At 39.6% G+C, this 72,089-nt stretch overlaps 1 protein-coding gene across 1 annotated transcript; it reads right to left on the bottom strand.

The window, feature by feature from the left end:
- Positions 1 to 13,702: 13,702 nt before the first annotated feature.
- LOC127454268 (carboxypeptidase Q-like) lies at positions 13,703 to 71,284 on the bottom strand. The gene is made up of 8 exons (XM_051721358.1): positions 71,216 to 71,284; positions 69,423 to 69,876; positions 67,779 to 67,986; positions 64,780 to 64,987; positions 39,090 to 39,201; positions 34,612 to 34,703; positions 20,540 to 20,741; positions 13,703 to 14,592 (listed from the first exon to the last, which is right to left on the bottom strand). Exons 2-8 carry the CDS (start codon positions 69,874 to 69,876, stop codon positions 14,432 to 14,434), a joined length of 1,437 nt encoding a protein of 478 aa, XP_051577318.1. The 5' UTR covers positions 71,216 to 71,284; the 3' UTR covers positions 13,703 to 14,431.
- Between the last annotated feature and the right edge of the window lie 805 nt (positions 71,285 to 72,089).

Below are 72,089 nucleotides of genomic sequence, written 5' to 3'. Positions count from 1 at the left end.
AAATCTGAGGCGGAACTACCCTCGTGCAGTTCTTTCAGCGCCTTGGCTTGGTGGACCTGCAGGAGAGCCATGGCGTGCAGGGCAGAGGCGGCTTGTCCAGCAGCGCTGTAGGCCTTAGCCATCAGGGACGACGTGAGCCTACCAGGCTTGGATGGGAGCTTAGGGCGTCCACGCCAGGTGACGGCGCTCTGCGGGCATAAGTGCACCGCGAGCGCCTTATCCACCGGGGGAATCGCCGTATAGCCCCTGGCCGCCCCACCATCGAGGGTAGTGAGAGCGGGGGGACTGCAGAGTCGGGGTCGGGCAGTAAAAGGTGCCTCCCATGACTTCGTCAGCTCCTCATGCACCTCCGGGAAGAATGGCACTGGAGCGGGGCACGGCTGTTTTGAGCGGCGCCGCGAGCCCAGAAACCAATCATCAAGCCGCGAAGGTTCAGGGGAGAGCGGAGCGTTCCACTCTAGCCCGACGCTCGCGGCCACCCGGGAAAGCATGTCCGTCATTTTGGCATCAGCCTGTAACTGGGCGACCATCCCCGAAGGGGGAAGCCCAGCTGAGGCTTCTGCATCCGACTGGACAAGCCCGCTCTCCGATGCTGCGCTCGAGAGCTCATCATCTTCGCGGGCCCCGAACAAGAAGCCAGACTCGCCGTGCGACGAGCCGGCGAACTCATCCGGAAGCCCGATTGGGGCAGAGAGCGTGCTGGGGAATGGGAGGTCCGCGGGGGGATACCCGGCGGAGGTAATCCCATTGAGGTCCCCAAATCACCTCCAGTGCTAGCCGCGCTGACCTCATATCCGTAGGTAGAGGACCGAGGCAGGGAGCCGCTGGGGTGCCTTGCTTTCTTACGAAAGCAAGCTGCGACCGCAACGTTGACATGGTCATGTTCTCGCAGTAAGAACATGAACCATTCATAAACGCTGCCTCCGTGTGGGTCGCGCCCAGACACGAAAGACAGCGATCATGACCATCCGAAGTTGAGAGAAAACGACCGCAACCAGGAATAACACACGATCGGAAAGGCATCTTTAGAAAGACGCGTCTTTAAAAATACGTTCCGTGTGTGTGCTCTTTTTGAGAAATATACTCTTTTAGAGGGGAAAAACGCTCTTTCAGAAGATATACTCTCTAGTTTTTCTGCCGAAGCGCCCAGGGGCGTTCTCTGCAGTGCAGAGGAGGGAGAAGCCGCTGAAATGCGCCATCAGATCCAGCAGAGGTGAATGAACAGTGCTATTCTGCTCAATGAGCATGACCGTTCGGCTCCGAAGAGAAAATCTGAATGAGTGATTGCATACCAGCTCCTTTTATACCCGTATGTTCGGGGGAGTGGCATGCAAATACCACTCGCCAATTTTCATTGGCCTTTTATCAAAGACCAGAGGTGTCTCGGGCTCCCAAGAGTGACCCCTAGTGTCACTACATCGACACCAACGTCGAGTGAGTGACAGATAGGGAACTTTACTTCCCCTAGTTCACATAGCTTATTTTACTGGATTTGCTGTACAAATTGAAGACCTTTAAGTGCACAGCGAGAGAAAGAAGGGAAGATGGTTTAAGGAATGAAGAAAAGGGTTCATTTTAGTGGTTGGAAATTAAAAAACCAAATGGGAAAATTTGGTTGAGAAAGGTCATAGCTGAGAGTCTGCAGTGTGTGTGTGGGAGTGGGAACAAGATTTGTGACAGCATCATGTGATCTTGCTATTCTCATCACTAGTGACTCACCACCACACATCTCACATTGACATGTGTGCACATCACCTTTGACCTTATCCATGTCATTATGACATACTCTGCTAACTATGTGGCAGACTGCATGACACGATAGTGGTTCACACAAAAATGAAAATTTTGGCATAATTTACTCACTATCATGTTGTTGACAAACCTGTATGACTTTCTTTTATTCAGTGAGACACAAAAGCAGATATGTTGAAGAATGTACTGGCAGCTCTTTTGCATATAACAAAGTGAAAGGGGACTGAGGCTGTCAAGCTTCAAAATGAAAACAAAAAACATAAACAAAAAAAAAACATACGACTTGTGCACTATATTCCAAGTCTTCTATAAACCACACAATAACTCTGTGTGAGGAACAGACAAAATGTAAGTCGTTATTCAGAAATAATCAGTGATAAACCCCTCTGTCTAAGGTATGGAATGGACCTCAGAAAGAGCACGTTGATGCCATTTGACACCAAACACTTTAGTTCTAGAGTGTCTTGTAATCAAACATCATTGATGTCAATGCGCCAACATTCATCTAGAAGCTTTGCGGTAGAGAACATTTTCTGTGAATAACAACTTTCATTTTGTTCTGTTCGGCACACAAATCTATTATTTGGCTTCAGAAGACTTGCAATATAATAATACTTTTATTCTGCTTTTTTGTAATTTTGGAGCTTGACAGCACAAATCCCTATTTACTTTCATTTTATGGAAAAGAGCTGCCAGGAAATTCTACAAAATAAATAAATAAATAAATCCTTTAAATAAGCACAACATGATCAAGTACAAGAGTTTGTAATGTGTGTGTTTTTACCAAGGCATCTTGAGAATAGGTCATTGCATCTATTACAGATACAATTAGTTGTACATCCTTTTTATTACTCAGTATGAAATCCAAATATTCAGCAGCCCAACATCATTCACATTGTGTATGTTGCCAGCTGTGATGAAACTGAGAAGCTGTTAACGACAGCCAGACATAAACTTTCAGAAAGATTAAAGCATCTTCAAAATTGACACAAACAATAGCGCTGCATGTGCAATTTTATAGACTCTATGGCTTTACGCAATTTGGATGATTGACTACTTTAAGTTAAATTGAAAGCACTAGCAAAGAAAAAGAAAATCATTACAGACAATAGGCAGCGGAGAGGGCTATATTGCTATCATGCCGCTCGATTGCTGTAAATTGCATCAGCAGTCTCCATTTCAATAGTCTAGTTGCTCCTTCCTAAATCTCAAGAATAACACTGTCTTGAAAAAGGTGACAAGTGCCTCATAAAATTAGCCGTATAAGTTTAAGTGGATGTACACTTCATCCTGTCACAGTGAAATCAAACTAAACAGGACAAGTGAACTTTCTGAAGGCTGATGAAACAGAGCTGTATTCAAATAAGACAGAATCCTGTTCTGTGCTACAAAAACGTTTCTGGTGATTTCAAGACATGCGTATTCTGGTGTCATAAGTGTGGAACAGGTGATTAAAAAACAAACATACAAAATATACAACAGTTACACTTTATGTTAATGTTCCCTTTGTTAAGGGTTTTATTAATGACCAAAAAGTAATGAACAATGTACATTTCGTGCCATAAATGCTTAAAAAAATACTTGATTCATGATTTATAGAAAAATTAAATGGAGGGAATATGTTATTTTGCATTTTACTTTTGGCTTTTTGTTTATATTCATTACTGTAATGTCTTGACTCACTTTTGTTGTCACTTTCCTTGTCATGATAATGTCAAAGAATGGTTTTACCAAGTCTTAGAGAAAAAAAAAAAAAAATGCTCATTGCCAGCATATATCATACACCGATCAGCCACAACATTAAAACCACCTGCCTTGTATTGTGTAGGTCCCCCTCGTGCCGCCAAAACAGCACCAACCTGCATCTTAGAATAGCATTCTGAGATTATATTCTTCTCACCACAATTGTACAGAACGGTTATCTGAGTCACCGTAGACTTTGTCAGTTTGAACCAGTCTGGCCATTCTCTGTTGACCTCTCTCATCAACAAGGCATTTCCGTCTACATAACTGCCACTCAATGGATTTTTTTTTAGTTTTTGGCACCATTCAGAGTAAATTCTAGAGACTGTTAAGCGTAAAAATCCCAGGAGATCAGCAGTTACAGAAATACTCAAACCAGCCCATCTGGCACCAACAATCATGCCATGGTCCAAATCACTGAGCTCACATTTTTTCCCCATTCTGATGGTTGATGTGAACATTAGCTGAAGCTCCTGACCTGTATCTGCATGATTTTATGCACTGCTGCCACACGATTGGCTGACTAGATAACCGCATGGATGATTGTTGGTGCCAGACGGGCTGGTTTGAGTATTTCTGTAACTGCTGATCTCCTGGGATTATCATGCACAACAGTCTCTAGAATTTACCCCGAATGGTGCCAAAAACAAAAAACATCCAGTGAGCGGCAGTTCTGTGGATGGAAATGCCTTGTTGATGAGAGAGAGAATAGCCAGACTGGTTCAAACTGACAAAATATACGGTAACTCAGATAACCGTTCTGTACAATTGTGGTGAGAAGAATATAATCTCAGAATGCTATTCTGAGATGCGGGTTGGCGCTCTTTTGGTGGCACGAGGGGGACCTACACAATATTAGTCAGGTGGTTTTAATGTTGTGGCTGATCGGTGTGTAAAATAATATAGCCATAATGAAGCCTGATGAACATTAAACCATATGGAACTTTTATGTACAGGTTGGCAACAACTTAATACATGCTGAACAGGCATGACAAAATAAAGCATATCAATGATTTATAATGCACTTGTAAATGAATTATAAGTCATAGTAGTGATGAAGCCCTTTATTATCCCTTAACCAAGGGAACTCAATATTAACTTATTGCTTATAGATCCGTCATATAAAAGCAATGTCACATGAGCAAGAGTTCTGTTGTACTCATGTTTCTCAGGGACGTTCTTTCATGCTTTTCATTGGCTCTGAATAGGCAGCTAAACTCTCCGTTTTCCCTGCTTAAGCTTCAGAGAATTCCAGGAATTCCAGGATTTTGATCTGTGGCATCTGTTGCACATTTTAAATGAAAAGACTGGATTGCTGTGGCCTTACATCCCATTCTACTATGTGAAAACACAAGGCTGTGTAGAACACATCTAAAGAGCAGAGACACAGGAAGAACGCAGTCCAATTAATCCACTCATTGGTTTGTCAAGTATCTATTTTCAATAGTTCAATTCTTCAATTCTTTCACACTTCCTTATACAGTATGTGCCGATTTTATTCAGCTAAGAAATAATGAGGATAAAGATTAATGTCTAGAAATAAGGGAACTTTTTTTATCTAAAGAAACTTGACTCCATTTAAACCATTTTCATGTTTCCTTACCAGTTCTACAGCTGATGCCAAAAAATCCCAAAACATGCAAAGTTACTAAACTCTGGGAAACAAAATACAGCTAAACATTCTCAAAGAAAGTTGACAGAAATTATATCTGGAGGCAAGCACAGCAGAATTACCTCCATACTTAAATGTGTCAATCAAACTGGGTGTTTTGAATGTTTGGAAATTAGGTGAAAAAATGAAAAATGAGATTATTGAGTCGCCGAATTTCGTTGGCAGCCACAGCTGAACTTCATCTCCAGCTATAACAAATCTCACAGGAAACAGAAGTGATCAATCTGACTGATAGCAGTTGCCCTGACAACACAAAAGAAAAACAATTGAGTAATACCTTAAGTTTAGTGCCTTATGTCCATTCCACTGAAATATGCTGAAATAAATAATCTATTCAAAGGGGTTGATCCAACTGGGGAAAGTAGTCTTAAATTGCTCAGATTGGATACATATGAGATGACGGATTTCATTTTTTCCAGTCACATGTCACATGAGAAATGCTTCAGTTAAAATAAGTGGAGTATAGGCTTGTATTTTAAATATCAAGTCTTTAGCCTTCCAGAGACATGGCTTGTCTCTGATTTTTGGCCATAAATGTATCAAGTAAATAAAAAGCAACCTAGCCTCATAATGAATGTTACTACAACTACATTTTTGCAAACTGTGTTTTACATGCTGCATTTCGCTGCAGTTTCCTGGTGCTACAACAACTGTGTTTATTCACTTTCACACAAATCACAGGTTCAGCGGCTAATTATAACTTTATAAACACTTACTTTTCACACTGTTACTCACACACTGCTCTGTTATGGCACCGAAACACTTTTACTATAGTTTAAAAAAACGATACATTCGAATGTATGTATTACATACATGTATTAATAAATGTATTACAGATTCACATACATTTACATACATATTTCAACATGATTAGCTTGTGCGTTAGCTCACCTGATAGAGTGTTGGACTTAGGACTTGGAAGGCAGAGCCTCGAGAACAGCCAAACACATAAGCTGACACAAGTCAAAGAAGCCAAAAGTTTCGTTGAAGCAACATAAAATGACGTGGTTGCTTCAGAAAATGTGCTTTTCATGTCACATTTGTTTAGGCGTTGGTTTAGGGTAAGGATGTTTGTTTTGCTTACCTCTCATTTGCTTTTACAACAAATGTAAAAGCAATTGTGCCCCGATGGACATTTCACTGGGAAACAGCAAAAAATGTAATTAAGCATATAATTTAGCTTTGCAACAATGTTGCCATGGTCACATATTGTTCATGAGATCAGGCTGATAAAAATGATTAGCTAACCATAGTCTGGACAGAGAACTGTGGTGATGGAAAAAAAAAACCATAACTGTGTCAACAACGAGAACAGTTCAGTTTAAACAGTAACAAAACTAAGAATAGTTTTAAATTGATTAATGTTAATAATTACTTTTAGTAATTTTCCACTAAATAACATATTTCTGCTCCTTTAACATGATCATTAATTTTGTGCATACTGAAACCCAGAACAAGGCTTTGCATAACATGTCTATAACCTATAACCTGTGTCCTCATTCACATTGACAGCATGATCAAATGCTGGAAGTTTTAGGAGAGCTCTTCAGTTTCAGTTTGCCAATTAAAAGAGATCTACATTTAGCCTGAAGGCATCCAGCTCCAAAGAGATGCTTGGTTCCCAAAACTGTCCAACAACTATCTGAATTAATGGCAGTAACACAGACATGCGGTGACTTAATTTCCTGTACAGAATCAGACTCGCACACAAACAAAAAGTTGCTAAATAATGGCAGTTATGCAGACTTGTAGTGACTTCGTTTCCTGTGGGGAATCAAACCCAGAATCAAATACAGACTTGCTTACAGATAAACCAATTTGTTGTTGCTTTAATCCAAAATTGCCGCTATGGACATTATCTAAATGGATCTTCATTATAATGAGTTTTTGTCTAGAAATATTTGTGTCTGTCTCTATATCTCATTGAGATTGGTGATGGTGTTAAAGGCATAGATCACTCAAAAAATTAAACGTCTGTCATCATTTACTTACCCTCATGTCGTTTCATGGAACACCAAAAGAGGAACTTAGAAGCACGTCTGAGCTGCTCCATACAATGAAAGTGAAAGGGGAACAGGAGCTACCAAGCTCACAAAAAGACAAAAAAGCATAAAAGTAGTCCATATGACTCATGCACTATAATCCAATTTTTTAAGCCATACAATAGATTTTTGCGAGGAACAGACTGAAAAGTTGTTATTTTTAACCAATCTCTTGACAAATCATAAAAATAAGTACGAGATGGCGAAATCGTAAAAAAAAAAAACAGTACTGTACATGTTGGCTCATACAAAAATGTACGACTTTTACTCCCACAGAGAAAAATAAATGAAACAAAGAACAATGTTTGAATTATTTTAACCCCTAACCCAAACCATACATTTCACTATGATTTTAATTGGAAAATAACTTTTGTGTTCCATGGAAAAAAGAAAACATCAGGGTTAGGATTGAGAAAAAGGAAGCATATTACAGGTTATTGACATACATCAGTCATTTGTAGTGTATACTAAATATGGAATGAACCAAATTTGTTCACAGATGTTTCCTTTCTTAAACCAAACTGTTGGACAGGATGCTGGTTAGAATTTGATGCCTGTATTGTATCAATTTGAAAGTACCATTTCGAGTTATCTTGAGACTATGTTGTGCGTTATTTTCTTGCCTTGAAATACTCGCTGGACAGTTTTGTTGTATAGAAATTGAAGCTTGGACATTCTGTTATCATTTAAGAATGTACCATAGTCTGGGCATCCATTTTTAATTTAACAGGAATGAAAATGAGAAACATACAGTCTGTTGAATTAGCTGTTCATTTTTGTGTACTCTGGTGTTGAGATCAGCCGATTAAACATAGAAGAAAAATGTAATTCCAAATCAATTCCAGTGGACAAAAGACTAGGTTGTGAGAGCATATGTTGTGAAAATTAGATATGATTAATACATTAAGGCTATACAACCTATTGGATGGACTGGAAGTTTTTTTTTCCCTCACAGCCTTTTTTATATTTGCATCAAATTACCCTGACAACCATCCATACTTTAAGACACACCATCCTTCACTATCTTCTCCTTAACCATCTTGGCTTTATTTTAGGTCTCCTCTATTACTCTGACATACTATTTGGTGAGTTTAAATAAAGATGTCCTACCGCAAAGCTTGGTGGAAAGGGACAAGCAGTTTATTCTATAAATAAAGCATGATGGGTGGGCATCATGCTCTATAATCCTATGTAAAGTAGGTGACTCTATGGAACTTTAATTTGGTTTGTGTACTTATGGACTAATTTGTGTTCAGTGTAGGTAAATGGAGGAAATGGTGGCCTTTCCCACGATCCTCCAACTCATTACACCCAACAATCTCAGATGAAACATATAAAATAGGTTGTGTATGATCAATGGTCCTCACATCACAATGAGTGCTTTTACTTTCCACCATCAGCCATGATCTGTACCGCCATGATCCATTCCATGCATGCTTTTAAGACCAAACCCAAGTGTAGCATTCCAAACAACTGCAAACTGCAAAACTTCGCTTCCACACACTTCAGCGTCTGCAGTCTCTGAGAATGTCAACTGATCATGCCTCCTGCGTCTGGGGCCACGTAGCAGATTGTGCTCTTGGTTTTGTTTTCATAGGCTGTGCGGTTCCCTCACAAATCCTGACATCATTTGCAATAACATACACAAATGCAGCTAAAAGCTTCCAGCTGTTTTTCTTCTCAGCTGAGTAGCCTGACCAATTCTCTCCTACCTGTGAGTTGGAGAAGAAAAAAAACTGCGATACTGCTGCTACTTTTTTACTACCACACCCCATGGTTTGGCTGCACTGTCTAACTTGACTGAGGATCTAATGTTATTCTACAGGCTGAAACAATACAGCAGCTTGGGGTGGGTGGTATGAAAAAAAATCTTGGTCCTAATAAAGTGCCCGATGCTGTTGTAGCCCATCTTCCTCAAGGTTTGGCATGTTGTGCATTCTGAGATGCTATTCTGCTCACTACAGTTGTACAGAGGGGTTATCTGAGTTACTGTAGACTTTTTGCCAGCTCGAACCAATCTGGCCATTCTCTGTTGACCTCGCTCATCAACAAAGAGTTTTCGTCTGCAGAACTGAGATACATTTTTTCCCCCATTCTGATGGTTTATGTGAATATTAACTGAAGCTCCTGACCCGTATCTGCATGATTTTATGCATTGCACTGCTGCCACATGATTGGCTGATTAGATAATCGCATGAATAAGTAGGTGTACAGGTGTACCTAATAATGTGGTCAGTGGGTGTACATGTAAGCCAAAGAAATTGTCTTTCGATAAAGTCTCTGAAATCCCAAGAAAAAGCTTTTATGATGTGGCCTCTAATCTGAGGTCCAAGAGGATGTAAAGGCAGCCTTGGGAAATGCCTGCATCATTTTTCAGTTCGATCAAAGCCAAGCAAAACCATTGTGGAGTAATTTTTCTTCAGGATACAGGAGAAAATTATTACGTCTATGAGACGGTGAAGGTCAAGATTGGAGCAAGCACCACTTAAGTACAAGCAGGTCTTCTCTTTGAAGAAAAATGGCCTATTACTATTTTCTGTCCTACTAACCCAAACGTATCTGGGTAATTTTGTTTATAGAAAAAAAAAAAAAGTGTAAAAGTAACAAAGCAACAAAAAAAAAAAAGACAAGTGTAAAAGTTAGATCCCACGAAACAGTCACTCTATTCTCCAAAGCCTCTGACATTTCTGTCAGTGAAACATGTGCATTCAAGATGCTTTTATGATTCAAGATTAAGTCAAGACTGTAGAAACACTGTGGTTCTGAGGCCGATTTACTTCAAATCAAGCTGTCACAGAAACAAGAACTTGTTTTATGTAATTGAAAACCAGACATTAAGTACAGTCTCACATGTGCACAAGCACATACAGTGTACACAGAAAACAATGAGGATGTAAGCATACAACTACACTTCCTTTGCCTGATAAACTGATAAACAACACTTTCAATGTCTATGAACTAGTCTGGGCACTACACAACAAAAACTTCCATCACAGACATGTAATTAATCTTCCGTCAGCAAACTGCCTGAAAATAACAAATCCAGATTACACCAAATAACTAGTGAAGTGTGTCTGTAGCAAATCCCTTAGTTCCAGGGAATGAGGAAGCGGGACACGGCGTACTTTGTTCCAATAAGGCAGTCTTTATATAACAAAAATCCTTACTTTTCAGTGGAACACTTCCCAAAACACACACTCACACACAGCTTGAAGCTCGGCTCTCTCTCTCTTCTGCAGCCATCTCCTCCCCTTTTATCTCAGTGTCAAAGCTCACTGGGAATACAAACAGGTGTTAGCACAGGTGTAAGTCCTTAACCACTCAGCTTTCCCGGACCTCACTCTCCACAGATCGGTGCTCGATGACACCCCCGCCTCCACATACCCCACCGCTGATTTATCAGTTTGAGAACGCACTTGTCCATGACCCAAGTGGAAACCCAGGTACCGTACTTCCACCCATCCAATTGCACACTTCTTCGGATTCGCTTTGAGTCCCACCCATCTCAGCGATCTCAGGATGGCCCTCAGATGCTGGATATGCCGCTGCCAATCATTGCTATAAATAATTATATCATCCAGGTAGGCAGCAGCTTATGCAGCATGCGGGCGGAGGATTTTGTCCATGAGTCGCTGAAAAGCAGCCGGGACCCCAAACAAACCGAACGGAAGGGTAACGAATTGGTGTAAGCCAAACAGAGTGGAAAAGGCTGTTTTTTTCCTCGGGACATGGGAGTCAAAGGTATCTGCCAATATCACTTTGTTAAATCCAGTGTTGAATAAAAGCGAGCTGCACCTAACCAATCAATGTGAGGCATTGGGTACGTGTCGAATTTACACACCATGTTAACTCTTCTATAGTCCAAACAAAACCGGACCGTCCTGTCGGACTTCGGTACCAAAACCACCGGGCTGGCCCAGTCACTTTGGGACTACTCAATCACACCCATATCGAGAATGGACGCGAGTTCTTCCCAGACCACTTTTTTCTGGTGTTCTGGAAACCAATAGAGGTGGGAATGTACCACCACTCCTGGAGTCATCTCAATGTGGTGTTCTATGAGGTTCGTACGACTGGGTAGAGACAAAAACACGTCGGAAAACTCCTTTTGCAACCTGGCAACCTCATTGACTTGGGACAGTGAGAGGTGGTCTCCACAGGGAACAGGGTAGTTTGATGGGTGGTTTTTGATTCCACCTCCAGACCTAACTCCGCCATCTCTGGAACGATCTTCGCCAAAGCCACGGGTCCCACCTCTCTCCATGGATTTTGGAGATTCAGGTGTTAAATTTGCTGTCCTCCGCCTATCCATTCGTTTTATCTCATAGTCGACTTCCCTAACTCGCCGTGTGACCTCAAAAGGCCCTTGCCACTTGGCTAACAATTTAGAGCTTGATGTGGGTAATAACATGAGGACCTTCTCTTCCTGTGAGAATTCCTGTAGCTGAGTGCCCCTGTTATACGGACGGGACTGCCGTTCCTGGGCCTGGAGCAAATTCTCCTGTGTTAGTTGACCCAATGTGTGGAGTTTTGCTCTCAGGTCCAGAACGTATTGAATTTCGTTCTTACTCTCTGAAGGTCCCTCCTCCCAATTTTCCCTCAGAACATTTAGGATGCCCCAAGGCTTGTGGTCATAAAGTAATTCAAAGGGGGAAAACCCCGTAGAAGCTTTTGGGACCTCTCATACTGCAAATAACAGGGGTTCTAGCCACTTATCACAATTCCGCATGTCCTCGTGTACGAACTTCCGAACCATATTTTTAAGGGTCCGATTAAATCGCTCAACCAGGCCAAAAAGTTCACTGAGTCTATGTGACATAAACGAGGTACCCTGATCAGTTATCATCTCTTTAGGGATCCCAACTCTGGAGATAATTTTAAAGAGTACTTCCGCAACACTACATGCTGAAATGTTGCACAGGGGCACTGCTTCAGGGTATCGCATTGCATAATCCAGCAAGACTAATACAAAGTGATGCCCCCGTGCCGTCCGTTCTAATGGCCTGACGAGGCCCATGCCAATTCTTTCAAAGGGGACATCAATCAATGGAAGAGGGCGCAATGGCCGGTGGATTCACCAATTGACATTTGCGACATGCAGCACACTGAAACGGTTCAGTGTCTTATCTTGCCCTGAATGTCCTGCCATCTAATTATAATGAGCCACCCGGAAGACCATTTCTGGATTAACAACTGGGTTGTATCTGCTTTTGATTGACTGTCCTGTGTCACTCAATACAACCTATCTTTAATAACTGAAAAGTAGGGATAGGAGAGCGCAACACCGGGCTGAAGCTTTTGACCATCAATTACTCTCACTTGGTCAAAGGTGTGCCTGAGAGACTCGTCTCTTGTCTGCGGGAGGGGCAGAGCCCTCACTACCCTCTGGGTTTCCCTGATGTGGAGCTGATGTTGACGGCTCAGGCAACACCTCCCCAGTCAGTGCTACTCAAATCATACACCGGATTACCCTGTTGCAGGACCCATCTGCACACATTCCCCTTAAAATGTCTTGAAACGCTGGCCAATTCGTACCAAAATCAGCGGATGGGTGAGGCGGCGACTAACCCCTGCCTCTATTCTATGTTTTTGTCGCAGCGCTGACAGTGCTGTTTGGGGTTACGGCCAACCCAATGCAGGATGGCTCGTTTCAGGTCCGAGTACTCCAGCAGGCTTGTGACAGGCAGCTGTGTGATCTGAGGCACAGTAGGCGTGGTCAGGGTTGCTGATGGAGTACCCCCCTGTGGCAGCAAGCTCCAGATCACCTGTCGGTCCTCTGCCTGGGTTTGCATCAGGGCCTGGAACCGTTGTTCCCATTCCGACTCCAGCTCCAGGGGGACCTGATGTTGCATCTGGTGGATGCCAGTGAGGGTTTTGACAATCTCGGCCAGCAGCGAGGACTCCATGACGCGATCTTCCTCTTTCCCGGGTCCCGGGTTTTGGCACCACTGTAGCAAGTCCCTTAATTCCAGTGAATCGGGAAGCGGGAGATGGTGTACTTCATTATAATTATTTAACAAAATCTTCGCTTTTCATTGGAACACTTTCCAAATCACACACACACACACAGCTTTTATCTCTGTGTCACAGCTCACTGGGAATACAAACAGGTGTTAGCACAGGTGTAAATCCTTAAACACTCAGCTTTCCCGGACCTCACTCTCCACATATCAGCGCTTGATTACACCCCCGCCTCCACAGTGTCCTTCTTCTATCTGTTCTTCTATCCCAACTTCATATGCAGAGACATGTATATGTAAGCAATTCATAGTTTGATTTTTCCAAAAAGTGTAAACACTGTTGCATTTGCGTTGGGTCTATCCCAAAAAAAAAACAAAAACAAAAAAACATAATAATCAGTATGTTTGCAATTCCGTATGGTGACATTAGATATTTCTCACTTTAGTTCCAGGATTAATCTTATTGAAGCTAATAAATTATGCTAATTTTAAAAACCACCTTACAAAGAAAGGTCTGAGACTATATATTTTTTATTACGTTTAGTTTTGAAACCAGTTAATCACAATTCATTTATCTGAAAGCACTTTTTGATTGTAACTGATGAAAAACAAGACTAATAGCAGGATTTTTCCACTTTAATATGATGGAGCTGTATAACATTACTGTAATGAAGACAAATCCTAGCATGGTGCTTTCAAATCTGAACAATTGCTTGATATATTCTTCTGTAAAAACATGGGTTATGGCATATCCATTACCTCATGATCACATGTTTGCTTTTTAGGAAAGAGGAACAGGGCTCTTAGTTTCCATGGGGAAGTCATGTAGCTCTGATGACTAATTCTTATTCAGTGAAATTTTAGTGGAATATGACAGCATAGGAGCATCACTCTGTTTATTGCTGTTTACATGAAATTGTGAAACCAAGCAAAGATTCCTCAACTTAATAATAGCCTTAGATGACTGTAAGAGTGACTAAGCAGTGCTTTATTCATAGTATTTTACATACATTTATTTTACAGCATAATCTGCTTGAATCCTATCTTAAATCATAGATTTAGATCGCTGCCTTTCTTTTACAGTATAAAAGAAAATACACAACAGAAAATAAAACAAGAACATTAAAAAAGAAATAAAACAGTAGTATATACAGTACATGCATGATAATGGCATGATGAGGAAGGCATTTGAGGTTAAAAAGTCAAATTGCAAAAACAGCTGACTGAGAGTGGTTTGTTCTGCCATTTTTTTAAGTGACTTACTATCTGGGGAGCATCTCCTCCAGGTCAGCCACCACGTAGGCCACTACAGCCCACAGAGCAGAACACAGGTTCATCTCCTTTGGGTTCTGGATGCTCATCGTATCCCCTTCACTGTGGTGGAACCAGAAGTATCTCTGGTCTGCAGTGTGCAGGCTGGTACCTAAAAGAGAGACAGTGTAGGGAGCTGATGTGGAGTTATTGGTGTGAATATTGTCATCTGCCTTTGAATATTAAATATTGATGGGTCTTATTTCTGGTCTCTAACAGAGATAATGCATTATATAAATCATGTACTTCTTTTAGTTTAGACAGTGTGGGACAATGCAGAAAAAACAAGTTTCTAGTGAGAAGCAATTTTCCTGTCCACACTGGACATGAAGCTGCTGCACACGTGACAGAATCACGGCCAATCAGAAGATATTTGCTGTTTAATGTACAGTTCTGTGGGGAGGGATTTTGGACCAATGAGATTTCACGGTGCCACAGGAAAATAAATCAAGTGTAGCGATTGACAAAATGTGTTTTATTGCGGTCTGTTAAGACAAAAACAAAGTCGAAGGGATAGCTTTTATTGCTTTGCATTTGGTAAGGAAATGATGTTAGGCCTGTTTCACACTGCACACGAAAGCAGTGCTTTACTTAGCAGCGCATTTTTTATTTAATTATATATTTTTTTTGCTGTCCATATTAACAGCCGCGACAGTGAATTTCAGCAGAAACTACAGCAAAAATGCACTACAAACAAAGATTTTCTGTATAGATCTGCAGCTTTGTGTATGCACTACTTTGGCATGCGGTGTGAAACAGGCGTTAGTCTTAAAGGGACAGTTCACCCCAAGATTAAAATTCTCTCATCATTTACTCACCCTCATGCCATCCCAGATGTGTATGACTTTCTTCTGCTGAACACAAACAAAGATTTTTTGAAAAATATCTCTACTCTGTAGGGCCAGAATTTGAAGGTCCGAAAATCATATAAAGACAGCATACAAGTAATTCATAAGACTCCAATGGTTGAGAAACAGATCAATATTTAAGTAATTTTTTACTATAAATCTGCACTTTCACTTTCACATTCTTCTTCTTTTGTTTTTGGCAATTCGTATTCATTGTGCATATCGACACCTACTGGGCAGGGAGGAGAATTTATAGTAAAAGGACTTAAATATTGATCTGTTTCTCACCCACATCATATCACTTCTGAAGATAAGGATTTAACCGAGTTGTATGGATTACTTTTATGCTGCCTTTATGTGCTTTTTGGATCTTCAAAATTCTGGCCAACATTTACTTGCATTGTGATGACTTACAGAGACAACCTTAATTTATGTTCAGCAGAAGAAAGAAAGTCATACACATCTGGGATTGCATGATGGTGAACTATCCCTTGTATATTTTGGATGATAAAATACTTTCTCCTTCCCCAAATAATTATTTATCCTATATCATTATATTTGCAATTCCATTTGGTGACACTAATGGTTCAGAAATTGCACACTTCAGTTTTAAAGTCTGCATGGGCTTATTTCCTCTCTGGTAAATCCTGGACTCAAGCCTGGATCTTGGTAGGATCTAGGCCTTGATCCAAGTGCTGCTGATGGAAAGCTGTCCAATATCACATTACATTACACTACATTACATTAACATTCACAAAAATGTCTTCTATTTTCCACTGCAGTCTCATTCTCTTTGTTTAGAGAGGCAATGGAACATGGAGAAAAATAATCCGGCGTGCGTGTGGTTGCAGTTATAGTCTGTTTGCCTGCCATCTAGTTCTGTACTGATTCCATATGTGAACAATCCCCATCCACAAAATTCTTCATTCCCTTTGAAATTCAGGGATGGAGACAAAGTCTTGTTTGACCTTAGAAGGATGCTTGGTGAAGCATTGCTTATTCTCTGCACCACAATCAATAGTATGAGGTGTATGGGGCAATGCACACTACAGGGACCATTCTAAGGGGCAGTGAACTGAAAAAACTGCACAGAGTCAGAGTCTATATTGCTATAGACTTGAGACCACAAACTGAAACCCAACTATTAGTGATGACTGTAGAACATCTAGCTATTTGATCATACAGTGGGGTCCAAAGTCGGAGACTACACTGAAAGGATTTTGAAAAAAAAACAAAAACAAACAAACACACAAATAAAGCTCTTTGAAACATTCTCAAATCATGCTGGAATGACATGGATCATAAGGTTTTGCACGAAATAGTGGAGTCCATGCCAACTTGAGTGCATTTGTTTTATTTATTCCCAATAAAACAAAAGGGGAATATAGCAAATTTTTCAAATCAACTTTTCACTAAAATTGTTATGCTGATAATATAAAATGTAATAAATTGGGGGATGAAAAAAATCACTAGGGGTCTCTGACTTTTGGGATCCACCCACTGTATAATATCCAACAACAAATACAAATAAGAACTGACCAAGCTTCTGCTTTGAGCTTGGTCAAGGGGAAAAACTGAGCAACTTTGATTACACATCAACTGTAGCACAAATTCTTCAGATGGTGAATTTTAAGCTGTGCTGCTCTGTGTAGCTGTGGCTGTTTGGACAGCTGTGCATGTGATTCATTTGTTTAACGTGTTGGCTCTAATGCCAGCAAAGTTTCACTATACATTTCTACATGTCTCCAGCTGCGTTCATTTGTCCTGAGACAGTGCAGTGATGTCACAGTCAATCCATCTGATAACAGTGTGCATTGGAAGAACAACTGATCCTCTTGTGTGACACAGTTCAATGGTGGTTAAAGCAATCAGACTGGTGACTACAGACATTAATGAGATTTAACCATCCCAATGCACAAGTAATTTAATATGATGATGGAAAAAGGCAGTAAGAAGCTGCCATGTGCCTGACTCATCAGAAGAGCAGTAAAAACCGCAAACCCAAATCTGGGATTCAAAATCTAATTTAAACCTAATAATAAACAGACAGTTTTAGGATTATGAAAAATGTCAAACAAATAAATGTTATGATGTAATTAAATATGAAACATTTAGGATTCTGCGCCATTTCTAGGTAATAGACCACTGAAAATGTTAAACCACAGCACTGCAGAGATCTAAATCTACAAATACATTTTCCTCAGGATCAAAGATACTGGCCACATTTTATTATTGTAATAGTGATAGAAAAAATCAACAGTCATAAAATTAGGGAGAGTTCTTCCTGTTTTCTGAGGTCAAAAATATTTAAAGATCCTCTTCATTGCATCTGTCCAAATCTGCTCCCCAGGGTTAACTACTGTACGTAAGCTCTATTCATTTCTGCCAAGTATTCCAGGCTTTTCAGAGAGCTAATTTCACAGATCATTGGTCGAACTCAAACAATTAATGCAGATCATTCAGTCATTAGATTTGTTTGAATGAGATACAAAGAGTGCAAATACAGCACATTACATGTGTATAACACCAGACCATGCATGGCTGTAGAGTTCTAAGCAGAGCGGCAATTAAATAAAGAGGCTTCAAAATTAGGATAAAAGCTACAAAACGTTTGTTAAACTACTATGATAACAGCTAAATTACAGGGTAAAATATTGACATCCACTGATAACCTTGACATGTTCAGGTTAACTACTATCTCCACTAATATTTCAGATATAGGAACCAAAGAAATAATAATGTATTACGCTAAAAACACTGCAAAATTAAAGCAATGGTTATTTGTACCCAATTACAGCTAATTTTTTCCAAATAAAATGTTTTATGACTAACAAAGAAACAAAATCTTTTCATCATTGTTTTATATATATATATATATAATTATGTGGTTTAGTAATAATCAAATAAAGTGCTGCACAACAGAGCATCACTTTAAAAATGAAAACATTGATGAAAACTTCTATTCATATGTAGGTTCAACATAATAATAATAATATTAATAATAATAATAAAATATGTGTTACTAAACACTAGTCATATATTTCTGTTGCAATTTCTTAAATTTCAAAAGCTTTTGTTTTGAATCAAACTTTTATTTTGACGTAAAGGTGTTTCTGGTTCTGTTTTTTGATGGTAGTTTCACACTTCTGGATAAGAAGTTGGTTGTACTGTAAGACAGTGTGATTATTGAAGTGCAAAATGCTGCAATTTAATTATATATACTGTATAGTTTGCAGGTGCTGCGCGTGTCACACTGAATGAGCGCTCTCCTGTCATCTACTACAACATTCTCAGCAGGCGATGCTCATAAAATGTGGTGTTTTCAGCATATGAGCAGCTTCACACATTCACTTTTCAGCACGCAGCATACGCAGACTGCATATTTATTTAATTAAATCACATCCATTTGCAATCTAATAATCACACTTGGACATATCACCATTTTAATTTAATTTCTGTGTAAAAGGAGTATCAGAACACATGCTCAAATGTGTGTGTGAGCATTTGTAAGCAGCTGTGCGCTCAGGGACCAAAATGCTCGGTACTACCGTTACTGTAGAAAAACTGGTATCGGTACATCTTTTTTTATTTTAGTATCGACTTGGTACCGAAGTACTGGTACTTTTGACATCATAACTATTGACTGTACATCAACAATCAACTTCTGAGAATGTGGTACAGCTTCTGAGATTGAGATTGTGAGCCTCTATGCATTAAAATATCTGTGTATACCCACCTTTTTCCCCATAAGATGCAGCTTATGTGTCCATTTTCAGATAAAGCTTCTGTGCCCCCCATTTTTGGACAGAATCCACCCAACAAAGAAAAAAATATTACTCAGTTTAAGGCCTGTGGTTCAAGATCTGGCCTGGAAACCCAAATGTTGTCGAACCCAGAAGAGGCGATACATGAGCTAACATTCTTGTGCCCTTGAGCAAGTCACTTAACCCTGGGGTGGTCCAGTGGGACTGTCTCTGTAATAAATTTCTACAAGAGGCTTTGGATAAAAGTGTCAGCCAATGACAAATTAGAAATTAGTAAAACTGATGGGTTTTACAGAAAATGTTTTGACACATTGCTGTGGGTGATATAACAGTCAAATTATACTGGTAGAATTTGTCAAGCAGTACAAAGTTTTGAGTATCATTTTTATTGTGGTTATGTACACCAATGCTTCATGGTATGCAATACCTTGAAAAACCATGAAGTTATATCTAGTAATTCTATATATTTGTCAAAAAGGTGTCCAGTATGCCATGGAAGGCTAAATCCAAAACATGAAATCTGGCAAACAAACGCATTATGGAGAGGCTTGAATCAGGATGCTTGTCATGTTCAAATAAAAAGAGAGAAGCCAAATATTTTTTAATACCAGATACAATGGTATTTTTAAATGATTAATTATTAAAGTTGTTTTATTGGAATGTCCATAACTGTTTAAGTAAAAACAATCTTTAAATCTTTGTCTACCTTTACTTTGGACATTGATTTCAAATCAAAAATTTTAAATATTTTTTTTAAGTCGTTTTTGAAACCCTTCTAGGCTTTATTGTAGAGCTGCACAATTAATAATCAGTATTGCAATTACAGCTGCCACAATTAACTAATCATGAAAAGTGTCAACTATGGCAGTCCATGTTGGTCTACTCAGGTTGTGTCAAAATGTTCTATTGAAGTATGTTTTTTGTAGTGGCTGAACATTGTAAACAATCACAGACATGTCCGTTGCTCGCTTCTTTGACTAAATTATTCTAAATTAAAGTAACAGCTTTGTTTTTACACTTCTAAGAAGGCCAATTTGAAGTTGACCATTTTGGCAACTATTCTTGATTTACTGATGACCAAAACAGTAAAGTAATTTAGGAACATTATTCTCAGCTTGTTTTGGATGTGTAGCTGACATTAAGAATACAGCAAGCAGTTGATCCACCCAAAAGTATTATGTAAATTCTATTAATCGCAATTGTAATATCAATGGATAGAGCAATTATGATTTTTGGATTATCATGCATGCCTACTCTATCATAATACTGTATATATTGTTATCACTGACCATTAATTTAGATATTGCATAACTCCCTGTACCCTGATTCCACAATGTTATGCTTTGGTTAAAAATGCTTTGGGAATAGGGCCCAGGGACTAGGACTGGTTTTATTTAGTCAAACTGCTACCAAAGCAAGACTGAATTCTACTCTGGATGAAACTGACCTGGTACCCCAGCCTGCATCCACATGTTAATGTCAGTTCCCTCTCCGTGCTCCTCAAGCGAGGTGACATTGATGGGGGCCAATAGTTTCATCACCTCCTTCATGATTACCCGAGCTCTGTCATTGCCACTAAACTGCAGTCCCAGGGGGCTGAAAGTGCCCAAATCCGACTCCATTACAAGGTCAAAGTTTGAGATGTTTGCCTAAGAGAAGTGGAGAAGTCAGCAAGAAATCAGAATGCTTGTATGCAAATCAAAGAAATTAATACTTTAACCTTTTCTGATTATAAAATACTTTCTCCTATCCCATCTTATACAAAGACAACTACAAATAAGCCATGCATAAGATGATTTCCCTAAAAGGTGTAAAAACTGTGGCCTTTAAAAAACATCCCAACCAGCCGACTCTGTAACAATGGGATGACTGTTTTGGATTTGTGGCAGGGCTATCAGTTTGTTCGACCAATGGAAGGCACGAAGAGTGTTCAGGAAACCATCCTGGTTACTTAGGTAACCCCCGTTCCCTGATGGAGGGAACGAGATGTTGTGTCGATGTAGTGACACCAGGGGTCACTCTTGGGAGCCGGAAACACCTCTGGTCTTTGAAAAAAGGCCAATGAAAATTGGCGAGTGGTATTTGCATACCACTCCCCTGAACATATGGGTATAAAAGGAGCTGGTATGCAACCACTCATTCAGGTTTTGTGCTGAGGAGCCGAGACAAGGTCCCGGCCATTTCAGCGGGTAGTCCAGCGTTGTGGCAGGAGGGACACAAAGTCTTGTCCCTCCATCAGGGAACGGAGGTTACGCAAGTAACCAGGACATTCGCTATCTGTCACTCACTCAACATTGTGTCGATGTAGTGACACTAGGGGTCCCTATACGAAACGCCACAACTGGCTGAACTGTGTTACGTGAACTGGCGGTGTATGACGGGCAGACCACTGTGTGCCTCATAGCCAGCGCACCAGGCCGACACGTAACCTCCCCCAACACTGTTATGAGTGTCGAACGGCCCTTCGGGGACAAGGCGACTGCCCAAAAGATAGAGACAGGCTAGCCCAATTGTGGCCTCTTATCCTCTCTCTTTTTTGTTTCTCTCCCCAAAAAAAAAAAAAAAAAAAGTGTTAACCGACAGGGGCCACCAGGTCTACGTCGGGGTGGGGGTGTCACTCCCAAGGGGAAGACACCGCAGAGACCACACCACGCCCAGAGGGGGGGGGGGGTATTTTGAGTGGAAATACGTCACATGGTCTTGCCGAGCTTTGTCGGAAGTATGTCATGTGGAGAAGTCCCATGGTAGGTCCTACCCTATGGGGGAGGAGTTTCTACAAACATGGTGACTGGGGCAGATGGGCCTCTGGCCAAGGAAGACACAGTTTACCAACAGGGAAACGAATTAGCGGAAGATATACGTCGCATGGGGTTACCTTTGGGGAACCAACACATGCGGAGCACCTACCCCAGTACAGGGCTTAGTTAGCCCATAGTTTCTCCGCAAACTCGTCTGCCACAGGGCTCGGAGGAAGTCATCCAGGGAACACAGTTTGTGAACACAACTGGGAGTCAACAGCACACGTCTTCAGCTCAGGGGAGGTGAAAGGTGCAATGCACAAGCGATACACCCGGCCAGCTGTCCCAAACTTACCTGCTTGTGCCTGCCACTACACGGGACTAAACCAGTTCCACCCGGAGATTGTAGAACCTCGCAAAGGTGTTGGGCGTTGCCCAGCCCGCTGCTCTGCAAATGTCTGTTAGAGAGGCGCCACTGGTCAAGGCCCAGGAGGCCACCACACTCCTGGTAGAATGGGCTCGTAGCACTGCCGGAGGGCGGCACGTCCTGGGCGTGATATGCCATTGTTATGGCGTCAATGAGCCAGTGGGCGATCCTCTGCTTGGAGACAGCGCTTCCTTTCCGAAGCAAAAACAAAGACAAAGAGCTGCTCAAAGACTCTAAAGCTCAGCGTGCGATCCAAATAGATGTGTAAAGCGTGCACCGGACACAGCAATGTCAGGGCTGGGTCTGCCTCCTCCTGGGGCAGCGCTTGCAGGTTCACCACCTGATCCCTAAAAGGGGTCGTGGGAACCTTGGGCACATAGCCCGGTCGGGGTCTCAGGATCACATCCAGGCACGTTTCGCTGAAAGAGAACGCTTGCAGGTCTCCTACCCTCTTGATGGAAGTGAGCGCAGTCAGGAGGGCAGTCTTCAAAGAGAGTGCCTTAAGCTCAGCTGACTGCAGGGGCTCAAAGGGGGCTCTCCGTAGACCCTGAAGAACTACAGAGAGGTCCCATGAGGGAATGAGGCGTGGTCTGAAGGGATTCAACCTCCTGGTGCCTCTCAGGAACCTGATGATCAGGTCGTGCTTCCCTACCGTCCACTGTGTCGTGGTGTGCCGCTATAGCGGCTACATACACTTCAAGGTGGAGGGGGACAGCCGCCCTTTCAACCTCTCCTGCAGGAAGGAAAGCAAAGAAAGGAAAAAAGAAAGGAAATGTTGCCATATTTTAACTCTGTACCACAATGAAAAAACATTTCCTAAAAATAAAAACAAATAAATAAAAAAAATTCTCCTTGAATAAAATTTATATTTCTTTAATCATTTGATGCATTTATACACTTGGAACTTCTGCAAATTAAAATTGAGTAACATTTATTAATTCAGCATTGTCAATTATCAATGTCATTTTCACTGTCACTGAAGCTTATCTCATCCTCACTGTTGTAAATCAGAAGAACTAACTATGCACTCTGCCCTTTTTGTCGGACAAGAAGAAATAATAATCATAATTTTATTTATGTATAAATGCAATTATATTATGGTAAGCACTTCTAAATAAATAAATAATTCAATAATATAATTGATGCAACTATCTATAAAATTCCCAATGAGAAAAAGCATTAGTGCGAGTCCATTGTGGTACAGATTTGTCGTATTGCATGGTTCATACAGTATTATCTCAGTTTTCTGTTAGTTGATCAGTAAACAACAGCATCTAATGAACTTATCAAAGATGCAGAAAAAAATCATGATGTAGAAGAAACATACCTAAATGTGTTTAATAGAGTAATTTGTGGAGCACTTCAGCTGTTGTCTCCCCCGTAAGAGTGACCCCAGGAAAAATAGTGTTAGAGACAAAATCAAATGTCATGTGGCTTAAAAACAGCATATTTTTGGTTACTTTAAAGACTGCTCTTCACTTCCAGCAATGCATTATGTTGTAGCTTTTTCTGAAAGGTGAGAAAGTGAAAGAAAATAAATGGTTGCCATTTAGCTACACCATACCATTATGGGTTTGTTACCATTTCGCCATTTGATGTCCAACGTGTAGTATGAGTTCTGAAGCAAAACCATTTGAGAACCATTGATCTATGGTATGTTGTAAATATTTTGAATACAAAAAAAGTTGTAAATGTGACTTCAGTAAATGCAGAACATTGCAGGCATTTGCCAGCCACAAATTAATTTAAACCATTCATAAGTTAGCACAATTTGAATTATGTGAGTCTCTTTTACTTGAGAACATTTTTGAGATTTTTGAGAAAGGCTAACAAGATTAAGTTTAGTATGATATCCTATTTTGAAGAGGTTACCCATATCATCTAAACTGGGGTTACCTGTATCCTGAAGGTTAACAATATAACAGTTACATCAAGTCTTTAAATATCTAATTTTACTCTGTCTGGGTTTGTCATCTGACAGTGGGGTTTTACCAGGTTTGTGTTTCTTTTTTTTACTTTTGTTTTCTTTTTTTTAAGTAAACAGTGTCTTTAAGTCGATCCTAATATTAGAAGAATTATCAAATTGGCTGAAGTTTGCCACACAAACCCAACTGCTGTGGTGCCCATCCACCTAGCTTTTATTACGGTCAGTAATGTTTTACTTGGACTCTTTTGGTTTCGGATTGAACAGTGCAGTAAACTGTATTTGTCAGGTCTGTGCGCTGTAAATTGATACTTTATGGTATGGAATGATTTAGCCAGCAGTTGGACTTGAAACTATTGTGTCTGTACACTGCCATGGGATTTTGTTTTTTCTTTTATGAGGTTGGATTGTGATCAAAGAGCAGTTTTGGCAAGGGACTCAAATTTGTACTGTATTACGTCCAGTTATGAAGATAGTGGGTAGAAACAACTGGTACAACTTGGACTGGTAATGCATACTACTGAGAATGAAACCAACCATCATTCCTTTTGAAAAATAAAATAAAAAATGTGTCAGGATACAAGAACCCAGATTCACAAAAGCAATTCATTTCTATGTTATCGACTCCATTATAAAGGCTTTAAAGATATGTTATTTAGCTGAAGTGTGTAATTTCTGTGCCACTATCATCAACAATCAGAATTGCAAAACTAATGATTGTTTACATAAAGTTCCCTATCTGTCACTCACTCGACGTTGTGTCAACGTAGTGACACTGGGGGTCACTCTTGGGAAACCGAAACACCTCTGGTCTTTGAAAAAAGGCCAATCAAAATTGGCAAGTGGTATTTGCATACCACTCCCCTGAACATATGGGTATAAAAGGAGCTGGTATGCAACCACTCATTCAGGTTTTGTGCTGAGGAGCCGAGACAAGGTCCCGGCCATTTCAGCGGGTAGTCCAGCATTGTGGCAGGAGGGACACAAAGTCTTATCCCTCCATCAGGGAACGGAGGTTACGCAAGTAACCGGGACATTCGCTATCTGTCACTCACTCGACGTTGTCTCGATGTAGTGACACTAGGGGTCCCTATACGAAACGCCACAACTGGCTGAACTGTGTTACGTGAACTGGCGGTGTATGACAGGCAGACCACTGTGTGCCTCATAGCCAGCGCACCAGGCCGACACGTAACCTCCCCCAACGCTGTTATGAGTGTCGAACGGCACTTCGGGGACAAGTCGACTGCCCAAAAGATAGAGACAGGCTAACCCAATCGTGGCCTCTTATCCTCTCTCTTTTTTTTTCTCTCCCCAAAAAAAAAAAAAAAAAAAAAGTGTTAACCGACAGGGGCCACCAGGTCTACGTCGGGGTGGGGGTGTCACTCCCAAGGGGAAGACACCGCAGAGACCACACCCCGCCCAGAGGGGGGGGAGGGTATTTTGAGTGGAAATACGTCACATGGTCTTGCCGAGCTTTGTCGGAAGTGTGTCATGTGGAGAAGTCCCATGGTAGGTCCTACCCTATGGGGGAGGAGTTTCTACAAACATGGTGACTGGGGCAGATGGGCCTCTGGCCAAGGAAGACACAGTTTACCAACAGGGAAATGAATTAGCGGAAGATATATGTCGCATGGGGTTACCTTTGGGGAACCAACACATGCGGAGCACCTACCCCAGTACAGGGCTTAGTTAGCAAATAGTTTCTCCGCAAACTTGTCTGCCACAGGGCTCGGAGGAAGTCATCCAGGGAACACAGTTTGTGAACACTACTGGGAGTCAACAGCGTATGTCTTCAGCTCAGGGGAGGTGAAAGGTGCAATGCGCAAGCGATACACCCGGCCAGCTGTCCCGGACTTACCTGCTTGTGCCTGCCACTACACGTGACTAAACCGGTTCCACCCGGAGATTGTAGAACCTCGCAAAGGTGTTGGGTGTTGCCCAGCCTGCTGCTCTGCAAATGTCTGTTAGAGAGGCGCCACTGGTCAAGGCTTAGGAGGCCACCACACTCCTGATAGAATGGGCTCGTAGCCCTGCCGGGGGCGGCACGTCCTGGGCGTGATATGCCATTGTTATGGCGTCAATGAGCCAGTGGGCGATCCTCTGCTTGGAGACAGCGCTTCCTTTCCGAAGCAAAAACAAAGACAAAGAGCTGCTCGGAGACTCTAAAGCTCAGCGTGCGATCCAAATAGATGTGTAAAGCGTGCACCGGACACAGCAATGTCAGGGCTGGGTCTGCCTCCTCCTGGGGCAGCGCTTGCAGGTTCACCACCTGATCCCTAAAAGGGGTCGTGGGAACCTTGGACATATAGCCCGGTCGGGGTCTCAGGATCACATGAGAGTAGCCCAGACCAAATTCCAGGCACGTTTCGCTGAAAGAGAACGCTTGCAGGTCTCCTACCCTCTTGATGGAAGTGAGCGCAGTCAGGAGGGCAGTCTTCAAAGAGAGTGCCTTAAGCTCAGCTGACTGCAGGGGCTCAAAGGGGGCTCTCCGTAGACCCTGAAGAACTACAGAGAGGTCCCATGAGGGAATGAGGCGCGGTCTGAAGGGATTCAACCTCCTGGTGCCTCTCAGGAACCTGATGATCAGGTCGTGCTTCCCTACCATCCACTGTGTCGTGGTGTGCCACTATAGTGGCTACATACACTTCAAGGTGGAGGGGGACAGCCACCCTTTCAACCTCTCCTGCAGGAAGGAAAGCACCGATCCGACTGCACATCTCTGGGGTCTTCGCTTCGGGATGAACACCACTTAGCGAACAGACGCCACTTCAAGGCATACAGGCGCCTCGTAGAGGGGGCCCTAGCCTGAGTGATCATGTCTACCACTGCGTGTGGTAGGCCACTTAAGTCTTCCGCGTTCCGTCCAGGGGCCAGACATGGAGATTCCAGAGGTCTGGTCACGGGTGGCAGATGGTGCCCCGCCCCTGAGAAAGAATGTCCTTCCTCAGGGGAATTCGCCGGGGGGGGGCTGTCGTGAGGAGGGTGAGGTCTGAGAACCACGTCTGGGTGGGCCAGTAGGGTGCTACCAGGATGACCTGCTCCTCGTCCTCCCTGACCTTCCACAGGGTCTGTGCAAGTAGGCTCACTGGGGGAAAAGTATATTTGCGTAGTCCAGGGGGCCAGCTGTGTGCCAGTGCGTCTATACCAAGAGGTGCCTCGGTCAGGGCGTACCAGAGCGGGCAGTGGGAGGATTCTCGGGAAGCGAACAGGTCTACCTGTGCCTGCCCGAATCGACTCCAAATCAGCTGGACCACCTGAGGGTGGAGTCTCCAGTCTCCCCTGAGGGTAACCTGTCGTGACAGCGCGTCCGCTGCAGTGTTGAGGTCGCCCAGGATGTGAGTGGCTCGCAGCGACTTGAGGTGCTGCTGACTCCAGAGGAGGAGACGGCGGGCGAGTTGTGACATACAACAGGAGTGTAAACCGCCTTGGCGCTTGATGTATGCCACAGTTGCTGTGTTGTCTGTCCGAACTAACACATGCTTGCCCTGGATCAATGGCCAAAACCTCCGCAGGGCGAGCAGACTTGCCAACATCTCGAGGCAGTTGATGTGCCCGTCCAGGAGCCGGTGGCTGCGTGCACGTTGCATACAGTGCCCCAGCCTGTTTTGGAGGCATCTGTTGTAACCGCGACGCGCCTGGAGACCAGCTCCAAGGGCTGAAGAGGCAGTGACAGACCGGCGTGATGGCCACGCAATGTGTCCCGCAGCGCCATGCCCATCTCGGGACTCGAGTCTGGAGCCAGTGCTGAAGCGGTCTCATATGCATCAACCCGAGCGAAGTGGCCACCACTGAGGATGCCATATGCCCCAGGAGCCTCTGAAACAGTTTCAGTGGAACCGTTGTCTTCTGTCTGAACACCTTCAAACAGGTCAGCACAGACTGTGCGTGCTCATTCGTGAGGCGCGCCGTCATCGAGACTGAGACCAACTCCAAGCCGAGAAAAGAGATGCTCTGAAACAGGAGGAGCTTGCTCTTTCCCAGTTGACCCGAAGCATCAGGTCCCTGTGCACACAACACATCCCGAGAGTGAGCTAGGATTAGCCAGTCGTCAAGATAGTTGAGGATGCGAATGCCCACTTCCCTTAACGGGGCAAGGGCTGCCTCTGCGACCTTCGCGAAGACGCGAGGGGACAAGGACAGGCTGAAAGGGAGGACCTTGTACTGATACGTATGACCCTCGAATGCAAACCGCAGGAAGGGTCTGTGTCAAGGTAGAATCGAGACGTGGAAGTACGCATCCTTCAGGTTTACCGCCGTGAACCAATCTTGATGCAGGACATTGGCTAGAATGCATTTTTGCATCAGCATCTTGAACGGGAGTCTGTGTAAAGCCCGGTTCAGTACTCGCAGGTCCAAGATTGGCCGCAACCCACCGCCTTTCTTCGGTACAATGAAGTAGGTGCTGTAAAACCCCTTCTTCACCTCGGCTGGAGGGACAGGCTCTATCGCACCCTTCCGTAGGAGGGTAGCGATTTCCACGCGCAAGGTAGCGGCGTTCTCGCCCTTCACCGAGGTGAAGTGGATGCCGCTGAACCTGGGCGGATGCCTGGTGAACTGAATCGCGTAGCCGAGTCAGACTGTCCAGACCAGCCATCGCGACGGTTTGGAAAGCGCAAGCCACGCGTCCAAACTCCGGGTGAGGGGGACCAAGGGGACAATCCCGTGCTTTGTCGGCCTCTCCCATCTCTACCAGGTTGAGCCAAAGGTGGCGCTCCTGGACCACCAAGGTGGACATCGGCCGCCCGAGAGACCGCGCCGTGACCTTCGTCGCACGGAGAGCGAGGTCAGTCACCGAGCGCAGCTCCTGCATCAATCCCGGGGCGGAACTACCCTTGTGCAGTTCCTTTAGTGCCTTGGCTTGGTGGACTTGCAGGAGAGCCATGGCGTGCAGGGCGGAGGCGGCTTGTCCAGCAGCACGCAGGCTTTGGCTGTCAGGGACAACGTAAACCTACAGGCCTTGGACGGGAGCTTTGGGCGCCCACGCCAGGTGGCGGTGCTCTGTGGTTATAGGTGCACCGCGAGTGCCTTATCCACCGGGGGGGATCACCAAATAGCCCTTGGCCGCCCCACCATCGAGGGTAGTGAGGGTGGGGGAGCTGAAAGATCGGGACCGGGCAGTAAAAGGTGCCTCCTATGACCTTGTCAGCTCCTCGTGCACTTCCGGGAAGAAAGGAACTGTGGCGGGGCATGGCTGTGAGTGGCGCCGCGAGCCCAGGAACCAATCATCAATCCGCGAGGGTTCAGGGGAGAGCGGAGGGTTCCACTCTAGCCCGACGCTCACAGCTGCCCGGGAAAGCATGTCCATCATCTCCGCATCAGCCTGTGACTGGGCGACTGTACCCGAGGGGGGGAGCCCAGCTGAGGCTTCCGCATCCGACTGGACGAGCCCGCTCTCCGCTCTCAGAGGAGAAAATCTGAATGAGTGGTTGCATACCAGCTCCTTTTATACCCGTATGTTCGGGGGAGTGGTATGCAAATACCACTCGCCAATTTTCATTGGCCTTTTATCAAAGACCAGAGGTGTTTCGGGCTCCCAAGAGTGACCCCTAGTGTCACTACATTGACACAACGTCGAGTGAGTGACAGATAGGGAACTTTATGTAAACAATCATTAGTTTTGCAGTTCTGATTGTTGATGATAGTGGCACAGAAATTACACACTTCAGCTAAATAACATATCTTTAAAGCCTTTATAATGGAGTCGATAACATAGAAATGAATTGCTTTTGTGAATCTGGGTTCTTGTATCCTGACACATTTTTTATTTTATTTTTCAAAAGGAATGATGGTTGGTTTCATTCTCAGTAGTATGCATTACCAGTCCAAGTTGTACAAGTTGTTTCTACCCACTATCTTCACAAATGGACGTAATACAGTAAAAATTTGAGTCCCTTGCCAAAACTGCTCTCTGATCACAATCCAACCTCATAAAAGAAAAAACAAAATCCCATGGCAGTGTACAGACACAATAGTTTCAAGTCCAACTGCTGGCTAAATCATTCCATACCATAAAGTATCAATTTACAGCGCACAGACCTGACAAATACAGTTTACTGCACTGTTCAGTCCGAAACCAAAAGAGTCCAAGTAAAACATTACTGACCGTAATAAAAGCTAGATGGATGGGCACCACAGCAGTTGGGTTTGTGCGGCAAACTTCAGCCAATTTGTTAATTCTTCTAATATTAGGATCGACTTAAAGACACTGTTTACTTAAAAAAAAGAAAACAAAAGAAAAAAAAAGAAACACAAACCTGGTAAAACCCCACTGTCAGATGACAAACCCAGACAGAGTAAAATTAGATATTTAAAGACTTGATGTAACTGTTATATTGTTAACCTTCAGGATACAGGTAACCCCAGTTTAGATGATATGGGTAACCTCTTCAAAATAGGATATCATACTAAACTTAATCTTGTTAGCCTTTCTCAAAAATCTCAAAAATGTTCTCAAGTAAAAGAGACTCACATAATTCAAATTGTGCTAACTTGTGAATGGTTTAAATTAATTTGTGGCTGGCAAATGCCTGCAATGTTCTGCATTTACTGAAGTCACATTTACAACGTTTTTTTGTATTCAAAATATTTACAACATACCATAGATCAATGGTTCTCAAATGGTTTTGCTTCAGAACTCATACTACACATTGGACATCAAATGGCGAAATGGTAACAAACCCATAATGGTATGGTGTAGCTAAATGGCAACCATTTATTTTCTTTCACTTTCTCACCTTTCAGAAAAAGCTACAACAGAATGCATTGCTGGATTGTTTACTGATCAACTAACAGAAAACTGAGATAATACTGTATGAACCATGCAATATGACAAATCTGTACCACAATGGACTCGCACTAATGCATTTTCTCATTGGGAATTTTATAGATAGTTGCATCAATTATATTATTGAATTATTTATTTATTTAGAAGTGCTTACCATAATATAATTGCATTTATACATAAATAACAAAATTATGATTATTATTTCTTCTTGTCCGACAAAAAGGGCAGAGTGCATAGTTAGTTCTTCTGATTTACAACAGTGAGGATGAGATAAGCTTCAGTGACAGTGAAAATGACATTGATAGTTGACAATGCTGAATTAATAAATGTTACTCAATTTTAATTTGCAGAAGTTCCAAGTGTATAAATGCATCAAATGATTAAAGAAATATAAATTTTATTCAAGGAGAATTTTTGTTTTTTTTTTTGTTTTTATTTTTAGGAAATGTTTTTTCATTGTGGTACAGAGTTAAAATATGGCAACATTTCCTTTCTTTTTTCCTTTTTTCTTTTCTTAGAACTATTTTATGGGAGAAAATCAAGAGGTAAAAAATATTCTACTGTTAGAACATAATGCATACTATACAGAGTTAGCCCTAATGAACTGCCTTGATTAGCACAATTCTCTTTCCTGACGTATTTTATATTAAAACAGGAAATTGGGGCAGGGCATATTGAAGGGCTTGTCCCTTTTAAAAAACAAAAAAACAAACAAAAACAACAATTGGCAATAGCCTTTAGTTTATTTCATAGCCAAGAACATGATTTGCTACTTTTTACTGCTAGTCAGAAGCAGGTGGTATTAAGGGGAGGGACATTTTGGTTCTAGAGAGCATTTTATTGAACAAAATGAGTGCAGTATAATTCATCAATACTTTTGGTCTGTATTCCCAAAAGAGAGAGAGTGAAAATTTTAAATGCATATGGCTGCTAAAAGTGAATTTTTTCAAGGGGACAACAGCATATAAATGGCCACAAAACTCAGATTTTAATTCCATGGGGTTTTTAATATAGTTTGAGCTTTGAACTTTTTTTACCTTGCATTATGGTTTTTGAGGATGAGGGCATGTCACGCAACCTATCCATATTTTGCCATCTGCCTAATTTGCCAACTGTTATGCCAAGTGACAGATGCATTTGCTGTACTACCTTTGACATCAGCAAAAAAAATAAAAATAAAAATTATGGTAAATGTTTTCTCCCTTTTAAAAGTTTATAAGCCTATTTATTTTGCTATCCTAACACAATTATTTGGTGCACTATATAGCTGCATTTTTATTATTTACATAAAAAATTGCTTTTCCCTACTGTCTGCAACACTATGTGAACAGACCCACCAGCTCCAAAGATCCCTTTATGCCAAAAAGGCTCTATTTACAAAGATTTACAGAACAAATAACACTTTTTGCACAAAAGGGTTCTTTGGGTTGACAACTGCTTAATGTGAGTATGTATGTATGTATGTATGTATGTATGTATGTGTATGCATAAATTACATTACTGAAAGTTTTGTTTATAAATAGTTTTGAACACTGCACTACATTAATTTTGTATTTGCATTTCATACTGCAGAAAAATAAAACTTTTACAATGTACTTCTACAGCTTTGGGTTTGATTAGAAAAGGATAAATGACAGATGATCAGATCCAATGTCCTTTCACAGGTTTATCTTAGTATTAATATACAGTCTATGGTATAGTAGTCTATTCTTGACTCATAATTTAACAAAAGATGCCAAAAATTGTGTTTATCATAAACAGCAAACAACTCGAGCATGTAGCACTGTTTTCCCTCTCCTATCTACACAGCGCAAAAGCATATTTAAGTCGCGCGCTCGCAGTGATCAAAATGCACGAACATCCTATTTCAAATTTTAACGGTCACAGAAAGTCGGTTGAGTTGAAAGTTTGAGGGCGACGTTACCCTGGTAAATAAGAAATATAAATAAATGTTTTCATTAATTTTGTGTTATTTTTATTTATTTTGACCTAACTCCTTGTCATGTATGACTTACATGTTTTTTTCTGCAAGCACAAAGAATAAATGTCGACAAAATGTTTTGTCCAGGCCTAAGATATTCCCCGCCAGGAGGTTAGTAATTTCACACTTGAATCACTAATATCTCTCTTGCTGATTAACTAATAATCCTGATTCCAGGTTATGTAATAATTACATTTTCTTTGCCTCTAGAAAACATGGGAAAAAACAAAACAAGTTTCCAGAAGCACATCACAGCATTGAACTGATATAAAGAGATTAATCCAGTTTTATTCAAGAGTGTGAATATGTCAAAGAGAAGAAGTGATGGATATGTTTCAGTTTCTAAACTTATGCGTATCTGGTGTTTTAGTTTTATTGTCATGTACATGATAATTATGTTTTTTTTTTATTGAAGATGCCATATTAATTTAACATGGATTTATCAAAGACCTTTAACTAACTCACTGAAGTTCTGGACATCAGCATCATCAGAGCCATGACAAGTGGAAGTCAAAGGGGACATTTGACTTCAAAACAATGACATTAACAATGTCATAAAAGGTACATATGTTTCTATTAATTCTCAATATTTTGCATTTCATCAAGGTTTTTATGATACTAAATAATGGTTCATTTCTGTTTGCAGTGGCTCCGGAGTGCAGCATTACTAGTTTGACCATCTTCATACAGATAAAACACAACACTCCTATTCATGTTAGTTTTAAGATGTAATTTAGAGAGATCCCAATTTGTTTGTTTTTAATTACTCTGCATACTGACAGCAGGTCTATTTCATGTTTCTCTTACGTACAGGGATCCTCAACCTGATCTTTTATATGGTGTCCAGACCCCTCAGAGAGTCGCATTAAACTGATGACATGGAGATGACTGAAGTGAACTTTTGTTTCATTTGTTGTTTCCAAAAGACCTCACTCAGTCTGTTAGAACAGTGGCAACAAAATGATTCTGTATCTGCCCCAGTGCTAAAATTGTTTAACAGCTTTTCATTGGTCATTTGTTTTTATTTACAGTATTTGTACTTAGTTGTTTACTTGTTTATTAATCTTACTTATGGTTATAATGTTTACTTATAGTTAATGTTAAATGATTTAATGTTTATGATTTTTATATAAATAATATTACTACTAATTAACTTTTAGCTTATTTTAAAAACCTGTGGATTTATTAAGTCAATTCTCATAACTATTGCATTATGAATTGTGTTAATTATTGCTTGTGTTGTTGTAAATACAAACTATTAAAAATGCTTTACTTAATAATACTTAAATGTCTTTTATACGGTTATTTCACTTTCTTAGTGATAAACTATATGAACTATTCAATTCAATTTTTGTAATAAAACAAAAAATACATGTAAAAACTAAGCAAAAACCAAATGTTATGGTTGCATGTTGGGAACCCCTAAAAGGTTCTATATAGAGCCTTTCCAGCTGGCTCAAAGAACCCTTAAAAAGGGTTCTATATAGAACCTTTTAGGGGTTCCAAATATGAAGCAAGTGATAGAACACTTTAGGGTTCTATATGGAACCTTTTCTTCTAAGAGTGAAGATTATCAGTACAAAACTATTCAGATGAGTTGTCACATTCTAGAACATTAAATAGAACACAATGGTTTTAGAATGGTGCAGAAGTGTGATGTACTTTGTGCTGCTGGAAGTACTGAGCAGCTCCCACTCCGCCTGGCTCCTCTGCAGACCACAGCACTGTCCTCAGAGTTCTTTTGGGACGCAGCCCTGGGGACAAAAGCAATTGACAGCATGAGCCAACCACATAATGTTGCAAAATACATTTTCATTATCCAAACACTGTAATTTTGTCCCCCTGGAAAGACCAAGTTAGCCAGTTTCAGCAATCTAATCTTCAGCAGAAAGGGACAGGAGGAGAAGAAATGTATATTTAAAATAAAAGTCCATTTGTAAGGTCAGGTTATAACATCAGAGACTACATGCTGACATTTCGGAGTTGAGAGCGATAGATCATCCAGGCTCTTCAGACTGTTGCATACTGGGCACTTGATAACTGTCTGTACTTCCAGCAGAGTCTGTGAGATATTTTGGGCTTAATTTTGTTGGGCAATCTCTATGATACAATCTCTATGATACAGATGGGAGAACTGTCTGTGCGTGCATTCATTTCCTAAAGTGCACAGCCCACATGAGAAACCTGGTCATTGTATCCAAGTCAGATGACACAGCAGAAAATGGGGCTGGAATTGGTATAGGGTAAATCTCACAAAAACAGTCAAGAAATATCCAATTTAATACACAATAACTGTCAAGAGATGTTCCTGCTTAAAGAAAATGTAGTCTACTAGGACCCTTAAATTTTTTGCATAGTTACATTGTTTACAGGACATTTAAAGGGATAGTTCACCCAAAAATGAAGATTCTCTGATCATTTACTCACCCTCATGCAATCCCAGATGTATATGACTTTCTTTCTTCTGCTTAACAAAAACAAAGATTTTTAGAATATCTCAGCTCTGTAGGTCCATTTAATGCAAGTAAATGGTGGCCAGAACTTTGAAGGTCCATAAAACACATAACGGTAACATAAAATCCATATGACTCCAGTTGTTTAATCCATGTCTTCAGAATCGAAATGATAGGTGTGGGTGAGAAACAGATCCATATTTAAGTCCTTTTTTTACCAAAAATTCTCCTCTTTGACCAGTGGGTGGCGATATGCACAAATAATATGAATCGGCAAAAACAAAAAAAGAAGAATATGAAAGTAAATGTGGACATTTATTGTAAAAAAAAGGACTTAAATTCTGATCTGTTTCTCACCCACACCTATCATATCACTTCTGAAGATATGGATTAAACCAGTGGAGTCATATGGATAATTTGTATGCTGCCTTTATGTGCTTTTTGGACCTTCAAAGGTCTGGCCACCATACACTTGCATTGTATGGACCTACAGAGCTGAAATATTCTTCTAAAAATCTTTGTGTTCAGCAGAAGAAAAAAAGTAATACACATCTGGGATGGTATGAGGGAGAGTAAATGATGAGAGGATTTTCATTTTTGGGTAACCTATTCCTATAAGCACATTTTCTCATTACTCTTATATGCCTGGTATTGAGTTTCTCAATTTTTAATGATGATTCTCATTACTGTAATGCAGTCATTTGTATTACAGTACAGATACTGCTTTGCAATGATTTTTTTTTTTTATTAAAATTGAATATTTTTTAATTATTAAAGGCAAATGCTACCATGATGTATCTTCTTCTTCTTTCGGCTGCTCCCATTAGGGGTCGCCACAGCGGACCATCTATGATCCGCATATTTGACTTGGCACAGGTTTTACGTTAAATGTAGTTTTTTTTTTTTTTTACCTGGACGCCTCACAATGATATTCGCCCACTAATGCAAGAGAGAAAATTCCAAGATAATGGTTCGGGAGTAAATATCTCACTCTTCTGCAATATTAAAAACGTGCATACTGAAAGCAGAGCCAAGGACGCGGTGAACTGAATGATGTTGATGATCATTTAAAATTCTGTAGAGAGAATGCTTACACTACCAACACTGACATTAATCATGTTGTCTGTGGTTATTGTGCACCATTCTAGCTTTATTTTGCCAGTATTTTGGGGTGCTCCTTGCCAAGAGAATGACGTTAAACACAAATGAGCACAACCCTCAGTATTGCCTGTGCAATAAAGGAACAATTGAGTGGAGAGGGGCCAAGAGACTCAGACTGCATTACATATTGACACTCAGCAGGAATTTTAATAATCTGCATTATAATGGAATATTCTCTACACACAGCACTTCTCCTAAAGTTACTGCACATATCTGCAAAACCCATATGCTGAAATATTACAATAGGTCATACTTTACAAACATTAACCAACTACTAACATTTTGTCTATATTAAACAGCCCTCTGGAATACTTGATTCTGATTGGTTAAACGCGGCATTCTGTGGTCAAATCATTTAGTATACCGACTGCTAAACTTTATAACTGACCGTTCTCCCAGGCAAACAATTTCCTACTGTGCTAGTTTCATATCTCTCATATTATTCTGTGGTCTCTTCTCACATAATAAAATAATTTCACATTATAAAATAAAATTCAAATCAATGTTTCATGTGCATTTAATTATTGATTTTTGGTAAGTCGGCATTTAATATGCTGGATAATATACAGTCAGAAGGTTGTTATTGAAAAATCAACCACTTCAGGGTGATACAAAACCCCTCTGCATCACTCTGTCTGGGTTTATTTTGCGATAATTACCTGGTGTCATTACAAAGTGTACATTATTTCTTATATTATTGTTTTATATTGTATACAGTACAGTATAATGTAATAGTAGTTTTTTTTATTTTTATTTAAGAGTAAAACACAGACAATTTAGGTATATAAAGTACTTAATATTGGTACTTGTTTACTGAAATGTAAATAAAAGAGCTTTTCAATATTTTGTTCACCCTATACGTACAGTGCATCTGGAAAGTATTCACAGCGCTTCACTTTTTCCACATTTTGTTATGTTACAGCCTTATTCCAAAATGGATTAAATTCATTATTTTCCTCAAAATTCTACAAACAATACCCCATAATGACAATGTGAATGATTTCAAACAAACTTCTTTGCAAATTTATTAAAAATAAAAAATGAAAAAAATCACATGTACATAAGAATTCACAGCCTTTGCTCAATACTTTGTTGAAGCACCTTTGGCACCAATTACAGCCTCAAGTCTTTTTGAGTATGATGCTACAAGCTTGGCACACCTATTTTTGGGCAGTTTCTCCCATTCTTCTTTGCAGGACCTCTCAAGCTCTATCAGGTTGGATGGGGAGCGTCGGTGCACAGCCATTTTCAGATCTCTCCAGAGATGTTCAATCGGGTTCAAGTCTGGGCTCTGGCTGGGCCACTCAAGGACATTCACAGAGTTGTCCCGGAGCCACTCCTTTGTTATCTTGGCTGTGTGCTTAGGGTCGTTGTCCTGTTGGAAGATGAACCTTCACCCCAGTCTGAGGTCCAGAGTGCTCTGGAGCAGGTTTTCATCAAGGATGTCTCTGTACATTGCTGCATTCATCTTTCCCTCGATCCTGACTAGTCTCCCAGTTCCTGCTGCTGAAAAACATCCCCAGAGCATGATGTTGCCACCACCATGCTTCACTGTAGGGATGGTATTGGCCAGGTGATGAGTTGTGCCTGGTTTCCTCCAGGCATGACGCTTGCCATTCAGGCCAAAGAGTTCAATTTTTGTTTCTCATGGTCTGAGAGTCCTTCAGGTGCCTTTTGGCAAACTCCAGGCGGGCTGTCATGTGTCTTTTACTGAGGAGTGGCTTCCGTCTGGCCACTCTACCATACAGGCCTGATTGGTGGAGTGCTGCAGAGATGGTTGTTCTTCTGGAAGGTTCTCCTCTCTCCACAGAGAAATGCTGGAGCTCTGTCAGAGTGACCATCGGGTTCTTGGTCACCTCCCTGACTAAGGCCCTTCTCCCCCCGATCGCTCAGTTTGGCCAGGCGGCCAGCTCTATGAAGAGTCCTGGTGGTTCCAAACTTCTTCCATTTACGGATGATGGAGGCCACTGTGCTCATTGGGACCTTCAATGCTGCAGACATTTTTCTGTACCCTTCCCCAGATCTGTGACTCGATACAATCCTGTCTCGGAGGTCTACAGACAATTCCTTGGACTTCATGGCTTGGTTTGTGCTCTGACATGCACTGTTAACTGTGGTACCTTATATAGACAGGTGTGTGCCTTTCCAAATCTTATCCAATCAACTGAATTTACCACAGGTGGACTCCAATCAAGTTGTAGAAACATCAAGGATAATCAGTGGAAACAGGATGCACCTGAGCTCAATTTTGAGTGTCATAGCAAAGGCTGTGAATACTTATGTACATGTGATTTTTTTTTGTTTTTTATTTGTAATAAATTTGCAAAGATTTCAAACAAACTTCTTTCACTTTGTCATTATGGGGTATTGTTTGTAGAATTTTGAGGAAAATAATGAATTTAATCCATTTTGGAATAAGGCTGTAACATAACAAAATGTGAAAAAAGTGAAGCGCTGTGAATACTTTCCGGATGCACTATATATTGCTTTAAGTTGAGTTTTAGGGATACTATCTACACAACTCACCTAATTCTCTGATTAGAGAAAGTGCCTCCCACGAGATAGCGACCCCGCCTCCATCATCCATAGCTCCCTGTCCCACATCCCAACTGTCCAGGTGTCCACTAAGTAACACCACCTGAAGAATACAAATGTATATTAAAGTAAATATTAAAGAACATTTTTGTGTGTACACATTCTGCTCAGTATACATTTCTCTGTTTCTTATGGTTACACAATTGTTTATTCATGTATAAAAAAGGATTTACATATTTAAAAAAAAGAAAGAAATAAACTAAGATTTTGTCTCACACACACACACACACACACACACACACACACACACACACACACCAAAGCTTTCTGACAAGTATTCCAGCTGTTGTCTGTCGGTGTAAATGGATTTTGTCAGATCCAGGCCACAGAGAGAGACAGTCTTTAGACTGATGCTCTAGATAACATTCAAACTCTAAACATCCTCCTTTCACCTTCTACAGTTTTATCACCGGCATCTTCCTTCAGTTTACATTCATATTCAGCTGTGATGCATAAACTTTAAGAATAATGCTTACAAATACTGCTGTGCTACTGTGTTTCTCTACTGACAGTCTGCAGGCCACACAACAGCCTTAATAGCTTTGACAACAAACTTTGGAAGTATATGGCCTTATAAAGATTGTATAAAGAAATTGTAAAACATCCAAAATGAAAATTCCATCATCATTTATTCACCCATATGTCATTCCGAACACATATGACTTTCGTGGAAGACACAAATAAATGTAAGGCAGAGTGTTATGGACTGACAGCTTCAGTCAACCTTCACTTTCATGCATGGAAAAAAGGTGCAATGAAAGTAAATAGTGACTGAGGCTGTCAGTCCATATCATTCTGCCTAACATCTCCTTTTGTGTTCGATAAAAGACAGAAAGTCATACAGTTTTGAAACAACATGAGGGTGAGTAAATGATAACAGAATTTTTCATTTTGAGGTGAACTATTCCTTTAAAGACCATTAGAAGATACAGCACTCAACCAAATACAAAAAGTAAAGCAAGCATTCGTTTAAGGAAACACTCTTGGTACACAGAACTTTAATTAAATAAAATGCGGAAGTACAAAATGGTACATTTCCTAGTATAACGTCACCACTTACACAGAATCAAGAATATCTAGCACTGTCTGAAAGCTTTACACCAATACGCAGAACATCACTGAGTTACTGTATTTCTGTAATACTCTTCAAGGGTAACTTTTAAACAGAAGCTACTGGTATGGCAGGTAGACCACCATAATTTGAGGTGGTCTTAACTGGAACTGGTGGATTAACATGAAACATACATTTATGCATAGAAGAGAACGATTTTTCTAATTTTAGATTTTAGGTTCTGTAAATATTTTAAGCTCAGTAATACAGACAGCACAGCCATAAATGTACAAATGTAAAATAAAAAACGATAGAAAAAGGCCAATGAGGCCAAAATGGCAGAAAAAGAGATTTAGTGAGTGAAACAGAGAGATTTGTCTCTATGTGTGTCAGGGTGCAGTGTAAGGGCTGACTGACCTCATAATTAAACACTATCATGTCACTGTTAATGAGCCCTGACAGGAAGAGGCTATTAATTACAAGGCACTGAAATATGAATGAGGGAGTGAAATTAAGAGTGCACAGCACAGGGAGAGGAGAAGTTGAGTCTATATGACCCCGCTATCCAAGGGGAGTCACACTAAAACACATTTCCAATACATTGCAGTAATTCTAGACCAGAGAGGGGCCAAACCCCAGCAAGCATGATGTGTAAATGAAAACTACAACACATGCTGAGCAAATTAATGTAACCTCATCTTTGTATTTGTTCACTTTTGGAATGAAAACACTGGCTTTAAAATAAATGCCATTTGGTTTTATATTTTCCTTGTCAAAACAATGAAATTCATTCATTTTAAGTGAGATACAAGTATTCTTAATTATTATTTTTCAATTACTTCAATTATAATTTCAATTATTTATATTACATTATACGACACTATATACTGCAATAGCTTATGTATGAATAGCTACAAATATAAAACTTTGTTTAACATATTTTCATCTATATTCATAACTGAATGGAAATCTACTGAAATGTCAAACCATTATACAGTATGAATTAGTTATTAAAAAGTATTACCAAAAACATAATTCTATCTTACACTTTTTTTATATTTAAAGTTGAAATGTGTCATTTCATTGCATGGAATCGGTTTGTTTAACCAGCCCGACATAACAAAACTAGCTCAATCAATATTGTGAGCTTATGGTAGGACTAGCTGTTTGGCTCAAAATCAGAAAAAGGTGGAAGTGTTTGAAAACAGTAATTGTTTCTGCAATTCTGTTTGGTGCTACTAAAGGTGCAAAAATTATACACTTCATCTTTAAGTACACTAGTACGAAGGCCTCTCCATACTTCCTACGAAATCGAAGAATGAAGAGGTGTGACGTAATTTAGAACAAAATCTGGCCAAAAAGAAGGTGCTTTTGCATTTGTTTCGGTGTTTCGTAATATCTTGCCTGAAGTAAAACTTCTTAACACCTGCTAAACACCTTACTGCCATTGGTCCACACAATCGGTAGGTGTGACCTGGAGCTCCACCTACTTTGAGGCCGACAACTAATTCCCATTCAGTCAGTTAAGATAAGCCAACATGAACACACCGGTGTGAAGTTATTAGCGAGCTGGTGCAAATGTACCTACATCTGTACTATCTGTATACTATCATATTTTTTTTATTAGTCTACAAAAGGAATCAAATCTACTTATATACTCTCAAGTACCCATTCACTCATGTGCCATCTGCAGCAAAAAGATATTCACACATCTGCCCAAAGACATGCCTATCATCATTCTTTTGTCTATATCTTTCCCATTAACACTCTTTTATACACCAATCTTTGCAGTAGTATCAGTGTCATCATAAATTGTAATTGCAGAGTGTAATCGGCGGATATTATGGCCGTGTATAGCATGTTAGCGCATTAGCGCCATGAATTCAGGATGTAAACAAGACAAATGACACATTATCTACTGCATATACGTATATTACTTTAATTTATCATTGAGTGGTTAAAACAACTTCTTTACTGACCTCATGTGAATTCTATTCATAGAATGAGGCATGAAGTCATTGAAAACACATTTTAATGCCACATTAGTTAAGGTTTTACATGTAGTCTTGTGCGTCCTCATATTGAAATACACTTCTAAATGCCTCCCACAGCAGTGTGGCATGTGTCTGAATGTTCGCAAAGTAAACAGTATGTTGTTGCTCAGCTGTTTCGAACTTCTTTTTACACCTGAACGAAGAACAAAGAAGAACTTCTCTGAAAGTGTGCTGGGGCCTTAACACACTCTAATACTGTACACTACCGTGTGTATGTCTGTTTGTTGTCTATTAGTTGAAATGGAAACGAATGGCACAGTATTAAGCATTCCAACCATGAGTGAGACAGAGAGAAAAAATACTTGCAGTTCCATCGATTTTTTTTAGAAATGTGTAACTGTAGGGGGTGTTTGGGAGCCTGAGAGAATGGGGTCTTCTTTCCAAACTGTAAAATGCCTTAGATGAGTTTGCTCGTTTCATAAAGTAACTCCAAGTTCCAACATATGGTTAAAACTTAACGATTTAAAATGCAAATAAAAATCCCAGTAGGAGGTATTATATACTTGACAGACACAACAAACAATGTTTTCCCACAAACAACTAACTTCATATACAGACTAGTCTGATACCATCCAGCAACCTAACATATGTTTACCTGCATTTGTGCATCTCTCACTTTCCATGTAAACTGAGGGATTTCTGGTATGGCAAAACATTCACAAAGTCCAAAAACATTTGTGTAACTATGCATAAACACACGCAGACGGTCTCTATTCCCTCATTTATTGACATAGAATGTTTACCGTAAAGGGAAGTATGTAACGAGGATGTCGTCATAAATACCCCTGTGGACAGACAGACCGAGAGGTTAGACAAACTCCCTCTCATTTACACTCTCCACCCCCACAACTTCCTGGAACTCAATCATTGTGTGTGCTAAAAAGAGTGTAGCTTTTAGTACAAAACCAGAGAGTGGTTTAAAGGATGTGTGGTGAGAGAAAAAGCAAGCTTCAGAAAGTGCATGAGAGAGAGAGAGAAACAGAACTCACTGTGACATGAACAGACTGTACTGTACGTTCTCTTCCAGAAGTTAGTAAATCATTCACAGTTCATCTTCTGGTAACTTTTTGTTGTAATTCAAATGATCACGAAATAGAAGAAGTTTGAAGTTTAAATTAAAATATGTTGTAACACTCTCATTCTGGCAAGCTGAAGCTATTGTAATGACACTGTTTTTAGGAAACTTAATGGCCAAATAAAAATAAATTAAAAAAACATAAAAATTATTAAGATATTCACAATGCTGCTTAATTGCATATCAGCAACAAAAAAAGTGCATAAATCGGTGTTTACAGCAATGCATTTGGAAGTCTATGGGATGATGCTTTCAGGTGGGGTTAAAAGCAGAGATGTGCAACTCGTATTTTTTGTTGAAGTGCTTATGAACAGTTACCGATGTAGTAACTGTGGATAGATTTTTTACTCAATTTAAACAGTCCAATTCAGGAATGAATCATGAAATCAGAACGATGAAATCAGAATTTGTAATCAGAAAATGTAATCAGAATCCTTGTGTTTATAATGTGAAAGTTACAGGTTACCATCAGGTTTACATGGTCATGACTAGTGGTGGAAAGAGTACTGATTTTTTTTAACTTCAGTAAAGGTAAAAAAAATCATAATACAGTAGGTTTTTCCCTATCTGTTGAGGTATTGAGTTCTTACAAGTTGCTTTACACTTGCAAGTCAAATTTTGGTTTTAAAAATAGACAAAAAGAAACACCTTTCTCCTGAAATTCTATTTTCTCCTAAAGTCTATCGTTTTATTTAAAACATGATCACACAGGAAATCAACATGTTGCTTCCTGTACCCAGAAATCAACATAGTCAAATTACTGACAAGAACCATCACTCATCAGACATTTGTGCTTTAATTCAAATGTTTACCTTTCCCTCTGCTGCTACTGATAGCATGTATTGCAAGCGTCCTACAAGTCACAGGTTCTGGTCCTGTGGAAACCAGAATGTAATCGTGTTCACATAAACAATGGCAAGCATGATTCAGAGGTTGCATTATTGCTCTAAAATAAAAATTTTACACCACTGACATTTAGGTTTAGGGCTGGAGTTAGGGTTAATAAAAGATATATTTGTTATGCAGTTATTTTAGACAAGTAATTTTCTGTGTAATTTAATTATCATACATATTACATAATTTAAAACTAAGAATACAACTCTCATTTGGCACCACTCTGTGAACATTTCACCCGGAAACTGGAGTTCACACGTGCCCATACATTAAACAGCACTTCCAGCTTCGGCCAATGGGGGCAGTGGTTCAAATTACAGTAAGTACAGAACTTTCAACATACTTTTGCCAAACTCACAGTGCGATCAGTTTGGTATTTAAACATCTGTCCCATTTAACGAGTCAAAATGATTGTGTGTGGAAATCGACAGCCTGCCACAGTTGTCATTGATAGAGCTTAGCTTGTTTTGAACCTAAAACAATCCTTTAACTCAAATGATTTAGATCATATTTGTAGAAGGCCTCTAAGAGTTTGAATAAACTAGAGACTGCAAGAAAAATTTGTTGATCGGCTTATTCATTTCTAAATAAAGAAATGTCATCAGCATGTGTGTGGTATTAACTTCTCTGCAGGATCCCTCAAACAATCCCATTACCATAAAACAAAACAACATATCACAAATACACATGCATGAATTCATACAAACACAACTGATTTGACAAAACTTTAAAGTTATCTATAGATCTGACTCTGAGCTGACCAGCAGAGCCATAGTCAGTTAAATCCAGTAAATATTACATTTTATTTTTCCGTCTGTCCCCAGAACAACAATGTTGCTGAAAATAAAGTGACTTTTTCAGGTCATGCAGCCGCTCTGTGAATTTAAGAAATGAGAACAGAATGAACAATTACGCAGAAATGCATAATGAAGCAGACACCACACAATGAAACTGTCAAACTTACCCTCAAATCCCCCCAAAACCATCAAACATGTGCAGACCTCGTTCACTTGCATTCAGTTACAGAACTGGAGAGTTTTCATGATGACTGAGTTATGCCAAGTGACTTCATACGCTACACATGCTTCCTTTAAAGCACCAGATTTCAACTGGTTTTGCTCCAAGACCTGACTTTACATTAATATCAACTGGTAACCCAACACAGCACCAAAATTGCTTATTGTACAAAAGTAAATGAAAACATCCTTATAAGCAAACATTTAAATTTATTAATATTAATAATAGTAATAACATTAAATAAAAATAATCTCAGCAGTCAATGATTCATTGCTTATATTTAATGTAATCTGGATTGTATTTTCTTGCGTAGGTTTGTTGAACAGATTTGGTTTTCAAGGATGAGGGCCTGTCACTCAATCTGTCCATGTTTGCATATGGCTAATTCTCCCAAATGACAGATAAATTTGCTTCTAAATACTATGGAAACTGACTGGACGGACAGCTTTTCACATCAACAATAAAACATAATGCATGCGTTTCTACTCTCTTTCAAAAGTTATATATAAAATTATATGATTCTTGCATTTAATGTGCAGTTAGTATTGTTTTTCCCTGTTATCTGCGACCCCATCAGAACAGAATTGTGACCCATTTTTAGGTCCTGACCCACCAGTTGAAATTCTAAAGTTCAGATTAGATGCTCTCTCTATGAGTCTCAATGATGATGGAAATGCACTTAAGATGCTGGTTACTATGTATTTCATTTCACGGTCCTACTTAATCGAGAATTTGGAGGGGTTTTGTTCCTTTAGGTCAAACCCTTGTAAAACCAGAAAATCTCTTATTTGATTGGCAGGATATGAGGTCATCTGCAAACTGGTTTGATTTAATTTGTCCTCCTCTGAATACTGAGCCAGTGATGATTCTAGCAGTCGTGGTCTTCTGCATTTCAACTGATGCATGCTATTGGTTTTACTATAGACTTTAACCAATTTTATTCATAAAATGTCAGAAATATTTGCTGAGTGAAACTTATGCAAGTCTACGAGCCACAGCCTTGAATATTTTCACACCTCCAGGGAGTCGAGGCCGAATGAAATTTGCAGACGCACAATAAAATAATTATACAGTTTCCTTACAAAACCAATATTTTCGCTGAGAAATAAAAATGACATTTTTACCACTTTTTTCAAACTAACATATACTGTAACAGTGGGGTCCAAAAGTTTTTGAGTAGATTGAAAATCTGGGATTGAAAATCAAATTTAAAACTGGAAATAAACAAACCTTTAATATTTAGAAAAATGCAAAACCAAAGATATGTTATGACAAAATCAACAAGAAATATTTAAGATTTTGCATTCCTAAGTCTATTACTAGATAACTAATTGACACTTCGCTAAGCCCCACCTTAAAATTGTTTCTGACTAATCCTAACTTAGTAACTGTTGCCGTCCGCCATTTCTCTAACAAGCATTTGCTTTTTTCCAATGAGAGTCTATGGAAGTAATGTGTGTTTGAGTAGTTTTAAGCCGAATTTTATTGAAATTATCCAAAAAATTTAATAAAACTTGTTGCTGGGTCACTTGTAATAGTGAAACGAGGTACGTAGAGATGATCCATAAAGTGTTTTTTATTCCTTTTTTCAATCTTTACATAAATATTGAGAAGAGCATATTATGGATTAAACTGTGTCAGCCCTTATTCCCAATGAACATGTATAACATCAGCAAGGACACCTGCATTTGCTCCAAGATAAATTCAAGCTAATATCTTAACATTAATTCCTTTATGTATTGATTCAGGTCACAGTAAATGCAATAGTAAATAAAGAGTTTACAGCATCATAGTGGGTGTGTTATAAGATCAGGTCTGTTCACTTACACTAATGTTATCAGGTGTGTAATCGGTACCAAATGACACTTTTCTCTTTTCAAGTGACTGTGATAATCATTTGCCTCGATTCTGATTCACAGTCTCCACGGTTTTCAATCAAATTACTGTGTAATTTAACAGTTTATTTTATCAGATAAATATGCTTTAAAATGTCACTCTTCCTTCCAGCCCATGTAAGAATATTATCAGTTTCATTTTTGAGTATATTTTGTCAAAAACCTCGTCATTCACAGCAATCTCCCATTCATTCCTATGGGATGTTCTACGAAAGCAACAGTAACCAAGGGTCGTGGAGCTTAGCGATGGGTTAATTCAATCAGCTTATTTAGACATTGGCCATGTTAACTCCTTTGTACAAAAGGTCAGATTTCCTTGCTTCCACTGAATGCTGGGTAACATGTATCATCAGGTTTTGTGCAAACTCATGGAGTCCATGCCAGTCCATGCACACTGTCAGTAAAGCAAAAGGGAGACAAACACTAACAAATTCAGAAATTCAAGTAAAAATATTTTTTATGCTAAATATATATATATATAAAATCTAAAAAACATTTTTTTTTTTTTTTTTTAAATGGAAAAAAAGAAGCATCTTCATAAGTGGTCTCTGACTTTTGGACCATTCTGTAAAAGTATACTATGTCATGTATCCCTTTTGATGTAGGAATTCATAAATATCACCTACCTTCTGAGGTACTCATTTAAAAATAGATTCTCACATCTACCACACTGTCACTAATATGTTATTTCACAGATAACACTGAACACATCAAAAGAATATCTGACTCACAGGCTGTCACCGAGCCGGTGCAGCAACATCATTAACATTGACGAGTAATACCCTCCAAAGGTCTACACTGAGGGTTTACCATCCATCAGTGTGAACGATCAGTATTTTCAGGCATGTCTCTGGCTGTGACCGGAGTGTCAGTGCTTACTGAATTAGACTATGAGGAAACACCACAGCTCAAGGTTCTGTTTGTTCACAGAATAAAGGCCTCCAGCTTGCACAAGCCTTAGTGCTAACTAGGGCAAAGGCCACAGGAATTCTCACTCCCCAAAAAGGTATCTTACGATGTCCATATTCCATTAAGGAAACTGCTAAAATCAGGGGTGTAGAAATGATTATAAAAGTGGGAGATATATAAAAGGCATAGTCCACCCAAATTTTTTTAAATTGTGGCATCATTTAAGCACTCAAATGTCTTTCCAAACCCATATGATCTTTCTTCCAAATGAGATTTTTGGCAGAATGTCTAGATGTACTTTTTCATATAATAAAAGTGGATGGGAACTAGTGGCATGACACTATTCACTTTCACTGTGTTCCATGCAAGAAAGTCATATGGGATTGGAACAACATGAAATAGAATAAATTATTTTCATTTCGGTCATGGGTCTTTAAATAGTAATGATTATCTCCCCAAAAGGTAAGGGACAAATATAGAAATTTCAAAAAGTGTGGGGACAAAGGTTACAATGATTGCTCTGCCTCGACAAAAACACTTTTCTCTTCTCTTGCAGATGGTGAAAACAAAAACGAAATTGATATTTTTAATAATCATTACCACAATACCAATTTTATAAATGAAACCCTTCATTAAACTCTATAAAAAGTTTTGTTTAGCCATGCAAGGTTATAGTATACCAATCAGAAATTTGAGTGTTTCCTCCTGTTAAAAAATTATCCCTGCTTTAAAGCCAAACCCGCCCTCTCTGAACCCTAAGAGTCATGAGTGCAGTGGCTTGCTGTCATCCCTGTACTGATGGAATGTGGAGAACAGAATAAACTCTGGACTCCCCTGTGGAATCCCCCACATACTTCAAAGGCCAGAAACAACAAACCGCCGACCCTGAGGTGGTAAAATGCACTCCAGTGTTATCAGAGGATATAAACATCCCAACCTCATTCTGGGACTGAACGATCTGTTGATGGGCCCAAAACAGAAAGAGGGGAGTGGGATGATGGACAGAGTGAATTAAGAGACAAAAAAAAAACAACAAGCCAAAAACCTGGAACCCCAAATAAAGTAGAGAAAAACCACAATTGTTTTTCTCAATGCTTCAGAGGTTCTGAGAATGAGAAACGTAACAGGATGAAAATGGACAGATTTGAGGTTTGTGGAAGTTTGGACAGATGGTGACATCTGTTTGAATGGAAAGGACCACTACAAAGATGGGGAATGTCTCTGGAAATGACAGGAACTCTTTTTGTGTATCAGTACACCTTCGGCTGACTCCACAAGACATTAATACTTTCACAATACTGGGTACTTTCAGTATGAAAGGCAGTTAAATCTGTGGGCACCCACAAATCCATATCCACAATATTACCTTCAGCCCATTCTTGCTTCTAACTACCTTTGTTCCAACAGTCAGAAGACCAAAATTTGAATAATCAGATACCTTGTCTAGTTTATCCTAGACAATGGGTATAGTAGAGATCAGTGGTGTGGACTTCTGAAAAGAGAAGGTAAAGTTAGTCTTTGTTTTTGTTTTTTTTTGTTTTTTTTTAGTCCAACATAAATTCATGTTCCATTCTATCTGGTCTCACTGTTACTATACCTACATTTTTGCAAAATGATCTTTACATGGCTCATTGTACCCATCGTGGCAGTTTTCTGAGGAAATGAACACTAGAGGCGCTATAACAACAATGACATTTATTCACTTTCACATATGACATCAAAACACTAACTATAGTGCATGACTTGTAAGGTGATACATTTTAACATTTGCATTACATAACCAAATACATTTATACGTTTGTTCCATTGCGATCAAAATGTGCGGAAGCTCAACTGATAGAGCTTTGCACTTGCGATGTACAGGACCAGAGTGCAAGTCCTGAAGAGCAGGCGAGTCGACAGGCGAGACTGAAGGTCATTAAAACACCACAAAACGACTTGGTTACTTCAGCAATTGCATTTTTCATCTTACTGTTGCTTTTTTGACACTATTGGTAAGGTTTATAGAAATCAATTACTTTGCAGCCTCTGTAATTCACAATTTAATTACCACAGAAGCACATCATGTCTTAACTATCATGAAATGAACGAGCCATTATTTACAACGCTTTTAATATGGAGTTCAAAGCGGCACTTAACACTGGCATTGACGCCCTGACACGAATCATGAACGATTTGCTGCACGACTGCTGTAACAAAGCGGATAGCCACAGTCTGCCGGCTGATTAACATTGTGGAGGATGAGAGTTTAAGAGATTTAATGTACATTGCAATGAATATGCAAACTTTTTGGGGACTAGTTCTTTCAATTAGTCAAACTCCCACTTAGACTTTGCAAAATGTTTAATGTTACTTGAATTGGTGCTATTTTCGTGCATTTCTATCTTTATACAGTTGAAGGGTTTGTTTGGAAAATGATAATAAATGTTGGGCTTCATGTACTCAATTAAGAGACAAAGGCAGGCCTACACACAGTCATAAAGCCTGACTGCAGCCTGTAGGAACATTAGAAGCCTCACAGTCACAACAACGGTGCCAAAATCAAACAAAGGGTGTCCAAAACAGACTACAGATCCCAAATCAAATCAAATCACTTTATTGTCACACAGCCATATACACAAGTGCAATGGTGTGTGAAATTCTTGGGTGCAGTTCCAATCAACATAGCAGTTGTGATTGGACATATACCAATTTACAATAACATCAAATTAACACAACACAATTTAAACATCTGTTATACACATAATTACACTCAACAATATACAAATAATAACATACACTGTACAGTATACAATACGCTGTTTTTGTTTTTTGTCTTTTTTTGTTTTTTACTATATAGGTACACATTATTCAATAAAAATTAAAAATTAAAATATATATAAAAAAAAAAGTATATATATATATATATATATATATATATATATAGAATGTACAGTATTGTACTGTATTGACATTCAGGCTGTCGGTTGATAGTCAGTTGTTAAGAGAGACATAATATAATAATAATATAATTTATGACAGTCCGGTGTGAGATATAAGAGTAAGAGTAATAAAGTGCAGTGCTGATGTATATTGATCATGAGAGATCAAGAGTTTAGAAGTCTGATTGCTTGGGGGAAGAAGCTATCATGGAGTCGGCTGGTGCGGGTCCTGATGCTGCGATATCGCCTACCTGATGGTAGCAGTGAGAACAGCCCATGGCTCGGGTGGCTGGAGTCTCTGATGATCCTCCGAGCTTTTTTCACACACCGCCTTGTATATATTTCCTGGAGGGAGGGAAGCTCACTTCCGATGATGTGTTTGGCAGTTCGCATCACCCTTTGCAGTGCTTTGCGGTTGTGGGCGGTGCTATTGCCGTACCAGGCGGAGATACAGCCAGTCAGGATGCTCTCTACAGTGCAGGTGTAGAATCGTGTGAGGATGTGGCGGTTCATTCCAAACTTCCTCAGCTGTCTCAGGAAGAAGAGACGCTGATGAGCCTTCTTCACAACGACTTCAGTGTGGATGGACCATGTGAGTTCCTCAGTGATGTGGACACCCAGGAACTTGAAGCTGCTGACTCTCTCCACTGGTGCTCCATTGATGGTGATGGGACCGTGTTCTCTGTCTTTTCTTCTGAAGTCCACCACAAGCTCCTTTGTCTTACTGACGTTGAGGGAGAGGTTGTGCTCCTGACACCAGTGTGTCAGAGTGTGCACCTCCTCTCTGTAGGCTGTTTCATCATTGTCAGTGATCAGACCTACCACCGTCGTGTCATCAGCAAACTTAATGATGGCATTGGAGCTATGTGTTGCTACACAGTCATGTGTGTACAAGGAATACAGTAGTGGGCTGAGAACACAGCCCTGTGGGGCTCCAGTGTTGAGGATCAGTGATGAGGAGATGTTGCTGCCTATTCTAACCACCTGGCATCTGCTTGACAGGAAGTCCAGGATCCAGCTACACAGCGAACTGTTTAAGCCCAGAGCCCGGAGTTTCTCATCTAGCTTGGAGGGCACTATGGTGTTGAATGCTGAGCTGTAGTCTACAAACAGCATTCTCACATAAGTGTTCTTTTTTTCCAGGTGGGAGAGAGCAGTGTGTATTGTAGATGCAATGGCATCATCAGTGGAGCGGTTGTTGCGGTAAGCAAACTGCAGTGGGTCAAGATTGAGTGGCAAGACAGAGCAGATGTAATCTCTGATTAGTCTCTCAAAAAATTTGCTGATGATGGGGGTCAGAGCAACAGGACGCCAGTCATTTAAACAAGTTATTTTTGATTGTTTTGGAACAGGCACAATGGTGGATGTTTTAAAGCATGTGGGGACCACAGACAAAGAGAGGGAAAGGTTGAAGCCTTGCTCACTTTACACTTATGAGTGAAATTCTGAAGGATCGAACTCTCAACTCCTACTGGATGAAACGCACGATAGAACACGTCCCTCAGCCATGACGTCATCGAGAGTACAAAACCTCGGAGATCCTTCTGGGTGTTGCTTCCAGCGATAGTATATGCCTCATCTAGTTGCAGCCCTGCTGCTCCCAGGTGTAGCCTCATTGCCCAAGGAGGTAACGTACATACCTGAACTTTGGCCATACAATCTCAACCTCACTGGACAAGCCGAGATTTCTCCGTGTTCCACCGAGCACGCTAACGGATCCGAAAGAGACCGCCGCGCAAGCCGCGTCTTCACCCTTTTGCCTGCAGAAGTGAAGAAAGAAGATTTCTCCTCCCTCTTCAACTGAGTCGAATTCGCTGATTTCTCCACCAACCCACTGAGAATCAGCCGCCGTACCGCCCGCCGACATAGTGAGGAAACGGCCTCCCGTCATCATCAAAGCCTCGAGGAACCGAGTCGGAGTCAAACGACGGATGAACACACATTCAACCTGCATCCTCACGTGACTCAACTACGAGGTTTACGTTTGGGCAGAGATAGATTATTATAGTGTGTTACTCTTGAGTATCAAGGTTATTCTTATACAGTTTACAGACTGCCATTTGCTGCTAATAATACTCAAGGTATTATTGTAACTTACTGTTTCCACGAATGAGATTTGCTGTGTTTTTGTCCAACCAAGTTGGACTTTTTGTACATTTCCGCCATCATGGGTGAGACCGACACACTGAGTTTATCCATTAAAGAACCCGTTCACCGCATCTCTGAGTGATAAAACTAACGGTTGCCTTCTCTCCCACGATCACTAAAACCGGCTTCGGTGCCATCACTCTGTTCACTCTGGAGACCAGTTAAACCTCCCCTGCAGAATTATCAGCCGACATGCACCGCTGAGGAATTGGTGCCTGTGCAAATAGGGCATGCTCATTTGACTTCAGAGGAGAGAGAACAGCGCATCAGACAACACCTATGCTTATACTGCGGTCAACCCAGACATTTAAGAGCAGCCTGTCCCGTACGACCAGCACGATCATTTCAATAGGCGGTGAGTAATGTCTCTCTACCTCTCCATGTTACCTCATGCATTGATGTTCCGATAACAATTTCCTTTACAATCAAATCATTTCCCACTCATGCCATGCTCGACTCAGGGGCGGCTGGCAACTTTATTGATGAGGAGCTAGTCAGAGAATTTAAGATACCACTAATTCCCTGTGAATCTTCCTTGGCAGTGGCAGTGCTAGATGGACGTCCTCTGGGGACTGGCCATGTTCAATTCACCACCGCGGACATCACCCTTCAAGTGGGCATCATACACACTGAAATCACACGCCTCTATGTCATTCGCTCACCACACCATCCTGTCATTCATGGACTACCCTAGCTTCAGCAACATAACCCACAAATCTCTTGGGGTGAGAGACAGATATCACAATGGGGCTCCACATGCTTTTCCAGCTGCCTGAGGTCAGTAGTTCCTTTATCTGTTGGAGCTGCATCAGTCACAGAGATCACTGAGGTACCAAAATTACCAAAGGTATACACAGATTTGGTGGAGGCCTTCAGTAAGACCAAAGCATCACAACTTCCCCCTCATCGTTCCAGCGACTGTGCTATTGAGCTATTACCGGGCACGACACCACCACGAGGCAGGATTTTTCCTTTATCTGAGCCTGAAGCCCAGGCCATGAAAAGTTACATCGAGGAGGAGCTGGCCAAGGGTTTCATACAACCATCCACTTCCCCTGCTATGGCTGGATTCTTCTTCATGGGTAAGAAGGATAGTGGTCTCTGACCTTGCATCGATTATCGTGCTCTCAATGATATCACTCTGAAATTTTGTTACCCTTTACCATTACTCCCGGCAGCACTGAAACACTACGAACCACCAAGTATTTCACCAAACTCAATCTGCGCAGCGCTTACTACCTCATTTGCATAAGAGAAGGGGATGCGTGGAAGACAGCATTCTCCACCAGCAGTGGACACTATGAATACTTGGTTATGTCCTTCGGCCTTGCTAACAGACCTTCAGTATTCCAGTCCTTCATCAACGATGTCTTCAGAGATACACTACCGGTCAAAAGTTTTGAAACACTTGACTGAAATGTTTCTCATGATCTTAAAAATCTTTTGATCTGAAGGCATATGCTTAAATGTTTGACATTTTGTAGACAAAAATATAATTGTGCCACCATATTAATTAATTTCATTATAAAACTAAAATGTAATAAAAAAAATTTTTTTTTGAAATTGATGACTTGGACCAAATAATAAAGAAAAGCAGCCAATAAGTGCCCATCATAGATGGGAACTCCTTCAATACTGTTTAAAAAGCATCCCAGGGTGATACCTCAAAAAGTTAGTTGAGAAAATGTCAAGAGTACATGTCTGCAAATTCTAGGTAAAGGGTGACTACTTTGAAGATGCTAAAATATAACACAGTTTTGATTTATTTTGGATTTTTAGTCACAACATAATTCCCATAGTTCCATTTATGTTATTCCATAGTTTTGATGACTTTACTATTATTGTAAAATGTGAAATATATATATATATATATATATATATATATATATATATATATATATATATATATATATATATATATATATATATATATATATAATAAAGAATGAGTAAGTGTTTCAAAATTTTGACCGGTAGTGTATGTTAAACCACTGGGTGATTGTATACATCGACAACATTCTAATTTATTCTAATACCCAGTCTCAAGATCCAGTTCCTCACGATTGCCCTGAAGGCAAAACCTATGTGCCACAGTCATTAAAGGAGAAGGTTTTACGGAGGGTCCATACTGCCACCAGCTCCGGGCGCCCAGGCATCACGACTACACTCCATCTGCTCCGGAACCAATTTTGGTGGAGAACCATGCAGGCAGACACCATTTCTTATGTCAATCAATGCCCCACTTGTGCAGTAACCAAATCTTCCAGACTACTCCCAGCAGGCCTGCTTCAACCATTTCCCATTCCACAGAGCCCATGGTCTCACATCGCCATTGACTTTAACACCGATCTTCCAGTCTCTCAAGTCTCTCCACAATCTTATCTGTAATCGATCGTTTCTCCAAGGCATGTCGATTAATCCCTCTTCCCAAGCTCCCCACAGCCTTCGAGACAGCGGAACATCTATTACATCAAGTATTTCGGTTCTATGGGTTACCTGATTACATCGTATCTGACCGAGGTCCACAATTCACTGCTCGGGTCTGGACAGCCTTCTTCCATCAAATAAATGTTAACATCAGCCTCACCTCTGGGTACCACCCTCAATCCAACGGGCAGACTGAATGTCTGAATCAAGAGATCACTCGTTTCCTCAGGATGTATTGCCATCAAAACCAAAACGACTGGAGCCGGTACCTGCTGTGGGCAGAACACGCCCAAAACTCACTCCAAAAACCATCCACGGGCATGACTCCATTCCAATGTGTGCTGGGATTTCAACCACCCTTGTTACCCTGGTCAGGAGAGTCCACGGAACTACCGGCCATCAACGACTGGCTCCGGCGGAGCAAAGAACTGTGGAACCAGGCGCATGTCCAATTACATCGAGCCAAGAGGAGACAGAAAGGGCAGGCAGATCGGCATCGTCGTCCGAGTCCCCAATATACACCAGGACATAGGGTCTGGCTCTCCACTTGCAACCTACGCCTTCGTCTGCCCTGCAGAATGCTCAATCCCAGGTATGTTGTTCCCTTCAAAATCATAAGACAAATCACTCCAGTATCATTCCGTCTTCAACTGCCCACTAACTGCAAACGCTGGGTTCAGTGCGAAGTCTTGTTTTTGTCCCGGATAACGTTTCTGAGCGTTTTTCCATATTAGTCTGCCTGTGTTTGAACTTCTGCCTGTTATTGTCATTCTGAATCACTGCTGCCTGCCTTTTGACTTTGATCTGTTCCTGGATATACTCTTTGTGATTGTTTTCTGCCTGCCTCGACCCTCTGCCTGTTTTTTGACCATGATTATTGGATTCGCCTGCGTTGCTGTATATTTTGTATACTAACCTCTGCCTGTTGTATATTCTCTGTGACTTTACAAGTAAAGCTGAAAATGGATCTAACTTCTGGTTCTCCTGAGTCTATGTTACAAGCACAGTCTGCACGGACTGTCCTTATTTTCCAGATTTTCTTGACACATGGACAGTCTTCGTCTGTGCGCATCATCGGCGCATGCGCCTGCCAATGACTGCACTAAAAGAGTATCACATAGCAGTCGTACTGCGCATACAAAGATGTTTGCACTGTATGCGCTCACGGTCAAAAGAGTATACTTTGAAAGACTCAGTACTTGACTGTGGGGGGCGATCTGGAACATGGAAATACGAAGTATACCCAAGCCTTTAGCAGTGACTAAAAAATTTCTTACTCGCAAATAATTTTGAGTTTCATATCATGTACATTTTAAGTTTGATTCTGATGTCACTGAAAGTGGTGATGTCCAAATGGGTGAGTTGGTTTAGTTTTTAATAAGTACCTATTAAGGTAAATTTGTGGATCGGTTGTAAACATGATAAGAACCAATCATTGTGCTTTGGAGGCACTGCCTACTTTCACCTGTATTTTGCGGTTACCCTTCTCATATTCACGCCACACTTTGGGACATCAATGAGAACACAATGAGCTCAAGAGAGACAAAGGTGACAAAACATTTCTCATTCAATTATTTTGAGGAGGCACTGCCTCCCTTGTCTCCTCTGAGAAAATTCCCCTGGTAGAGATGTCACCTTAAGGTTTTTGAGATACTTGAGTATTTTACCTAGATAAATTGTGGATAAACTAAACACTGCTTCAAAATTCATATAAAAAAATAGGTGTTAAAATAAAAGGAAAAAGGCCTTTCTAGTGGAACATCTGTAATTTAGAAACAATAGAAGGATTCTGCAGAGTAGAAGGCTTTTTCACAATTAATAAGATGTTTATGATTTTAACACACCAACGATATTTTACTTCCAAAAACAAAGCTTTATCAATTTCCTATATAAACTGTAAATGCTTCACTTTCTCCCCACACGCAATTACATCAGTGGATGCCTCCAATTTTAAATTGTTTTGACAGTTAATTTTTTATGAGAAGCTTTAACCGCATACTAAACCACACATTCAAGATACAGTGTAATGTTGCTTAATATCAAATTCATCTTCTTAAGAATCCTGACGATGTATGATGAACAGATGTTAAACATTCATTGGGGATAATACATGTGATTCAGATTCATTTTCATGTAAGGTTCTTACAAATAGCATGCTTTTTTATATAAAGCATTGACTTTTATTCTTTTCAGTAAACCAATGTAACAGAGATTTAGAATGCAGCTCCGCTCTTTTTGACATAGAAATTATATTAATCGGAACGACTGAAGTAATAAATTTCACGTTTCGTAATTAACTTTGTCCGTAATTTAAAAGAATCACATTTAATTTCCATTTCAAAGCTCTTACTGAAATTCAAAGGGGTCAGTCTGCTTTTGGAAGTTGAGCTCATACAGTTACTCTCAGACTACAGATGACGATGATGAAGATTTCCAAGGTTATTTCTAGGGAAATATAAAAGCCATAACCATCTGTTGTTTTACAAAAAAAAAAAAAAAAAAAAAAAAAAAAAGATCAAAAGCAGAGAAAGGAAGGAATCAAACGAAAGTAAAAAATAAAAACAGAGAAAAGAGACTCAGATGTGCATTGCAGGAATTAATGGGAGACTGAAAGTAGAACAAACAGAGCTGGTGAGCTATGATTTCTTCACTGGCGGCCCTGTCTCCGCTCTAGCGGTGTTGAATACATATTACATTCCAATTTAAAATGCAAGTGAATGCTACTGATTTTCACAAAATTGAGAATTCTTTATTATTTATATTTAATTTATTTTTGCATTATATTTAATGCATCATAGTCTAGTATCTAAATATTGTATATAGCATTATTTTATTCTTAACTACGTTCCATGCCTTTTCACTTTGTTGGTCTTTGGTGATATAAGTTCCTCTTTTACTTGTTCCCACTGGAGGTTTAATGGAGGAAACTCTGTGCGCAGCAGGGATGGGCGATACCACTTATTTTCTTTTCAATCTCAAGTTCAGTCAATATCATCGATACCAATACTAATAGCGTTACCTCTATTAAATTGATTTTTTTTTTATTTTTGGGATAAAATGGTTACTTTTAAATATTATTATTAGTCATAATTAATATATATATATATATATATATATATATATATATATACACACACATTTATGGGCCTATACAGAAAATTATTCTTTTTTGTTTACCTTATGAAAATTGACCATGGTTAGTAACCATAGTTTAACTGTGGTATTTAGTTAAACCACAGTTACCACAAAATTAACAATGGTAACTACAATATTACTGTAGTAAAACCATGGTTATTTTTCATATTTATTTGTATTTTTTATTAACAACAATTACAGAACATGATCAATTTACAATTTACTTAATTTAAATATACTTGTAACAAACATCACACAACCCCATTAAGTGTCACCTTTAGATTTGTCGTTATTTAGTGTGAATTAACTCAGCTGTTTCCCTGAACAAACGCTATGATGGCGCAAGCACTTTCTGTGACTGCTTCTTTCTGTATTTATGCCCATTAAGATGAGCGGAAGAAGGAATAGTTCCCATCCTGCGCAAGTATTTGCTAATATAATCCCTTTTTTTCGCTTTGAAGCTTATGATTAATGTTCAGGTAACCTAACAAAACAATTTCAAAGGATGCACCGCTTTCCCTTTGCCGTGTCACTTGAGAAACGCCATAAACACAAGCTTTTCATATTTGCAATACCTCTAGCACTGCATTGTTCTTAACTGCTGAATCAAATTTGTCGCCTTTCAACATTGTTATTATGTGTAGGGAACATTGGCCAAGACAGTAATCCTGAAGTCTGAAAGGAGCCCCGCGTCTTTTGCGATTAGGGTGTTCAGTTTATCAGACCATCCTTAGTTTCAGATGTCAATAACAAAATATGCTGTCAGGCAGAAAAAGCATGATAAACAAATCATCGGAAAAATATTTTGTGAACAACCAATGATGAAAAATTATACATCATCGCAAAGATGAGGAGGTGAATGATCAGCTGTGTTACAGCACCACTTGCATTTCAGATATGTGTTAGGGATGTGCATGAGTAATCGAGTTCTCCTTCTGCACCAGCTAGTTGACTATTAAAAACAATACTAAAATATTGCAAATTGATTTTGAATGAACACTTTTAGCAGGGACTTAGAGCAAACAGAGCCTGAATGACAGGCTTTCAAAGACAGGATAAAAAAAAATTATGTTCATTATAAGATTATAAAAATATACAATGTTATTTATTTATTATTTGAGCAGGGTGATATGGCTACAAAAATTATATCTCTGTATTTTTCAGCTTACAGACGATATTCAATACATATCTCAATAATTATGTATCTGAAATGGCATTATAGAAGTGTTTTTTTTTTGTTTGTTTGTTTTATCAGAGGAACCATCATTTTAACCAAACAGACATTGTAGCCAAATATACTAAAAATGTTGAATACATAAAATAAAAATCGAAAAATAATGAAGGCATGTTTTTCACAGTTTTTCACTGAATTGGGGAACGATATTTAATCATTTTCACCAATACAACAATACAGTAATACAAATAATAAAGAGCAATATTTACCTACATATGTTTACTAAAAAAAAATTTGTGAAGAACAGAATGAGCAAAAACTACAAGTTCCCTCACTTTTTTGAGCCCAGTTGAATTTTATTATTATACAGTACAATACTGTATGATTATTATTATTATGAGGCTTATATTTGTTTTGTACAACAGTAATATATTTTTGTTGTATTTACTCAACCTGGAGCTTTTATTTTGGCAGAACACTGAAAGTCCAGGGTGTATTTGAAAGTTTGTAGTTATAAAAGACGTTATTCAAGGCTTCCCATGTTCCTGATGTTTGTTCCCCCCATTCTTGCTAGATCGGGATTCGAAAGTATGTGTTCATCTGCTCCAGGCAGCCAAGTCATGGCCACATTTAATAAACCAGCTCTCTTCTCAGGCCTGTTCCATCTCTGCCACTGTGGGGGAGGATGACACTGGATGTGCAATTACTGCAGACAGGACCAGCTACACCCCGTCCAGCACAACACAGCACAGGACAACACTGTGAGACAGTACAGCTCAATACAGCACAAAGGAATGCTGTGTAAGGCATCAAAGCTAATTAAAACAGAATGGGCTGTGACATGCTGTAACCCCAGGACACATCCTACACAACAATACAACATCACAACTGCAGGACTGCATAACCACAGTGCAACACTCTAAGAAGCACACAGGAAATGGTGCGTGCACAGTAATTTAGAACTACGTGACTGTCAGTTTATTGGTAAGACATTGCAGAAGTGTATTGTCATTTAGAATGCACAATACATCAACAGCAAAGTTGGTTTAGGGACAGGCAAAATTACCAACCAATATTTCATTACCAGCTTTCAGTTGAAGGCCAACAAACTGTAGCAAAGAATTTGATTCAAGAAGACAAAAACATCTGTTTTGTAAAAGTGTTGTACTATTGTATGAGGAACTAGATTTTTACACGGAAACGTAAGGTTTTGCTTGCCCATGCAAAACTCGCCGCCACAGTACTAGGATGCTATGGGAGGTTGCCAGGGCGCTGCTATTAGGTTGTTAGGGTGTTCTGGTTGGTTGCTTACTGGACCGAGAAAAAAAAGAGCCTACAGTCAAGTCTCTATGATATTCTGGTTCCTAGATATGGTTTGGGTCCTTCCATCAATGCAAGTCTATAGGATTTTCACCCGTTTTATCATCCGCCAGACTAAAAGCCTCAGTCACCATTCACTTTCATGGTATGGAAAGAAGATGCAATTAAAGTGAATGGTGACTGAGGCTGTCATCTCCTTTTGTCCTCCATGGAAAAAAGAAAATCATTTGGATTTGGAATGATATGAGGGTGAATAAATGAATACAGAATTTACATTTTTGGTAGAATAATCCCTTTTACCAATACATAGAGAAGCTTTTCAGCGGGAAACCTGTAGTCATGCCGTCTTCATTCTTGGTTAGTTGTCAGTTAGCAGATGCTCTTTTTCCAATGTGACCTAAAGCATAATTACTTCTAGATTAAGTGCCTTGTTAAAGGGCACAATGTGATACGTTTGTCTTTAATGCCAGAAGTTTCCCTTTTAGCAGTTCATTTATTAATGAGAAATGAGTCCGTATAAGCTGCCCATGGTGTGGGCAGCGACATTGTGGGAGAGCTTTTTTTTAATACCAAGTAAAAATGTTTCCCCTGCAGTCAGGCATTAGGTTGACATGTGGACACGCAACCTGTCACACTATTGTTATGCCTGCCTTCAAATCTATGCAACCCATGCATACACACAAACATCCTGAACCATAGCTTTCAGCCTTCTCTTTCTGTCACACACACAAACACACACACACACTTGGGTTCCTAATCAAAGTCATCAGTAGTCTCCTTTTCTGCAGATGGTAAAATACGAAACGAGCAAGAACACACCAGACTGGTGACAGACAGGAAGTTGAAACACCTATATAATCTCACATTCACCTTAAACAAAGTCTATGGCTATAAAAATGTTGGAGGGAACCCAGGACATTCTTTTCTGTATTTAAAAGATACAACATGCCATTTCTAAAATCTTGAGATTAGAAATAATGGTAACTCCTTACAATAAGGTTGTATTTGTTAACATAAGTAAATGCATGAACTGTCACAGTTTGCAGAGAATCAGGACCCAAACGCAGAGTAAAAACCAAGGGAATTTATTCAAACCCAAAAAATGCAAAAATGAACAAAAACCACCCCGTAGGGGAAAACAATGTCAAGGCTGCAAACTCACTGAAGCTGGGCTGGGGGCAGACGAACTGTGTCCAGGACCAACCAGAACTGAAAGACAAGAAACTGGACCGACTTGAGACTGACATGAAACATTGAACAAGACGAACTCGCACTGGACAGCACCCACGAGGCGACTCATAGGGAGAGAAATCAAACAGGTTAACAGACGGCAGGTGTGACTAATAAACTAATAATGGGCAAACAAGGAGCATAAAAACACATCATTAACATACATAAGATGTAGTCACAACCACTTGCACGAAAAACTCTCAAACACGTCAGGTTTGCATTCGACCCGTGTGTGTCAAAAGACATTAGCCATCATTCCTGCTATTCAGTCTCATGACTCAATGAGCTCACAGACAGGAAATTACCTCTTAGTACTTCTAATCACACTCAGTTTATTAGAATGTCAATGGTAAATATAGGTCCCCGCTGAAACGCTACACCACCAAATCAGATATTAATAGGCAACACTGACTGCCATTGAGCACTTCACCCAAAGTAATCCAAGAGAATTGGGAAGGCAAACTTGACTCCTAAGAGGAAATGGGAACTCACTAATAACGACGTTACTTGGCCAGTATGAAATTATTCTTAATCGACTTCTCAAAATCTTCTTCTGTCACACATAATCACTAAATATAGTTTGAGGAAGTTGAGGGAAGACACAATTTGCCACCTTGCAAAGTTAAAGGCCTGTTTCCTCTTATTGGGTTTTTCACTGATATTCAAAATCCAAACGAACCTGTTTAGTCAGCAAACCTGCAGCCTTCCATCCTGCTTAGATTATGAGTAGTTCAGAGGATGAGAGAGGAACAAATCCAGCTTTCTGAGTACTTGTGCAAGTATGTATGTCTGTGAGGGTATTGAAAAGTGCTTCTCAACCGGTTTTGCTTCAGGATGCAGATTTTACATTGAAATCTCGATTGGCGACCCAACACATTACCAAATTTTTTTTGTTTTACAAAAGTAAACAAAAATGTCTCAAAAATTAAACATTGAAATGTATTAATGTTACAATTAATTGGATAGTATGTTTATTTTATTTTACTTTATTTATTTATTTACTTATTTTAATTCAATGAGCATAAATTAAAGCAGTACAACAGATACTACTATTATGTATAAGTTCTTCACAATTTAAATAATACATAATACTTTTTTCACATTACAGTAATGTGAATAAAATGTCTTGCAGTACATAGTCACAAGAATGTGTGGTGGGGGGAGGGGGAATTAATTGTCATTATGTAAAAAAAAAAAAACCTAATGGTCCTAAAAATAGGCTTCATTTTTTAAGCAAAATATAATCTCTTATTTATTTCATGTTCTTGACAGGTATAATGAGATTCACCCTATAATGTCTATAAAACAATATAGCATCAGTTTCTTTGTGAGGCCTCAGTTCCTCACTGTCTGTATTTCTCTCTTTCCAATGTGGATGAGTCCATGTATCGGAGTATAAGAGATGACAGAACACTCAAGCTGAATGCTTCTATTAAAATCTAAGACTGTAGAAAGGTTCTTTTTCCATTCACACTTAATCATACTGAATCTTTCACCCCCTCATATAGAAAACATTAACAGGGAAGAGTGCTGAAAATAAAACGTCTGCACAGCATAGCTTTAGAACTGATAGAGAGGGCAGCACAGTCATAGGAACAGAAAATTTTCCCTAACGAGTCTCTAATTAGATATAAGCTGGCAGTGGATGCTGGACAGATGTATGATGATCAGTCAGAGGGGCCACGGTGTTAGCTGGGTAGCTGAGGAATCCTCTATTTCTGCCCTATTCTGACTATAATTGGTGGTGAGGCAGGAGAAACCTTATTTGTTTTACTTAGAAGCAGTTTCCGTTCCATAAACACCAGCATTAACACATCAAGGGCAACAGCAAGCAGATTTCTATAACTGGTTCCCTGTCCTGCTGAGTAGCTGAGTAGTCAAACACATGTGAGATTGACCACTACATCGTATCCAATTGCATCCGATTGCAATGGAACCTGACTATTTTGGAACACTCTACATAGGCAGCAGCTCATATACGCATTAATTTAAATCCGACCATATATGGATACACACTGTGCTAATCAAAATTAAATTAAATTAAATTAAAAATAAAGTAAAATAAAATATTTTCTATGTTTTTTTTAACACAAGATTTGAAACTCCTCGTTTTTTACCAAACAACTGCCTTTAACCAGACTTCCTCAGATGTGAAGAGTAGCCTATTCTAAAAGGTATTGAGACTTAAACAAAAAGACTTATTAAAAAGCTTATGGACATTTAAAGCATTAAAAACTTGTTTGGAAATATGTTGTACTGTCTAACTGCTCTTCAGCCCTTGAACGAAAGCAATTGCAGGTTGTTAAGAGTACATGGGGCAGGCATTGTGAGCTCAATTACAGTACAACACAGCATATTCAGAGCCACATACCTGTTCAGGATGCTTACTGCCTGTGATTTCAGCCACAGTGTTGAAAGAGTCAACATCTGGCAGTGTCTGGGCCCCCATAGTCAGACGCACCACTATCCTCTGGCCTCTGCGGGTCATCCTGCTCATCATCTGGGCATCCTCAACAGTGATGCAGGCTGTGGGGATCTGAGGCACTCCAGGCTGGTACCACTGCCAGCCTGTGTGGGGGCTTAAAACAACACAATGGTAGAGCTTAAAACACTACCACATACTTTAAAATGTTTTAGGAAATATATTTTTTAATATTTTCTTTTTGGAAGTGTCATTCTATGAGCAACAACAAATTTCTAGAGTGTCTGTTTTTAAAGGTACTGTAAAGTTCATATGTATTATAATCTTTTTAGAATACAATATGTGAGGCTGTGGGGACACTCAGCTGGCCCCGAATTGGGCTAATCAGCCGGGAGGGGAATAAAGACTAGCCGGAGGCACCAGTTCAAGGGAGAGAGAGACGCACACGGCCTCGTTGTATGTGTGTCTGTGTTTGTTTTTGTTTGTTTTATGTTGAGTTTTATCATTAAACTTTACTTTGACTGTTTAGCCGGTTCCCACCTCCTCCTTGCCCACCTTTATTGCATTCCCAATGAAAAAATAAAATTAAATAAAAATTAAACGAGACAGCCTCACTGACGTATGCGGCCGACAAATGCAACCTCCGGAGGACACAGCCTTCCAAACGAGACACAGGCTTTGAGTCTCGTTCAGCAAAATGAACGAATCTTTATTCAAGTCATTTCGTTCATTTAAGAAGAATTAAATTAAAATGTTACATTTTCAATAGCCAAATCCCACCCAACACATCTACTTACGCAAACTTTGTTTATAGTCCCAATAAGGAAAAATTGATAATGCAGCCAAGGACAAATTATGAGAAACAGAAATGATTAGTTCACCTCTGGAATCTTCTTGTCCAAGTCTTTTGTCTTATGACAGCCATATGTGCATAGCGTATATGCGTGACAAAAGAACGAACGACTCGGACCAGAAGACTCGAGAGGTGAACTAATCATTTCTGTTTCCTGTGTGAGCAATACATAGCGTATACAGCTGTCACGTGACAAAAGAACGCACGACTCGGACTAAAAGAGTCGAGAGGTGAACTAATCATTTACAGCACTTATGCGCTTTTCACGTAACAAACGAACGGAGATTGCGCAATACACATGCGGCCAACACAAAATGAACGAATCACTCTCTGAGACTACTCGTTTTTCTGAGTCACATAAACGATTCATTCAAAATTAACGAATTGTTCATGAACGACCCATCACCAGAGGACACTCGGCCGGCCCTGAATCAGGCTAATCAGCCAGAAGAGATATAAAGACTAGCCGGAGGTGCCAATTCAAGGGAGAGAGAGACGCACGTGGCCGCGCTGCATGTGTGTCTGTGTTTGTTTATGTTTGTTTTATGTTGAGTTTTATCATTAAACTTTATTTTGACTGTTTATCCGGTTCCACCTCCTCCTTGCCCACCTTACCTCGTTACCATTTAAATATAGGAAGAAACTGTCACAGGACTAAATTGACAGAGTTTAACAACTCTTCTTAAAGTTATTTTAAATATTTAATTGTTTAATATATAAAATGTATATGTAATATGTAAAATGAGTAAATGAGTAAAAGTCATGACAGGATGACATTTTAAGTTCAGTTAAAAAGTACATTAATCCAACTTTAAAAAAGCAATGCAAACTTGCGTTCTACAAACACATCTCTTTTTACAGTATTAATAATCAGTAATATATATAATAAAAAGTAATAATGTTCAAAATGCCACCTATAGTAATTTGTATTTCACTCTATTTAATACATTTTCATTTATGGACTATGTTGGAAAAACACTTCATTTACAGGACAGCTCCAAATTTGCTCAATATATTCACATTTTGAATCTATTTTTATCTGAAGCAACATAGTGGACCATTTCTGGTGCTTAACTGTCAAAAACAAAAACAAAAGCATTTAGAGAGAGAGAAATGTTATGTAAAATAAGTAAAAATTATAATTCTACCTTTTAAGGAATTAATAGGCATACTTGGTCAAAAATAATAACGCTATTATTTATGTCGTACAATGTGTCTTGGACTAATTAAATTGTGTAGTGTGACTGTGTTGAATTTCTTTGAATTGCAAATTCAGTAAATTCCACTTCCTTTCATTCTAATTCAAATTCAAATGAAACGTCCTGTGGGGCGTGGCCAACTCAATTCGAATTCCAACTCATGAATTGAAAGGGAGTTAATTCTGAAATTTAGAATTTTGCACAACCCTGGTAACAATATCATAATTTTCAACTTCAGCATGTCACTTAGCTCTGGACAGCTCAAAGGCCACCTGTTCCTGCAATGAGTGTACTATAAATCACTTTTAAAGGGATAGTTCACCCAAAAATGAAAACTCTCTCATCATTTACTCATCCTCATGCCATCCCAGATGTGAATGACTTTCTTTCTTCTGCAGAACACAAATTAAGATTATAGAAGAATATTTCAGTTCTGTAGGTCCATACAATGCAAGTGAATGGTGATCAGACCTTTGAAGCTCCAAAAAGGAGATAAAGTCAGCATAAACATAATCCATACTCCAGTGGTTTAATCAATGTCTTCTGAAGCGATCCAGCCAGTTTGAGTGAGAATAGACCAAAATGAAACTTCTTTTTCACTGTACATATTGCCATTGCAGTCTCTATGCACAATCATGATTTCAAGCTTGATTACACTTCCTAGTACTTGACGCATGCACAGAGCACTAGGTGGCTCAATAGGAAGTGTCAAGATTTAAAAAGGAGTTACATTTTGGTCTGTTTTCAACCAAAACCAACTGGATCGCTTCTGAATATATAGATTTATCTACCAGAGTCGTATATATTACTTTTGTGCTGCCTTTAACTCCTTTTTGGAGCTTTAAAGTCCTGATCACCATTCACTTGCATTGTATGGATGGTGGGACAGTTCTAACCTGTTGATGGAGAATGGAGTGACTGAACGGATAAGAGAGGCAACAGCTCCAAATTTAGCTGCCTCTGAAGCCCCTGAAATTCGATAGGCTACAGTCTCCCCATAGCTGACAAATGGCTGGTTATACACAACAATTTTCCCTTTAGCCTCACTCGCTCTTTTCTTCAGCTCTTCAAACGAGTCCACCACCATTACCTCTGCCTCTATACCTACCAGAAGAACATATGAACTGGTCAAATATGCAGGTATTTAAAACACCAAAGAGATCCTAATCTTAACACTAAGGTTTTAGACAGACAGTGGGGTCCATATCTGCTGAAAATACCAGCATTGCTGATCACAAGCTTATGTTGTGTTTTAAGTGGTTATCCCCCCCATGGGATGCTGCCATGCTGGTGTCTCAACAAGGCTTTTAAACTAGCTTTAAGGAATATTCCGGGTTCAATACAAGTTAAGCTCACTTGACAGCATTTGTGGCATAATACTGATTACCACAAAAAATAATTTCAACTCGTTCCTCCTTTTCTTTAAAAAAGCAAAAATCGTGGTTACAGTGAGGCACTTACAATGGAAGTGAATGGGGCCAATGTTTGGAGGTTTAAAGACAGAAATGTGAAGCTTATCCACAATATTCTCAGCGAGTCCACTGTATTTCGCTAGGTGGGCAGAATTTCCGGTTGGCTAGCAGAGGTGTGATTGGTTGGCGTTTTGTGTGTAGCAAAACACCTTTGCCACTGCTTGCTTGCATGTCATGTGGTTAGATTCTTGCTTTTTAAATGTTGTAAAATGTCTCAAAATTTCCTGGACAATGTGTGCAATTAATGGTTATCAAGCAAAACTAAAGTTTTATCTAAAACAGCAATGTTATGATCAGAAACAAATCGCAAAGCACAGCGCTCCAGTCCCAGATGCTGCTTCTTCCATCAGCTGCCTACAGAAGGATTGATTTAGGAACATCTGTTTGAAAAAGCTTGGAATAATTTGTTTGTGTGCTCCTTCCACTTTATTGGTAAGAAGTCAATGGCGGGGATTACTTATATTATCCACCGTTACGGCCCGGCTGCGATAGATGTCCAGAAACGGAGCGCAATGAATTACATAAACGATAGCGTTATTGTGCTGACAGGTGTGTGTACATGTGCTGAAAGTTCATTAGACATTTTGAGAGTTTGTTCATTATACTTTTAAAACAGTGAGTATTTTAACGTTTACAGATTGGCCCCATTATCTTCCGATGTAAGTGCCTCACTGTAACCACGATTAATATTGGGGGTTTTTAAAGGAGAGGCAAGTCAAAATAATTTTTTGTGGTAATCAATATTATGCCACAAATGCTGTTGACTGAGCTTACCTTGGATTGATCTCAGAATATTCCTTTAACAAACTTCATCAGAAAGACCAAGCAAATTTGTGGAATTGGCCACGTTAGCTCGTTTATAGAAAAGGTCAGATATCCATGCTTCCATTGAAGCACATGAGAAGCTCTTTAGAACATTTTTAAATCTTGCTGGTTAACATGGATTATCAGGTATACAGTCAGTAAAGCAAATGTGGGGCATATGAAATACTAAGAAATTCCGAAATTAATTGTTCAAATCAACAATTTGGACCCCACTGTATTACTAAATGGACTGCGACTACTAACCTCCAGATGGAGTTCCTACACTACTACCCAGCCCTAGTATGGCTAGAGTGTGGTTTCTTGGTAGAAGCATTACTGCGCACTCCTCCCCCCGCACCCAGTGAGGGATCTTCACCGGTTCTAGATGCACATTCTCCAGTCCGTCCTGTGTCAGGGCATTGTACATGTACTTAATGGCCAGGTCCAGATTTTCCGAGCCACTGACTCTGTGTCCAATAGTGTCAGTGAAATTAGCCAGTCTCTCAAAGGAACGATTCTGGGCTCTACCATAAACTGCTAGATCTATGATTTGCTGAGCAATGTCAGAGTACTTAGAAATCTCTCTGGATATCTCTGAAAGGGGTTTGCTGTCATAATTGTGAGGTCTAGAGTGAGACTGCAGAAAACAGCTGATGAAGAGAAGAGTCAGCAGTGCCAGTCTCATGAAGTTATGACCTCTGCTTTTATTGCCAGTCATCTGAAAAGCACATGAGAGATACAGTTAAACACCTCTACATTTACAATCATACACTGATCAGCTACAACATTAAAACAACCTGCCTAATATTGTGTTTGTGTAATACCATTCTGAGATGGTATTCTTCTCACCACAATTGTACAGAGCGGTTATCTGAGTTAACGTAGACTTTGTCAGTTTGAACCAGTTTGGCCATTCTCCTTTGACCTTTCTCATCAACAAGGCATTTCCATCCGCAGAACTGCCGCTCACTGGATGTTTTTTGTTTTTGGCACCACTCGGAGTAAATTCTAGAGACTGTTGTGTGTGAAAATCCCAGGAGATCAGCAGCTACAGATATACTCAAACCAGCCCATCTGGCACCAACAATCATCCATGCGATTATCTAATCAGCCAGTTGTGTGGTAGCAGTGCATAAAATCATGCGAATACAGGTCAGGAGCTTCAGTTAATGTTCACATCAACCATCAGAATGGGGAAAAATGTGATCTCAGTGATTTTTGTACCGTGGCATGATTGTTGGTGCCAGACAGACTGGTTTGAGTATTTCTGTAACTGCTGATCTCCTGGGATTTTCACTCAAAAAAGTCTCTAGAATTTACTCCGAATGGTGCCAAAAACAAAAAACATCCAGTGAGCGGCAGTTCTGACAAAGTGTACGGTAACTCAGATAACCGCTCTGTACAATTGTGGTTAGCAGTTGGCGCTGTTTTGGCAGCACAAGGGGGACCTACACAATATCAGGCATGTTGTGGATGATCGGTGTGTGTATATATATATATATATATATATATATATATATATATATAGTGTGTGTGTGTGTGTGTGTGTGTGTGTGTGTGTTATTCTAATGTATTGATAATTATCAGTATATATACAGGGCTAATTATCAATACATTTGAAATTTTTTAAGTAATATATCAATTTAAAAATGATCTCATAAAAGATATATCTCAAAACACTTCTAAAATAAATAGTCTCGGTCCTTTAGACATGAATGCAGTTCAACTGGTTTCAAAAAATTTCATTTCCTTGACTTCAACAACTGATTTATCAGTCATTTCTGAATAATAAAAAAAAAAAAAAAACAAACAAAAAAACATATACACATATACAGTCAATTCAATAATAATCTAAAAAGTTGGTGTAACTAAATCTAAAAACACAGAAAACTGTTTGATATTTTGCAACTAAGAAAAGAAAGACAAAAACGCCTCATTCTTGGTTTTGGGGAAAGATATAAAAATAGTTTTAGGCTATATATTGGAATTGTAAAAAATTTTGAAATGCTATTTTAAATGTACCGGTATGTTTTACAGTGAAAGTAAACTGCACGTACCTTGAAAACATTGGGCTTTCATCTGACTACGGCAAGCGCACTGGGACATTAAATAAACGCGTTTAAAATCGTAGCCATTGACATTATGTGAGGCTTCACACAACACACAACTTATGAATCAAGCATATGTAACCTATCTACAGTAATAAAAGGTCTCTTATACTACAGTAAATACCATGCTGACCATTTTGATTAGACAGCAACCTGATTTTTTACTTTCTAGAGAAAACAACATGACTTATTTTGCCTTTTAAGTCTTGGTCTTGGAAGTCTGTTCCAGTCATGGGGTGCTTTAAAAGCAAAGGCTGCAAGACCGTTAAGAACAACCAACAATAGGTACATCTGCAAATTTATTTCTGATGTTCCCAACTTAAATAAAATAACAATAATAATAATAATAATAATAATAATAATAATTTAAAAAAATACTTTGCTAAAATTCCACATTGATGAAACCAGTTTGAATTTTTATCTAAAACCTGGGTGCACTGAAAACCCTCATAAGTTTACTCTACTCATTTGATTGAGTAAACTCATTCCCTCAATTGAACTGAGTAATGGCATCTCCAAAACTTATGTAATTAAGGTCAATTAACTTGGTGTTCATATAGAATGAACTTAACTATTTAAGTTAAGGTAACTAGATGCAAGTAGACTTAACTCAGATTTGCTATTTAAAAATTGTTGTTTCTATTGTTGTTAATCATTTTGATTGAACTGATTCAATTTTAAATCAAACAATAGCACAGATAAAATAAAGATCATAACTGATTCTAGGTCAGTCATTAAATAAACTTAATTCTCCCAAGAAATGCATATATACCTGCACATGCACAAAGAAAATTAGTAAACAGGGTCTAACTTGACCAAATAG

This window comes from Myxocyprinus asiaticus, chromosome 16 (assembly GCF_019703515.2).
Source record: "Myxocyprinus asiaticus isolate MX2 ecotype Aquarium Trade chromosome 16, UBuf_Myxa_2, whole genome shotgun sequence".
In the NCBI taxonomy this organism is placed as follows: domain Eukaryota; kingdom Metazoa; phylum Chordata; class Actinopteri; order Cypriniformes; family Catostomidae; genus Myxocyprinus; species Myxocyprinus asiaticus.
This window is presented reverse-complemented; position numbering and strand designations above follow the sequence as displayed.

What these genes read in the sequence shown, in the direction of transcription:
- LOC127454268 (XM_051721358.1), bottom strand. Translation starts at nt 69,876, where the DNA reads ATGACTGGCAATAAAAGCAGAGGTCATAACTTCATGAGACTGGCACTG. An exon ending in ACTCCATTCTCCATCAACAG is followed by an intron (nt 64,988 to 67,778) that starts GTTAGAACTGTC and finishes TGTTGTTTTAAG; the next exon opens with CCCCCACACAGGCTGGCAGT. An exon ending in GCAGTAAGCATCCTGAACAG is followed by an intron (nt 39,202 to 64,779) that starts GTATGTGGCTCT and finishes TGTATTCTTCAG; the next exon opens with GTGGTGTTACTTAGTGGACA.